This window comes from Macrobrachium rosenbergii, chromosome 22, assembly GCF_040412425.1.
Source record: "Macrobrachium rosenbergii isolate ZJJX-2024 chromosome 22, ASM4041242v1, whole genome shotgun sequence".
NCBI lineage: Eukaryota > Metazoa > Arthropoda > Malacostraca > Decapoda > Palaemonidae > Macrobrachium > Macrobrachium rosenbergii.
Genome location: NC_089762.1, coordinates 1,692,062 through 1,764,150, shown reverse-complemented (window position 1 = coordinate 1,764,150; position 72,089 = coordinate 1,692,062). Strand labels below are relative to the sequence as shown.

The following is a 72,089-nucleotide window of genomic DNA, read 5'->3' as shown; positions in this document are numbered from 1 at the left end:
AATTCTAACACTACTGACCACCTACACCACAATAAACTTTCCAAAGGGATGTTAATGGGAGTCAGCCAGTGTTGCCAACTTAGAGGGAAAAATGCTATGTTTAGAAAATTTCAGGTTGTCACAGTTGGCAACACGAGCCAACTGACATAAGTCAAATAATGGAACACATTTGGCCGGAGCTGTGTGGCAGCTTGGAGCCAAAACCGAACCAGGAAAATAAAACGGTGAGAGTTGTCGAAGAGCACAGAACCTTGGTTCCGAAACACACCTTGCTTCCCTATCACAGGAGACAACCAACTGAAGCAGGGGAGTCCAGAGGGCAGGCTACAGGCAGAATTCAAGGCTCTGACAACTTCTCTCTCACAGGGGAATCGAAAAAGGTCGAAAAATTACATATTTTTAATGTAATTTGTATTTCTCCTAAGATACAAACCTGAGATCTTTACGTATGTGTGAGGCTTGGGGCAAGGCGGATTTTTCGTGTTTCCAGGTGTGGGTTTCATATGCAGTCATAAAGGGATACGTCTTGCCTAAACCTAGCAAGTTTTCCCCCCTCACCCACAACAATGGAGGTTGGTGGTGCAAGATCTTTGTCAGTGCATTTGGTCCCGACTTACTCTACAAGACCAGTGGGAGTTCCTGTCCATGTGTCGCTTCTTGCCCCGTCTTTGGGGGGATGTCGAAGACTTGCTCCCTTCCCCTCTCTTTGTTGCTAAGATGATGAGGAAACCCCCGAACAGTCTTCGTCGTTGTAAGCTGTTCCAGCTGTTAGATCCTTTCGAGTTTCTAACAACTTTGCCTTTTCTTGGAGTGGACACGATTTCATCCCTTCGTGTCTCTTATCTTTGCCAGGAAGTGACTTCCACAGTTGGATATCTTCCTTGAGAACAGTTCCTGGGTGCCTTTTGTCATTGGATTTGCAGCAGAAGTCACGCCTTCTCCTTCGTCATTTGCGTCTCCCGTCAGTACAGCCCTCTCCCAGGTCATCGTCTTCAGCCAGGAAGGATGCACAGCCATGCTTGGCTTAACAAGTCTGTGCAACATGACACATCCGTGTCTTGCTTCGAAGGAATACCACGTTACTCCTCCTTTTGGGAGTGAGTTCTACGTAGCTGCGTGTCGTAGCTGCAAGAGCTACTTCACCCCACCTACACGTTCTCACGTGGGAACAGTGCTAGGGTTTCTTCGTCATTGAATTTGTAGTGGAAGTAGAGTCTTCTTCTTCATCTTCTCTTCGGGGACTGTGCAGACTTCATGTGCCTTCTCCTTCGCTGCAGTTCTTTCGGGAACAGTGCCAGGTTGCCGTGTTCAACATCCGTCAGCGCAACAGACATACACGTATGTGCAATGACACGTCTGTGTCTGTTTGGAAGGATTATACATACGTGCAACGAATCACGTCTGTGTTGGTAACGATGTCGTTGCGGTTTCCAAACACCCATAGAACTACGTTCTCCAAGAAGTGTGACACAGACATACACGTATATGGAATGACACGTCTGTGTCTGCTTGTAAATTATACGTACATGCAACGAATCACATCTGTGTTGGCTTCAAAGGAAATTATACATACGTGCAGTGTGACACATCTGTGTCTGCTTGGGAGTAATATACTTACGTACAACGTGACACGTCTGTGTCTGCTTGAAAAGATTAATACGTACGTGCATCATGGCAAGTCTATGTCTGTATATGTACGTGCAACGTGACACATCTGTGTCTGCTAAATGTACATGCAACGTGACACGTCTGTCTGCTTGGAAGGAATAATACGTATGAACATGACAGTTCTTGTCTGCTTGGAAGGAATAATACGTAAATGCAACTTGACCGATAACAACTCTCCTTGGTTGTTTTCATGGATATCATATTCTTGGTTTGATCTCCCCTGCCTATGGACATAAGCTTGGAGCCTCTCCTACTAAGATGGTCGCTCTCTAAGGAAAGTTGCCTCAGGATGGCGTGTAAGGGAACAGAACACTGACCATGCTCACGTGAAGGTTTGGGAAGAGAACGGGATGGCCTGTGGCCATACCATGAAGCACCAATTCTCGTCTGATCATCGGGCAAAGAGCACTGATAGCACTTCTGTTGACATCTAGAAAGGGGACAACCCATGTTCAAAGGCATCAACAGCATGTCTATTAGCTTGATCATTTGGTAATAGCCAATGAACATTACCATACCATCTACATACGAGCAAATGGGACATTCTACCAACTTTTACGACCTTCATAACGTAAACTGACAGGGTCATACTCATCAGTAGCGGTCAGCCAACATTTTCAATAAACGTCCACATCATCAAATGAATGGCCAAGGCATTCAAACAAATGGATCGTTCTTCCAGATGTTTCCAACATACATTACGACCTTCATCGGTCACCTACATCGATAGTATTCAACATCCATTTTGCTAACGTCTACAACCGAGGGAATGAGTTCATTCTATCAGACTCCTATGGCCATCATTGCATGAACTGACGATCTTTTGATGGGGTGGGTGCACAGGTCTGAAGTATCACATTCAGCACAGCAGTCAACCAAACACATTCCGGGATGATGTACAGTATGTATGACAGACAAGTTCAGTGAGTAGAGTCGGTGTTAGTGACAATCGATCTTGACACCTTGATGTTTCGAAGAATTGTTCGGCCTAGGAAGACATTCAGGTTAGTCCTTCATTCTCGACACACTGAAGCTGTTACTATTCAGCTCTGTCTTTACAGACGACTGTGGGCATATCAGCCATCGTCCATATCACATTGAAAATGTTGTTTCTCGTCTGGTCAGCGAAGTTTGGCAACGACTGGGTCTGGTCAGCAGGGGTGATTTTGGCCCTAATATTTCGATCAGAACCTAACTAATATAAGAATGTATGTTAATTATTATTATTTTTCTCCTGAACCACTTAGGGAGCAAAGAAGGTAGAGCAGAATGAGAGAGAGGAATTAACCTAGGCTATTAGGTAGGCTAATGAAGGAGGAGGAGAAGCAACACTGGAAGACAAAAGGAAAAAACTGAGTACGCTGCTGGTGTGCCCTAATTGTCTACATAAACTATCGGCTGCTAACATCCTCCAATACTTCACAAAAACTTACATCCTCTCATCAAACACTCATACTCTACATATCAGGATAACCATACTTCAGCCTGGGCAGCTAGTCTAACATGGCTGCTAACACAGGCTACGTTGTTATCGGCAAAACCCAAACACTTGGTTTTCACAAACTCCTTCCTGTACAGTCTAATGCTTTCATCTCTGCTTGTTGTAGATGACAGAAAGCAAAAACAGAAAACCATCATGATACCATACAGGAGAAATTAGCCATGAATCATCAAAATATAGTCTATAGTCCATCATAACTGTGTTTAACACGCCGGCATGAAGAAATATAACAGAAGGTAAACATTCCAGCACCATCTGGTGGGAAACAGATGAATACAAAGAGAGTCCTAGCCAGTTAGCCAAGCATATTTTGATTTTTTTAAATGCCAATCACATCAAACAGCACGAAGATAAAGCTAACTTTAACAGTAGGTAAGATTCATTCCAAATGAGACATTTATATGATAAAATAAATATATAAAACTTTATTCTACCATAAAAATGCCATTTTTGTAAAAGTAACTTACCATGTAATTACACAGCTGATTCCAAATTGAAAGGAGGAATAAATGGACATATTCTACTCCAAAACATTAAGTTATGTAATGAATCTGAAATATAAAAAAAAATGCTAGCATTGAATACAATGCTTGTAGTTCCTTATTAGTTAAGAGGGCCTGCAACAGAAAATTGCCTCTGGTCAGTGCTCATCTTAACCTGTAGTGGGCATGGCAGAACAGCCAAGGGTCACCCCTACTTTAGTGAGAACTTTGCGGCGAGGGAAGTTCTCCGATGGCTAGCAAAGCATAACTGGGAGTTTTGAGGTGAAGGAGCTAACCGAAGGTTAGCAACACTTTGAAAGTTCCTGCAAAACTTCAAAAGCGCCCTTGCCCTATGTGCAGTACCACAATAAAAAAACAACCAGATAACACTTTCACCTGCACTGAAAAAAAAAGACCACGACCCATCCACTGAAAGTGGTGGGTGCTCCAGGTACATGTACCCCTGGGTTCTCGCAACACTCGTTACCTTACTGCAAGGTGAAGAGAAAGTAGGAGAAAATCCTCTGCTTCCCTCCACATTGCCAAGCCAGTTACTAATAAACGCAAGGTACTGCAAAATCACAATCTTTTAAAGTAAATTGTATTTTTCCTATCTTTACAAACCTGAGGTCCTTTACATTAGGAATTACTTACAGGGGAGCTAGAAACAGCCATTGAACTTTTGAACAGGGTGGTTAGGCAGTTAACTACTGTCCATTAGGCGGGAGTCCCACCCACCCACCCAGATGTAAACATTCCAATTTGCCTTTTGGCCCAGGTGTCAGATTGAGGGGTGGTATGTGGTGGGCACAAAAATGTAATGTAAAGGACCTCAGGTCTGTATAGTTAGGAAAAATAGTTTATTTTAAAAAATTGTGCTTTGTTCCTACACAATATACAAACCATCGGTCCTTTACATTAGGAAGACTCACTGGTTGGGAGGGAGGAATCTGAGTGAGTCTCATGAACTGACTGGAGTTCGCCACACCTGGGATTCTCTTCCTGGTCAACAGAGTGAGGAAGAGAAACATGCCTCTGACAAATTAATCAGGGCGTGGTAACGCATTATCAATTGTCAGACTTCTGGGCATTTTTGTACGAGGAAGATAAACAGAGCCTCAAACAAACAAGGGCTAGGATGAACCTAAAAGGCCGGAGACAGTAAGGCAAATACAAGCATTGGGTTTGTCTTATTGTCAGGATCTCCTTCCTCCTTTTGTTTAGAGGGAGGAGCGGGTTTGCTTCTATAATTCTGGTGGGAAAAATAAAACGGAGGCTCAAAGTATGGGCTTACCTGCATCGACTGCCCGATGAGAGGGAAGGATAAGAAGGAGAGGTCAGTCACTCTCGCATACATTCTTGCATCCACAATCGAGCATCTTAGGCAAGATGCAACCCTGTCCTGTTAGAGGAGCCGGGTAAGCCACCACAGGTCCCAAGGAAAAAGTGTCCAAGGACTTGTGGGCAATGTCCCGAAGGTAAAACAAGGTGAAAGTGGTCCCTCATGAAACCAATTGGTTATTCTGGAATGCAAGGATTGGATCAATGCCCAACTTCGTGAGCTCTCGGGTGGAAGGTGCTGGTGTTGTTTGCCAGCAGCAGAGTACGCTCTCCTGATCATCTCATGAAGCCAGAAAGAAATCGTGTTCTTGGACACTTCTTTCTTAGACGAGCCAGTGCTAACGAAGAGTCATCGACACTCAGCCCGGAGCTGGCGAGTCCTCTTCAGATAGCACCACAGCACTCTAACGGGACAAAGTAGCATCTCGTTTGGGTCATTATCTACAAAGTCCTCTAGGGAGGGGATCGTAAAGGACTCGAACCTAGTGTCAGGGACCGATGGGTTCCGAGTTTTTGCTACGAAATCCGGGATGAAATTGAGAATAACCGATCTCCATCCCCTCAAGTGTTTAACATTGAAGGAAAGTCCATGCAGTTCTCCTATTCTCTTCGCCAATGCCAGGGCAAGCAGGAAGACGGTCTTGAGGGTCAGATCCCTGTCTGACGACTCTCGTAAAGGCTCGTATGGTGCACGAGTCAGGCTCCTTACAATGAGAGTCACATTCCACTCAGGGAGCCTGAGGTCCCTGGGTGGGCAAGACCTTTCGAAGCTTCTCATCAGCAGCGAAATCTCAAAGGAGGATGGGATGTCTACTCCTTTCAGCCACAAGACTAGACCAAGTGCAGGCCTTTTACAGCTAAAATGGAGAGAAGCTTCTCTCAATGAAGGAAGATGAGGAAGTCTGCGACCTATTGAACAGAAGCTCCGACCAGAGAAAGACCCCGTCTACGACATCAACCACAGAACAGCCCACTTTCCCTGGTATATTGCTGCAGAGGACTGTCTTAGGTATCCAGCCATCTCTGTTGCTGCGAGGCGCAAAAAGCCTCTCACTCACAAGAGATGCTGGATAACTGCCAGGGTGATCAACACTTGGCTGATCACCATGTGGATCAGACAAAACAGAGGAAAGGCATCCTCTGCAGCAGCCCATGGGTCCAGCACGACTGAACAGAAGACCTGAAATTTTCTGTTGTGCTGGGTGATGAACAGATCTATGACTGGACGCTCCCACAGATCGAACAACCTCTCTGTGATGTCCGAGTGAAGGGACCACTCGGTTCCTACCACTTGATTCTGACAGCTGAGCTTGTCAACCACTACATTCCTCTTGCCTGGAATGTATCTGGCTGACAGCTCTACCGAACCGAGTGAGCCACAGCCCACTCATGCACCTGCATTGTCAACTGGTGAAGTGGAAGGGACACGAGACCCCAGTGCTTGTTGACATATGCCACTAATGTGGTGTTGTCACTCATCAAAACCAAGGAGTGTCCCATCCCTCGATCCTGAAACTCTTGGAGGGCCAAGAAGGCCGCCTTGAGTTTCAGGCTGTTGATGTGAAGGCACTTGTCATCTCGGTTCCACACTCCCGAAGTCAGCAACTCCAGGTGTGCGTCCCATCCCTCAGTTGATGTGTCCAAGAAGAGAAGCATGTCCGGAGGGGGAGTATTCAAGAGGTTCCTGTCGTTCAGCCACCAGTCTAGATCCTCTCTCAATTCCCCCGGGAAGGAAAGAGAAAGGATTGAGGGTCTCGAGACTGGGACCAGCACTCCTTCAGTCACCACTGAAGGGAACAAAGATGAAGACGCCCATGAGGGACCAGGTTCTCCAAAGGCGACAGGTGACCGATGACAACATGCCATTGTCGAGCTGGCTGTTCCCGTCAAGACAGGAACAGCTGTGCTGCCTTCCTGAACATGCTGATACGAGAGTCCGAGGGAAAGACTCTTGCTGCTACCGTATCTATCAGCATGCCCAGATACTGCATCCTCTGCTTGGGGGTGAGATCGGACTTCTCAAGATTTACCACAATCCTTAAATTGCGGCAAAACTCGAGGAGTTGATCCCTGTCCTGAAGCAACTGTGAGCAGGAGCTCGCCAGGATAAGCCAATGGTCGAGATACCTAAACAGGCGTATCCCGCACGAATGGGCACAAGCTGACACTAAGGTGGCCTCTTGCATGAACACCTGAGGAGCCATCAAGAGCCCGAAACAGAGTGCCCTGAACTGGAACAGAGTCTCCCCGAAGGTACTAGCGGGAGGACGGATGGATGGGTATTTGAAAATATGCATCCTTCAAGTCCTACACAGAGGCGAAGCACTGAGAGCACCATCCTGAATGACAGGGAGAGAGGCCTATGACCATCTCCAAGCCCCAGAGGCTTTCTCTATGATCAGATAATCCATCCCGCACCCTTGCTCAGCATGGCTTGCACTTCTTGCCTGACATCCACAACCCAGGTCTAGGTAAGAGACAAACTCCGTTGGTGAGGGTGGCCAAGCTGCCATCCCGGGACATTGCCCAATGGCTCAACAGGCAACCCCCCCACCAATGGCAGCAGCTGGAGGGGAAACCTGCCCCTAGCATTTCCCCTTCTTCTTCCCCTTGCCCCTTTTCCAGACTGGAAAGTGGGCTGAAAGGGGCAGAAGAAGGCTGGGTGTTCCGCGCCCTTCGAAGCCAGGGTCTTCTTAGGGGCCAAGGAAACGTTAGCCTGACCCAAAGGTCGGGCTGCAGTGGTGCACGAAGACCCAGAGGTCTTGGCCACTGCCTGATAGACAAGGCGGTCACTGTCTTCGGCCCAAAGCTTGTCCACCGCAGCATCCACCAACTCCCTAGGGAAGAGAGAGGCGGAACTCAGCAACAGTCCATTCCTTAGGGTTGTTGCCGACTTGTGACCAACAGACCTGGCAATCTGAGACAGGACAGAATCCCTTCTCTTCAGCACCAGGTTTGCCCACAGGTTTGCCCACAGGTTTGCCATCTGGTGGGTAAGGTAGGAAATGGCCCAACCTCCAGAATGGCACAGTCTCCCGAAAGTGGAGTCCTCCCCAGGAACGACAGAACCTGAGGAGGCAGCCACCTTGGGTAATGTGAATGACCACAGATCCAGCCAGGAGACTGCCTGGAGGGCTGCCATGCCCCTTCCAAAGTAAGTAATGCAGCGAGAGGCCGGGACCCAAGCAAACCAAGTCTGGGTCAACCTGCTTGGTCGGCAAGGACCCCTCCAAGGGCGTGTAGAAGTGCTTCTGTCAAAGCAGAGGAGGGGGAAGAAGCTTGTCCGAGCAGTTCGAGAGAAGCGAATTCTCCTGCCCAGACACAAGATTATTCACCTGGTTGAGTATCCCCTCGGCAAGCGAGGACCACGGCAGCACCACCGAAACCTTGGGTTCCTTCTTAAGACCCCAAAATGATTTGAGGAGTTTAGGACAATCTACAGAAGAGGGCATGGCTCCTTCCCCAAGATCACTGTGCTGACGAATCAGCGCGATGACTTCTGCAAAGGTCCTCTGTATCTCGGGGGTGTCCGCATCCTGAAGAAGAGGACCCTCGAGTCCTTCCAGGGTGTGATCCTCCCAATCTACTCTCCGTGCTGGAAGGAGAACCTCGGCAGACCCCTTAGATCTTTCCTGCACCACTCGGGCGTACAACCGATTCGATCCGAGGACTGAGCCAGGAACATAAGCCTTCACGGTGGAATTCTGGGGAGAGAGCTCTCCAGAGTTCCTCCTGTCCAACTCACGCTTCCCAGTAAAACTCCAGGAGGTTCAGGGGACAGATGAGGAGGACTGGGCACTCCCACCAGTCCTACCAGCGGAACCAGCAGGAGGGGTGGTCTGCGATGGTGATGGGAACGCGCATCCATGAAAGCGCTTACGCCTCGGCAAAGCACTGTCCCGCGGAAGCTGTAGTGGTTCGTGCAAGCCATGAGCCAGGCTGATTGCGTGAACGCGATCGGGGACTGGCAGGAGTCAAACACATGGCTGGCTGGCAAGAACTTGCAATGTCGAAACCCTGTGAGAAGAAGACTGAACAGGGGACCTCCTCTCTGTCTCTCCAGGTGTTCGGACCCTAGGGACCAAGGCACCAGACTGGAAACCTAGCCGAGCTCCAGTGTAGTGCCAGCAAGAAGAGACGAGACACCTGCATGTCTCGACTCTTTCTCTTGTCCTATGCCTGAACCGGGATGGTGAGAGCTCTCTCCAGCACTGGTTTGGGATACTCAAATCTCCTTGGAGACTTGAGTACTCAGAGTGACCCGACACAGCACCAGCCTTCGAAGTAATCCAGTTCCTGCACCCAAGGGCCAGGAAGAGCCGACGAGATCCCACTGCTTCCCTGTGGAGGGAGGCAGCCCCTTAAAAGTCCCAGGGCAGGACTTCTTGTGGGGGGGGGGAGAAACAGCCTTCTTCTTCTTCAGCTGACGAGCCTTGGAAGATGAATGGGAGGTAGCAGATGACGAAACCTTATGGAACCTCTTCCTTGCCGCCTTCTTCGTAGTCTTCAGGATGGCGGTCAAATCTCCCTTCCAGAGGGAGCAGCAGACATCATAGGAGCAGCCGGGGCAGCCAGGGCAACAGGAGCAAGAGCAGCCCGGGCAGCAGAAACATCAGAGACAGAAGCGATGACAGTAACGGTTGGGACAGCCAGGCCAGGTGGAGCAGCAACAGCAGCCCGGACATCAGAGACCACAGGAGCAGCAGGGGCCGGAACCATCAAATGGGGCATGTTGGAAGTTACCATCATGGATGGTATGGCCTGGGATGGCGGAGCCACAGCAAAACCTGGAGGCGGGGGCACCACATGCTGGGGTGCCGGGACAGCAGTCACTTGCCCTCCGATGTGGGTGGAGACGGTAACCAGCATCTTAGCAAATGCTGTCATGGTCACCGTCGATGTTGTAATGGCAGTGGCAGCGTGGATCACCACTGGGGTGCTTGCCAGGTGAGACAGGAGGCCTTGCAGAGATGGAGAGCCTGAGAGACCAAGGGAGCACCAAGCTGCCTGCAGATCACTTGCCTGCTGACCAAGGAGAGCTTCAACCGCTAAGCTAGATGAAGTAACAGTCGGGTTAGTGGAGGGAGACTCCTCTTGCCCCAAGAGAAAATTTCCCCAAGGGAACGAAGAGAGGCCCCCAAGAGGAGGTTGTCCTGAACATCCGCTCCCCACCCCCGCCGTCGTTCCACGCTCGACGAAGCGAGCGAGGAACATGAAGGAGAGACAGCCAGAAGAGGAAGCTTCCCGGGGAGAGAGAAACTAGGAAGAAGGGTTAGCCACCAAAGGCGCAGTCGGGGGCGTACAGGCAGTCCCCGGTTTTCGTCGGGGTTCCATTGCCGACAGCGTGACGATAACCGAAAATCACAGATCACCGAAAATCAGCGATAACAGCACTGATTCCTGGTCATCGGAGCCAATAATTGGTTATCGGCGGGGTTCCGTTCCCAACAGCGTGACGATAACCGAAAATCTGCGATAATAGCACTGATTCCTGGTTACCAGAGCCAAAACCAGTGATCAGCGCGATAACTGGTTATCAGCGATGATTCCTCAGGTCGAAAATCCGCCGCTAGGCAAGAGCCAAAAACTGGATAAACCAATGGTTATCGAGGACTGCCTGTATAACCTCCCTTGGCAGCCTTCCTCCGAACCATTTCCTCCCATCAAACTTAACCACTGCTCAGCCGACCTGGAACAACACTCTGTAGATTCGAACACACACGCCGCGGTATGAGGAACAGAGGGCGTGTGGCTCAACATCAACATAGGAGCAGAAGCTGATTCCTGGTTGTCTCTAACCCCTTCGCCACTGGCCTGTTGCACTGCCGATATATACCGCATGAGACCCCGGTTATATCAGTGCTCCCATATTCATATTTTTCATATTCTTATGAAAACATTGTGTATATATCAATGAATATTTTTACCGATATACTATATATATATATATATATATATATATATATGGTTATGTGTGTGTGTGTGTGTGTGTATATGTATGATATATATATATATATATATATATATATATATATATATATATATATATATATATATATATATATATATGTATATAATATCGAAAAAGAGAAATATTTAGTGGAAAAGTAATTGCAGAAATAGAAACAGCTTAAAGGGTCTAGTAGTAAAGTAGTAGAAATAAAGTAGCAGAAAAAGTAGTAAAGTATTAGTAAAATAGTACTAAGTAATAGCAGTAATTCTAGTTTTCTTACGGAAACAGTTAGTCTAGGTTCATACGCAGCATATACATCAATGAATGTTTATGGCATTGCAATGCCAACAGGAATAACCGAAAGAAATCTTGCTCGAGACATTACTTTTTGCAAAAGATCCTGGACCCCAACCATGGCATCTCGTGACCAATACATGGGCATTTTATTCACCCCCATTATCATCAGCAAGCTTGAAAACATACATCTCATCACGAGTGACAGCCCTCCACAGAAGTCCATTTACCTTCCACTTTCCTGTTGACCAAATACCCTCTGCCCGAGCATTCTTCCATTCACACAGTCTGTCAATAACATCATCACAAGAAAAGAAACAAATGCATCCCACTGCTCATAGACCCCATTGTCACCTGGAATCAAACCGCCAACCTTCGACAATGGGTTCAATGTCTTCTAAATACATCCTCTAGATTCTCTATCACTAGAATCATCTGACATCTGCAGGTATTCAGCCCCAGAATCTGCATGATACTGAAAAAAAAAAAAAACTGTAAAATAACTGCAATCAAAAGGGAAAAAAGTTTAGCATTCGAATCCAGATGGTTTACTCAGAAGATCGTGAACAATGTTTCAATAACAGCTTGAGGCGCACTGGCATGCTGCACAATACCCTTATAATATCCCATATGAATATGACGTCACGCATCGGACACTCATTGGCTGAATGAATGTGGGTGGAGCTTCTTAAAACCCATCCAAGCTGAAGAAAACAGCTTATTTTTCGAGGAGGGATGAAAAGACGCACGTTTATCGCCGCGTCTTTTATTACTGTATTTAAAAGACGTACATGTGTACGTCCCGGTGGTGAAGGGGTTAAAGAGAGGTTATTCGAGACGAAACGAATAGTGGAAGGATTCTTGGAGAGTCCACCAATCAATCGTAGCAATACGGGTACCCTAAATTATGGTTCAGAGCAGGGCAATGATCTGAGGAGCCTGAAAAGAATTCAGCCCCTCATTGACCATGTCGAACAGAGGAAGAGCGTGGAGGTCCAGGTTGGAACAATCTTGCAGTATGGTGTCTGTTGCCCATGCTAGAAGGTTCCTTAAAGGTGGCAGAGAGACAAGGTTGGCCTGCCCCATAGAAGCACAAAGCCGACAGATCAGGGGATTCAAGGTCCACTCAGGCGTCAGAGTGAGTTTCTGATGGCTCAGCTCACCCGCCAGAAATTCCAGTTGAATTAGAAGAAACTCGATTTATCGTCCGCAGTAAACCTTCTTGTCACTTGGTGGCGAGCGCTCAAGGAAAAAACATAAGGACTGTGGTTTAATCTAAAGGAAAACCACAGTCTAGGAAACTCGCTGATGATTCCTTTTCCTTTTTTGGCAGCTATGTGTTTACTGTATATTGCATTTTGCAAACCCACTGGTCAAATAAGCCTTCTTGCAAGGAATTAAGTTTGTGTTTTCTGACAGAACCTCCCCAAGTGGGAAAGAAGTTGAAACCCTCAAAACAAAATGTTGAGACTACTAACAACCACCACCTGTCACTTAAATGGAAGCCGAAAACCACAGCGCACGCCAAGTTTCACTGTAGGCAGGTGAAGTCGAGGAGGAGACACATGCACAGGCCATAGGAGCACGTGGTAAGTGCGCAATCAGTGGGTGCACAAGCGAAAGGCACACAAGTGATAGGCATACAGGCAAAAGGCACACAAGTGATAGGTATACAAACAATAGGCGCACAGGCATATGAGCACAAACTAAAGGCACTCAGGCGATACGAGTGCAAGTCACAAACAAACAAGCCATAAGCATACCAGCCACATGAACGCAACAAGTCATGGGTGTGTACGCATGAGGCATACAAGCCACAGACACACACGCGATAAGCACCCAAGCCACGGGTGTGCACACAACAGGTACACATGCAAAAGGCATACAAGCCACAGATGCATACATGATAGGCGCATAAGCCATAGGCATAAATGCGATAGGTTCACAAGCGATAAGCATACAAGCCATATGCAAGCAAGCGATAGGCGTACGGATATGAATAAGTGTAAAACATGCATGCACAATAGGTGTACAAGCCACAGGCACACATGCAAAAGGAGTAAAAGTCATAGGAGAGCAAGCGATAGGTATACGGATAAGCGAAAAACACGCATGCACAAGAATGCGGCATTGCAGCCAACTGCACAAATTTGCACTAAACAGAAGCCACTGGTGCGATCCTGAAGGGTTGAGTGATTACCTGTTACAATGGTCTTCTGACCATTGAAAAACAGCTATTGTCTAGTTTAACTACTAAAAGCCGTTACATGTTTGATGAAATTAGTATTCATATTGGCAAGGAAAACACAAACTTAATTCCTTGCAAGAAGGCTTATTTGACCAACGCGTTTGAAAAATGCAATACAAACACATAGCAACCAAAAAGGGAAAAGGAAAACTCAAGTTTAATCAATGAAAGTTCGAGCGGCCAAAATCAGGCAGTTATTCATGACAGACATCTGGACGTGACAGCAGCCGGAAGCAAAGCTTCCCCTGCCTGTTAATAGCTGGCTACCTTGTCAGTGAGTGGAAATGCCCAATCCACCTCACAAGGTAAATCTGTATGTAAAGAACAAAGGTTTGTATTTGTGTACGAAAAGTGATTAATTTCAAGTCAAAAATGCAATCATGGTATAAAGATACCAAAAAGTTCCTACCAAAGATCTTCAAGTTCTGCCTAGACTAGCTAGCAGGTAGTTTACAGTTTCGGTTGCCAGGCCGCGTGACATTTTCTGCCCGCGCTACAATAACTCCGCCAAGGTAAGTAGTTCTGTATTCTATATTTTATAAGTTGCCAATACATGGTATGAAATTGTAACCTACATTTTTGAAAAGAGCTCGTCATCTAATTAGGATTTATAAGGCAAGACAAAATCCACCCTCCCTCCTCTTCACAGCTAATATGGCAAAATTGTAACCAGTCAACAGGCCTACCCCTAGCTTACGTGGTATTTTATATTGGCAACTTATAAAATTTTACCAGTAGTTCCGCAACCCAGCGACCTCACGCTTTCTGGGGGGTCGCCCCCCGGCCAGGTTAGGGCACGCCACCCTATGTTAGGTTAGGTTGGTTACGTCCGGTTAGGTCAGGACCTAACAGGGAAAGTTTGTCTCGTTCGTATTCGTCCGCCAGTTCCCTAGACGGAACCTACACCACAGCCTTGGCCCGCCTAAACTGTAGGCACTCCTAGCTAGCCTATGCTAGCCTACTACGTTTAACCTACAGACTTTAAATAACACGTAGGACGTGCAAGCTGCTTATGATGGTAAAACTGAAAACGACTACGTGGCCTGATTCCCACCAGTCGCTGACCAGATGTGTACTGCCTTTCTTTTCGTTTTTGTTTATGTTTCCGATGTTTATGTGTTTTGTTTACGTTTTTACATTCATCCCCAAGGGGCTGGTACTAAACACGGCACCCGTGCTGCATATAGGATGGTGGTATTTAACAAACCAAATGGGCACGATAATACCCTGGTCGTCATTTCTACCTTTTAATATTGACTTTTGGGTAGTTTGCAGAACGACAGAAACAGGCTCTGACGCCACCTCTGACGTCTAGTGTTAGGGTATTTTGGGGGCGTCCAGGGGGTACGAAGCCGCCCGGGGCAAGTTCGGGGTCGTTTCGGGGCCGCAAGTCATTTAGGCTGGGGCACGTTTCCACGCAAGACGGGCGCCGCGTTTAGTACCAGCCCCTTGGGGATGTCCCTCTAAGATAAAAGGTCAGGTCAGGACACAGTACAGTCTTCTATTAAAGGCCAGTTTTGTTTTCGTCGGGTTTTTTCCCCCCGCCATTGAAAGTTACTCAAACCGATTCGCCATTACCAACAACAACAACTACCAGCCAGGTGCACTTACCAACAAGTCACAGATACGGTGATGGACGGTCAGTGTATTAGGAGACCGCATTAAATGTGAAATAGGATCACGGATTAAGTGGTCGGAGCGTTTTATAGGGGCGTCTTGCTGTGCAGGATACCGTAAATCCCGTGGCTTGGTTCCTTCCGTCACCGCAACGTTTCATCAACATTGACAGTTGCGCGCAAACTGAGCTTCTTCTTCTTCTTTCTTTTCTTTAACGTCAGTTTTCTTTCACTCCTGACATCATTCCAGCCTTATGGAACGCAGTATCATTCATTTGCTCATTTTCTGTCGGGTTCTTATCGCGATTTTCAATTTTCTCTGGTGTTTCTACTAGGTTCGTCCGTTTTAAAATGATTAAATCATTTTCCATGGTATTTTCATCCTCGACGTTCTTCGTGGAATCGGTTAGGAATAAAGATATTCATATTGCAAACAACTCCACTATAACGATACTTTGCTCTGATGGAAGCCACTGAGAATGCATTGAGTCGAATTCGGGAATTTAATTATAGATGTACTCCTCGTTATTAGAATGGTAGAAATCGTGTAATCTTGTCTAATTCGGGAATGTAATTATAGATGTTCTTCTTATGATTAGGCTACAATTGTAGAAATCGTGTAATCTTGCAAGTTCTGTGAGGATACTCACACTTTTCATATCTCTGCTAAGTACTTTTACAGGATATATTTAAAACTATAATTTTTCATACGAAAACCAATGTTAAAAATGGTGATATACACTGCAAAATGGTGAAAAAATTCCATATCAAATTTAGACGAGCTAGCTGATGGCTTGCTCTTGCCGGAAAAAGAAATATGTTGTTTGAATGCCACTCATATTTATACATATTTTCAAAATCTCTTGTAAGTAATTAAAATCCCATATTGCCAAAAACAAACTCTTCTGTTAAGGGTACCAAGATTTCGTAACTTGCGTACTTTGGCTCTCAGCAAGGCCCAAAGAAAAGAGCAGAAACATAACTCTCAATGAACTGAAATCTGCGCAGTCTGTGACTCTGATCAATGTCTTTGGTTAGGCTAATGAGTAGGCAGTGGCAGAATAAGACTGAATATCTCTGAGATAGCACTGGGTATGTTTGCTTTGTCAAGTAGATTCCCAATTATTCTTGAATAACGAAACATCCATTCTACGAAAGAAACAGGAATGTCACGTTTATTAACATGGATTGATAGACATCAGAAGATAAAAGAACACTAAAATATAAGATTGGAGGATGGAACTGGCATCTTCACTCACACTATACGATAGTGCTCTAATGAGGAAAAATGACTTTGATATGCTGACCTAAGTTTTGTGTTGGTTTACTCTTTCCACAATTATGAATCGTGAAATATCTACTCGCTTGTGTCATCCTGTAGTGATCAGACCCCTACATTTTGTAAGTTCACGGAAACCCCGTTTCCAGCAGAAGATGAAAAACCAAGTACATTTTTTTAGAATTTGTGCAGAATTCTACCCTTGGTTCTATTTTGCCCCATGATGAATCTATATTAAGGCTATTTAGCCCATACAACTGATCATCTCAGGTCTTCTCTAAGTTGAAACCTAAGGGCGACCATGTGAATGGAACTAAAATCTTCATTGATGTTGAGGTTCACATCTGTGAGAGAGAGAGAGAGAGAGAGAGAGAGAGAGAGAGAGAGAGAGAGAGAGAGAGAGAGAGAGAGAGAGAGAGAGAGAGAGAGAGAGAGAGAGAGAGAGAGAGAAATCTAAACAAAACTCAACCGATAAAATTAAAACGATAAGAGATTAGGACAAAATGACGAAGTTAACAGTGAAAATCTGATAGGAAATTTAAGGAGAATATAAAATGAGAAACTTGCTATGATATGAAAGAAAAAGTCTGTGCTGATTAACAGACTTAAAATGAACGCGCTAATATTTTGAAGAAGTAACAAAAGCTTAAAGTATATATTAAATTACTACCCAGCACTCAAAACTACTGGGACCAGATTTGAATTATCGCAGCAGATACGTTCGGAAGATAAAGAGGAACAAATAGCTAACATTTTAATGGCATTCGGTTTGTATAAGGAGGATAATGAAAACCTTTAAAAAAAATTATAAAAAAAGAATACGTCACCACAAAGTTAATACACTCAAATCAGCAGGAGCAACGGTACAAACAGAACAAATAGGAGAGCCGTTTCAGAGGAACCTTATTTCATTTACTACTATTACTCTTCTCGGAGCAGGTTCAGTTTAAAGACGATTACAGTTTAAGGAAGACTATTATTATCTTAATAATCTGAAACCATTACAATGTCTTCTTAACGACTGGCGGTAATATTTTGTAACATCAAGACCTGTTCCAGTTCCTCTCCTGGAATATTACAAGGTGTTTTTAATGGAATAGTACTTGGAGTATCAGAACTCAAATCGGGTTGGAAAATTTCCCAAGGTTCCCGTGACGGAGTTCAGCTCTTTTTTTTTTTTTTTTACTCTGGTCTCATTTTAATTTAAACCTCTACGTATTATTTGGACTTGAAAACGGCATTCCCGTGTTTAAGGCTACGTATTATTTGGACTTGAAAACGGCATTCCCGTGTTTAAGGCTAATGTGTCTTTTGGAACGGTTCTGAACTATCGTATTCGCTCCGTTTGCGAATGAGTATTTTTGGAGGTGGCGGACCCCACCGTTATATCTTGCAACTTCGGGGACCACAGTGGGAAAGCAGGGATTTCGGGGTGGGGGAGAACACGAACGAGTGGAGTAGGGCCCAGGCCAGGAGGACCGTAGGCTAATCCCACTGATAGTTCTCATTCAAATTAAGTTTATAGGATGTTCTCAAACTAGCATCGTGCACTCGGGTAGCGACCGGGTACCCTAGGTCAGTTTAGGGTGGGTGAGGTTGGTTAGGTCATTTACGAACAAAAGGAACGACAGAAATGTTCAAAGCACACGTTAAAATATAAGAAAATTGTATTTTCAAGTCCAACATGTGATAATGGTTTTAAGCAAAATTTAACATTTACTTATATATTACACCTTGACCTGGATTTTTTATGCAGTGCTCATAGCCTAAGCCTCCAAGGCCTATGCAACGTATGAAAATCATAGGCTACTATAATCTGTTGCAAATTATTGTTACTGAGGTATTTATTGTGTATTGTTTATGTTTTATCATTCATTCCCGTAGGGGTGGTACTAAACATGGTGCTCATGGGAATGGTTGTGGTATTCAAGTGAAAATTTATGAAATTTACTCTTAGTTTGTTCCTATGGGAGTGCAAACTATCTTGATGGTATTATTTTACTTTAATACCATACTTGGGTGTATCCTTAATATGCTTAATATGAACATTTTACTAAAATCTCTTGCAAATTTACCTTTAACATTCCCGTGGGACTGGTACTAAATACAGAGCTCGTGGGAGTGGTTGTAATATTCAAGTCAGAATTTACCTTAGCTTATTATCAAGTTCAATGATCATTTTTAGCTCATGCTGAAGGAGCCAGTGCAGACCAGTTGGTATATAACTAAGTTTGTTCCTGCAGGGATAAAAACTCAATACCTTTCATATACGGATTTATCCTTCAGCACACTCAAGAACAGCTGTAGACTTGAATAACAAGGATGGTTACCTGGTGGAGAAAGGGTAGGGTGGGGGGGGGGGGGATTACCCACAATCACCGCACATCCATTCATCCTACTGCTGCTTTCCTGCACAGATGTGCCTAATTGCTATCTCCCCGTGTGATGTAGCTTAGATGATTACAACCATTATTTTCCATTGTTCTTTTTTATTTTTTTGCCCTGTGCATTGTAGTATGTTACCTTGGTGACCTTTGGACTAGTTTTTCTCTTATTATGGAGAACGAAGAGGGCCGATGCCATTGTGAGTTCATGGATGGCCATGTGGGTACTTCATGTCTCCCATTTTGGTTGACCCACCTCTCTGTCTGTACAACTTGCAGAGGAAAGGAATGCAGATGTGACCTTCGTGATGAATGCACACCTCAGTCATTGCCGTAGTGGAGGCATTACGGCCATATATGAAAGGCGTAAAGTTTGTGTCTCAGTAGGAACAAACAACAGATTTTAAAGTAATTTGCAGTTTTCTAAGGTATACAAACTAAAGCCTTTCATATAGGTTCTGCTTATCTCTGAGGTTTCCCTCCACAAGCAGACTTGAGTGCAGGGCCCTATTGCTGTGGCAGCCCTATGTCAGAATGTTAGCAGGTTACAGGAATCACCACTCCCCTGCTCTCTTTCAAGAATGGGGATGTGACTTGTCCTGGTGGATTCAACTTGCCAGGAGTGAGTCGTGTACATTAAAGGTGATGGTTTTAGGAACAGATAATAAATTTGTATTTTTTTAGAGATTACAGACCAGAGCCTAACTAGACCACTTAGTCCCTAATGCCAAAGGAAAAAGTGCTTGATGATGGTAAGTTGAGTGGGTATTTCTCCCACTCATCTCCCTACCACTTTGTTACCAAGCTTTGATAACTGATTCCAACTTCCACTGAAACAGAAGGTTATTCCAATGTGAAAGGCTCTGATTTGTATACCTCAGAAAAATACAAATTACTTGAAAAATTTATTTTATCCAGCATATGTAAATGGTGGCTAACCTCTCATTCATAATGTATGAGAAATAATTAGAAACTACATTGGTTGAAAAAGAAACAACAAATTTTTGAAAATTCTAATAAGGAATTGCTTACAAAGCAAATAGAGAAGTGCAAACAAAAATGTATGCTTAATCATAATGCTCTCAGCACATGACTTAGCCAAAAATTTTGTATGCAGTTACTGTATTTATATTATAAATCTCTTAAAAATATCAGTTACCATATTTCAGTACATTGATGTAGAAGTAGGATAGCACAAAAAGTAATAGCGTAATTAAATCATTTCTCTTTAGTCACTAATTTTATTACTGAATTGTCACTCCTATTTTTAGAGATGTGGAGGATAATGTTTCTAGATTTTAATTCTTGATTACAGTTTAATTAAGGTAGTCATATTTTCACTTTACAAGGTGATCCTGATTCTTTCACTCCAGCTGGTTGACTTTAACAATTAGCATTGCTCATTGAGAATAAAAGCTGTACAGTGCTGTAATACATGTAGTGAGGGAGAAATTTATCCTCCCAGGTTTCTCATTCTCTTGCTTTAGTCAGGGTAACAGTAACAATTCTGTAATGTTCTTTGAATTTGCCCAGAAGATCAGTGAAAGAAAGACAGTTGTATTTGTGAAGCTTTTTGTATAATTTTTAATTTCCTTTGCTGGTTTTTCAGGGAAGATGAAAGCATGGACAGCAGATGGCTGTTCATTGGTGGAGCTGTTCTTGCAGCTACTTTTGCCTTCATATACCTAGGTGCTGTTCCAAAAGATATTGGTAAGTGGCTCTTAACTTCAGATTTTGCCATGGATAGTTTTTGGATTTAAAGCTGAAATGTATTTAAAACACAAATGTAAAATAAAAATGTGTTCAGTGGATTTAGTGCTTACAGAGAAATGACAAATTTAAATTAATTTGTATTTTTCATAGCTAACAAAATAGTTTTGAATTCAAGGAATGACCTTTTGTTCTGCCATACAGTTTTTTCTCATATAATCGCTCTTTCTCTGCACTAAATCTGTCATTTACTCATCCCATCTCATGGAATTTTATCCCCTCTTGTAACCCTCTTTAATCGTACCCCTAAAAAGAGAATAGCACTCCCTTTAGGTTCTGTGGCCTATTACATGGATGTTAAGTACTGCTACTCATTTATTCCTTTTACTACTCATTTGTTCTTTCCACCTCTCTTTTAACCCTTCTCTTCTTATCATCACTTCATCAACTTTCTATTCCGTCTGCTCTGTACTGACACTTAGTTAACAAAGTATTTTCATCACCAATGTCTCCTCCCTAAGTTTAATATAAATAATCTTTGGAAATCATGTACAGTATTTCCAGTAATTAACTCTTTTTCAAGCACAATTAATAAGATTTTCCACCCCCATTTGCCCCTTGAACTCCATATTGGCTAGCAGTGCCTACTCTTTCTTTGTGGCCTTCCTTTGCTCTTAAATCACCTTGCACAACCTCCCTTTTGTACTCACCAAGCCCAACCAGCCAAATAATCAGATTTGCATTTTTTCCATTCTTTTTCCAGCCACGCTCAACGTAACCCTTACAATCCTCCACCAACATATTTACTCTTGTGTCCTATCCTCAAACTTTTCCTGACATTAAAAGTGTTACCCTTTACCCAGTTCTGTACCTTCCGACTGCATATTTAAAGATGTAATCAATTTTGTGTTATGGAGGTTTTTGTTAGAGAGTTATGATCTAAGTAAAATGAAGTGGTTATGAAGTTGGGGTTACTTAGTGCAGTACTGTATTATATGTCCTAGGTGATAATAACAAGAAATAAATTTGAAGAAGTAAAGATGGTATGTATCCTTCTTTTTTAAGTTTCATTGTCTGTGAAGAAGTGGTTCCTTAGAACTTTTCCATATTCCACAAGGCCCTACAGTTGTAAGCTGTTTTAATATTATAAGAACAATCACAAAAAGAACAGCGCGTGCTGTATAACGACATGAAAGCATGGGGAGCATTAGGGACACATTGCTACAACTGGTTCCAGACCTGAAATTACTACAAGATACGTAGCAATTAGAAGTCAGCAGTATAGTGGCACAGTGTCAAGTGACTTAAAAACTTGCATCAGTATTTTTATAGAAATACAGTTAGTGTCAATTGTAACCATATGTTTCATATTGCATATGTATTATATTTTATTGTATTCTGCTAGTGCATACACTCATTCATTGATCCTCTGGTACACTGTTCTGTTGTTATTCAAGACTAGTTGATCTACTGGCTCTGACCAAAGAAGGTCTTGTGTAAAAAAATTATAGTATTTTTATCTGTGGAGCATGTCCATTTTGGAATTTATATTCTGGCCTGTTTTTGTTTTTAAGAGATTTATTTTTGGGTAAACTGTACAATAGAGTTAACTGATCTTTTGTAACTTTGTTGTTGAAGATGTAGTGCAGTGTTTTGATTTTTAGTCTGAGAATTCTTTTTTTTTTTTTTTTTGAAAAATAAATGTATTTGGCTATCAAAGTCACTGTAAAATTTTTATTGTATTTGATTGGTTTTTTACCATTTTAAAACAGTTCAATTAATAAAAAAAAAATTGCATCAGTATTATGTTAATTGAGTTTGTTAACATGTTAAGATTGACAGCACACTACATATTTCCAGGCAATGCATCCTCCAAGCACCTTATCATAGGTGTTATATCTGCTCGCGATCACTTTTTGCAGCGTGATGCCATACGACGGACATGGGGCTCTCAAATTTCAAAATTGCCAAACTCGGAATTACTCTTCATGGTTGGAGATGATGATTGTCCATACCATCCCGATGATCGTATCTCTCCATACGATTGTGATGAATGGAAGGTTTTATCCAAAGGTAAGACTGAAATCATTCTTTTATGTCTGTAAGTAATTCTGACTAAAGTGGTAATGGGAAGAGCTCTGTACAATATCAGTGCAAAACCATTGCATCCCAGAACCACATGTACACCTCTGGCTAAGGAAAATAACCAAGCTTTGGATACGCCTATTCCATCTAGGTAAATACGACATTTAAGCTAAATTGACAGGAAACTAACCAGTGGTTGTTAATCTCCAAAAACATCAGTGCTGTATAAGAAAATCACTTACAGCACATGGCAAACAAATGGACATCATTAAATAGGATTTATTCATTCTAAAGTCACTGGACTTTATAACAGTCACAGTCAGATCTGTAATACAGCAAAATAACGAGAAAGTTTTACTTATTGCTAATTAATCAAAATTACTGTAGACAAAGCATTTTGAAACTTTGTTCAGGAAGAGATGTTGTTCACTTTACAGTTTGAAGGTTTTCATTATTAACATTAATTGTGTTAGTGAAAATGATAAATGTAAAGTAACTTTGTATATGTAGTTTAAGTAATTTTAGCAAAAAATCATAATTAATGAATGTTATGGTTCATCAACTCCCCTAGGGGATACTGCCATCAGTGCACCTCACATGGTGCACTGTAGGCATTACTTGAAGTTCTTTGCAGCGACCCTCAGTCCCAGCTGCAATCCTTTTTATACCTTTTACTATACCTTCGTTCGTATTCTCATAGGTCCTAACTTGGCCTTTGGCCCAAATTTTATATTCCAATTCCACAGTTCATCACCTGAATTCCTTAATGAAAATGATGAACACACCGAAGTTTCCATTACATCTAAATGTGGTTGTGGTCAGAGATTAAATAGGCAAAACATGTTAGATCACTTGACCAGACAAGTGTCAAACACATCAGCTGGAAGCTATCTGATTGCTATTGGAAAGTTCAACAGCTAGTAGGAGAGTTATAATAGAGTTGCACTGAGCCAAAATTTCAAAAACTGAACTCGTCAAAGTCTGACTGTTAATAGAAAAGTTGTTTATAATTGGCTGAAAAACCATAAAGAAGGGGAGGGATTGGGAAATCAGCCAAGATTTGACTGGGTCTGTGGCACAATAGAGGAGGAAAATGAAGAAATAATTGCCTTTTTTCATCAGCAGACAATTAGATTGGCAGTAGTAAAACAGGAAGTCAACAATATCAGTCCATACTATGAGATGTTGATTGCTAGATGTTGATCTGGGATGTAGAATTTGCAAGTAAGCCTTTCTTACACTTCCTCTGTTGTTGTAATATTGTTGTTCATACATTTTGCATGTATCTCTTGTCTGCTGTTTTTGTAATAAACATAAACATATCTAGTTTAAGCTTTGGGACATTGAGTCGCTAACCTTCCAGTTTTCAATCTCAAACCAGTCATTTTAGATGTATGGTATAATATGACAGGAGCAGTTTTCTTCAGGATATTTCAGTATGCTGTTATTGGACTTTCCTTTTCAAAACTAAGATACTTTTGGAATCACATGTGCTGCTTTTATTATTACGTGGGTGATGAACAAAATAATTTCATGATTAAATATGAAAATTTTTGCTTATTTTTTTATATACACCCATTAATTTACAGTTCCTTATCCTGTCAGTTCAGCATTCCTTAAACACTCCAAAATGAAGAACAGCAACACTTCCACCTGGCCAGATATACATCTGGAATACTTGGCCCCCCTTGGTGTTGTTAAGTCGGCCCCCCTTGGTGTTGTTAAGTCATATCCCCTGTTGTTTGGACTCACTACAAGAAATGAAGGGTTGGAAGGCGGGTACATCCTATAAATTGATGCATTTGTATTGATGGAATTAATTTGATTTCACAATCCCACCTATTGTCAGGATTAGCTATATAGGTAGGTGGGATCCTTGTGGTACTGAAATTAGACTGTGCCAGGGTGCTGAGATGTGTGACCATCTGATTGTGACTTAACAAGAAATCAAAGCCCTTCAGACTAACAAAATGTCGTGAAATGGACCAGAACCTTGTCAGTAAGGTCATAGGGTATACTTTTCAAGGCTGGTCAAATCAAATTAAATCATACCTACCCAATCAACAAGGCATAAGAACTACTACCATAGAGTGCTACACTCAGGGAGAAATGAAATATGGCCCTTGAGGCTGAGGAAGAGTCTAATGGGCTCTCCCTCCTTCAGATAATGGTAAACCTTGACCTGCAAGGAGTACATATTGATTTGTAGGTTTTAAATTTCTCAGATAAAATGAATAAATATTGAAGTAAAATTAACATCTGGGGTATTGGATACAGTCTTGACCCTCAAGCCTTATCTGCAATGCTCTGAACTTGATACTGTAGTCTCAGGCAGATATAGATAATGTTCTTCAGTACCTCAGATTTAAGGTGCATCAGATGACAAAAAAATTGCAAGCCCTTATTAAAAAAGAAAGGATATATTCTCAAAGCTCTGAATGAGCATAATGTAAGGTCATCATTATTCCTTGGATCAGCTGGCATGGAGGGAATTAGAAAAAGTGGTGCATTTGAACTTGGGAAGAATTGCCCATGTCTTTTGACAAAGCCTGGGAAACATGACATCAGGTTTTAGTGTGGAATACCTGGTTGGAATGAGCTTGGAGCACTTTTACATGTCTTACAGAGGTTAGAGAGGAAAAAGGGAAGTCTTAGGGTCAGATGGACTTTCCCTAAGGAGAGGCATACTGTGAGAGAGCCTGTTGAGGTCTGTGCCCTAGTGTACTGACCTCTTTGAAGGCATTAGGTCTTACTTTTCCGAGTTGATAAGAAAACCCAGTTACTGGCACCGATTGAAAAGGCTCTGGGGGCGATTGCAAAGCTTGTAAATTTGAACCACCATTACCAACAAGTTGTTTAGGCATCTCAGCAGTCTGATACTTCTCCTTTATGCTCAAGCAACAAGTGGGATGAGTACTGAGTTGAACACTAGTTGGGCTGTTGCTGCCCTGAGAGAAAGGTCCCTGAACTTATAAACTTTGCTTTGCCAGGCAAATTGGAGGAATAACCTGGAAGACCAATGGATGAAAATGTAAAAATACATGTCTGTCAGGTCCACTGAATCAGTACTGAAGACAATGAAGGTCATGCGTTCAGGACCAGCAGACAGTAACTATCCATCAAGTTATCACTAATTATGGGCAAGTCACAAGAGTTGGTGGTGAGACATGTCACCAGTTACTGGTTAGACGTGAGTGTGGCTTGCCATGCCTTGCACACTCTCTCTGGAAAGTTGTCTTGAAGCTTATGTAAGTTAGCTCTGCTCCATTGGTTATGTAGAGTAATTAAATGGTAATTTTTTAACTTCCCAATCTCCAGTGATTCAGAGGCACTGATACCGAAAGGGAAGACCCTTATCAGGGTTGATATTGAGAGGGTCTTAGTGGGCTTAGATGCTGATTACTCATCTTCATCGAACACATTAGGAAAACGCCACTGAATTGTGATTAATCCATGCAAATGGTACTTGTAAGCTCAAATGTATGCATCTTGCCACTGCATGCACTCCACAAGTGGTCCTTTTCACTATATCAGTGCACCTATGTTGCTGCAACATTAAATACATCCAAATATGTCGGTATCAGATGATAAAAATATCAAGGTGGTTTTGTTATATGATTGTTACCAAAGCCAATGCAGCACAAACAAGTTAATAATCAGAGCTTAATGAATATGCTATGCTTCCTTAAACAAAACCACAAATAAAGATAATAAAAGAGATTTGAAAACAAAAAATGTGGTCAACTCACAAAAATAATTTGTCCTCACTGAAAACTTACTAATCCAGTTTTTATACCACTGGAGTACACTAAAAGAAAACAACTATCAAAAGGTGTAAATCACATTTCATGTTTGCACTGAATAGCCACAAAAGAAGTAGAGAAGTTTAATTGCACATTGCAGAACTCTGACATTTAACAGGAACTCTAATGAAGCTTAGTAAAACTAAATTCTATGCCCATCACCAAAAGGGATATAGGGTAAGGGTAACAATAATGACTCAAAATTCACAAAAAAAGTCAAGAAAATATACTGTATATTATATAGCTGATAGGAAAGTGAAGTGCTGTTCAAAGGAAAATATGTATTTATCATAGCCAGGAACTACAGCAATTAGGTGTTCGTAGCACTCTAGCCAATGAAGAAAAACCACTCATTAAAGATTGTTTAAGAATTTATGGAAATTGTGCACAAACCATCACCAAAGCATAAATTTGAAAGGCTAATTGGAAAATATGGATAAACATTGATTAATCATGTACTGAATTCAGGGAGCAAAAAATTCAAAGGTGTATATTTGTTTGCCAGGCAGAAGGAATTACTTAAGTACCACCAGGGATTGCTGAGTGCCTTTGAATGCATACCAGACAAGATGCAGGTAGTCTTCCTTTTTTGGGGAGTGTCTGATGACTGCTGAACACACAGGATAGGCAATTGTCGATTACGGGGTTTGTTAAAACAAATTCCAAGGTTCATCACTTTTTATTGATTATGTAAACCCCTTTCTCCCTCAGATTTTGAAAACTCTGGCTTGAAAAGGTTTTTTAACAGTGATTTACATGAGAGAAGAACTCTAGTTGAGTGTTACGTTGGCATTGGTTTCAAGATTTTTCATCCTGTCCTTCTCATGAGTGTCAGTGTATCAAAGGAATTTTTATTAAGAGTCGGAAATTGTACTCTCGTGCTTGTGGATGCTGAAGAAGTACTAGAAGAAGTAAAAGTGGATCCGAAGTCTTGCAGTGACAAATCTGAAAAAAGTGCTTTCTGTGACATAAAGCTCGCTAACCCACTATTTCTGCCAAGACAGTTCGAGGGAGAATTGAGAGTTCTCAGTGATGGGATTGGTGAATCAGACTTGTGTGGCCAAAATTTCTTCTCTTTCCAGCTGAAAGAGAATTGGGTAAGTTTTTTATTTAGTATAGTATGGGTCAATACTATAGCCTGTACCCAACAAGTCTTAAGTCTTTATTATCATACCTTGGCAACATGCCAGTAACAGTTTATCCAGTATCTTAAGAGTATGTTGCCCTGGCATAGTAATGAAACTGTCAAACTCATTGGCTGTGGCTATATTGTGAATGAGTGTCTGCTAGACCAGCACCATAAACACACTGTAAAGGTTACACTGTATAGTGCTGTATATTTGTTATGTCTGAGAATGTTGTAGCATTTTTGATGTCTTGTATAGAAAAGCAAACCCTATTATGTGCTTAATCAGGTAGGCAGAGTAACAGCCCTACAGAATTGGTTCCTGTAAACATCACTGTAGTGATGAAAGGTACCCGGTTAAGGGAGTTATTCCCTTCCTTACAGTAAATAACCTATTCTGGTATGTTCTGGAAGAACCTTGTCAAAGGCCACCTGAGTTGTCATTCATTTTGTCATATGCAGTAAAATATAAAGGCCTTTAAAATAAATTCTATGTCTCTATGTTGAAACATTGACTGCATAATGATCTTCATTATCATCATCTTAAACATTTCATATCAGCTTTCCCCCCTTTAGGGGGACAAGTGTAAAATGAGTTGTCTCCACACTGCTCTCTTTTGTGGTTTTCTTATCATCTGTTAAGTCTCCTTATCACATAACTAAAGCAGAGTGTTTCAAGTGTGATCAACAGATCATTTTCACCTTTCAGGGAAGGATGTACTTGTATCAGTTACAAGCATATGACTCCTGTGAGCAGGATGAGAATATGTAAAAACCAGAGGAGTCAGTAAAGAAATCAGTTAAGAAATTTAAGACAGTGGAGGATTGTGTAAATAAATGAGCAAAGAGGGTAGAGAACGCAAGCAAGCAGAGAGGAAAATAGATCTGGGAGAAAATTATAAAGCTAGTTGCTTTAGGGATGATGGTTATACTCTACATCATACAGTTGTGAAGCTTCAGAAGAGTGTATTGGTGCAAATAGCACGCACTACACTGAGCAGTCCCAAAGAATAAAGGAAAAAGTTGAAGAACAGAGAAGGTTGATGATGGAGAACAGGCATTGCAGTAGCAATGGAGAGGGCCATCGTTGAGATAAGAGGAAATTGCTGCACTGAAATTCCAGGTGAAATAATTGTTCAAAAAAAGGAGAAAGGCATTTAAAGGGTGTAATGGAGAACAGGAGGAAAGTTCTGAACAAATTTTTGGGTCTCCAAGAATGTGACAATGATCCTCATAGCCCCATGATGGTCGCAAAGAAAATGGTTCCCAGACCTAATGTTTCTAGTGATAGTTTGGTCTTGATTCTTATCTTTAAAACCAGAACTACTCAACCACATGTTTGGTAAGGTATCACCATAACCCTCTCGTGCTTCAGTTAACCACCTGTAGACTCTCCACTGTCTCATATGAGCTGCAAGTGTTTTGAGCTTGTATCAGAAATCTCTACTCTATTGCATTCCACAAGAGAGTCAACTAATAACTGGAATTAGTGTTGGTTTAGAGGGATTTCCTGTTCTTATAACTCTAGACAATGTAATTAAATTTTCTGGTTCCTTTTATATATCCAGAAACTATTGCTGCTGTTCAAGGTTACAGGTGAATCGTATTCTCTGTGCTTTGCCACAGTAACACTGATGTCTTTGATGATAAGGGCCTTCAAGAAGTCCTCAGGTTGTTTGAAATAGAATACCCTGATCCGCAAAAGAAAATGGGAGGGGATTTACACGTGGTACTAAGATTCTTAATGGAACCACCTTTTGAACTTACAGAAGAAGCCTCGCTAAAAGCCTCGCTAAAGGATTTAACTTTAGAATCTTTTTCTCAGTAGTGCTTGCCAGCAAAAGAAAGCTGGTATGCTGCAAGCTTTTTTTTGCTAGAGTTGGCTTTTTGAATGGTGATGCGATGCTTTCCTTTTGCTGCAATTCATGAAAAAAATTATGTGAAACCAAATTCCTCTTTTAGTCTGTCACTGACTTTGTAATGGGAATGAAGGAAAGACCCTCTGAAATCCAATTAGAGCTCTCAAAGGTTATAAATGCAGAGATCAGTCTATATGGAGAAATGTGCATAATTTATGTTGCAGTGGTAAGAATCAAAAGTACTGTATATGAATGAGTAACAATCCCATGTCCTTTTATAATTATTCTTGAGTTTGCCAAGCTTGTAGTGATTCAGATGAGCCCTTTCTTGCTGTTCTCAAAGTATAGGTGCATGAAGTATGAGTTGTAGCTGGCTTATGATTTTACGGAAAATTTGTTGTTCAAGGACATTATTAATGTCGCACAATGGAGATCAAATTTCTGTAACTAAAATCAGTTATAAAAAGTGTCAAACATTCCATTTTTAGGTTACTGCTAGGACTCTTTTAGGTTGAACTGCAAGGAGGAGATCCTTTTCTCATTTTTTCTGTTTTTTAAAGTCTTGGTACTTTACAAAATTATGAGAAGTAGGAAGGTGCACATGTTGTGTATAGCAGTATACCTTCTGTTAAGTAGGTGTGTTTAGTTTAATCTGTTATGTCCCAACATTACACAGCGTGATCTTTGGCAGAGATTACCATCCTTGGTTTACATAAGAGCAAGTCCCTTTATAATGGTACCTCCTAACATATCACTAACTGTCAAAATTGCAACCATTACAGGAGACAGAAGTTACTTATTCAAGGAAAAAAAAGGTACAGTAGGTATGCAAGTTAGTAAGGAAGACAAAGTAATAGTGAATACAAGTAGGACTGCATGTAGAGTAAAAGAAAATCGAGAATGATATTATGCACGTTTGATATTATGCCATTTTGAACAGTATAAAGCCAAACAAGCATAAAATATGGCCTTTAAAAGTTACAGACTGCAATATTATTAGTAGATATGGCCTGAGGAGGACAGGTCCTTTTACTGCTCTGGATCCCTTCTGGCGGTACTTCATGTACCTTTTGCTATGGATCCCTTCTGGCGGAAGTACATGGAGGAAGATAGGTCCTTTACTGCTCTGGATCCCTTCTGGCCCACGTACATGGAGGAAGATAGGTCCTTTTACTGCTCTGGATCCCTTCTGGCGGTACTTCCTGTACATGGAGGAAGATAGGTCCTTTTACTGCTCTGGATCCCTTCTGGCGGTACTTCCTGTACATGGAGGAAGATAGGTCCTTTTACTGCTCTGGATCCCTTCTGGCAGTACCTAATGTACACTGAGGAGGACAGGTCCTTTTACTGCTCTGGATCCCTTCTGGCAGTACTTAATGTACATAGAGAAGGACAGGTCTTTTTAGTTCTCTGGATCCCTTCTGGGAGGTCACAATGTATTCTGAGATGGATAGGTCCTTTTACTTCTGGCAATACTTTACATACACTGAGGAGGGGACAGGTCCTTTTACTTCTCTGGATCCCTACTTAGCAGTTGTTAATGTTCACTGAGAAGGATAGGTCCTTTTACTTCTCTGGATCCCTTCTGGCAGTACATAATGTACACTGAGGGCAGGTCCTTATACTGCTCTGGATCCCTTCTAGCAGTACTTAATACACATGTGAATACTCTTTCAGGATTAAGATAAAGAACAATTCATGTGTATTAGAATGCTAATAGTTTTCTTTACTTTTTTTTTTTTTTACAAAAACCACTGAGGTTGAGACCAGCCCTTACATACATTACACTTGTGCTCACGTGTACATATTTGGCCTTGGCAAGCACTAAACCGGTGAGTGTTTCTCACCAATATATCTATGTTGAGACACTATTCTAAATACTGTATTAAAATTATTAGCACATATATGAGTGTAACCTGTGAAATGCAAAAAGTTAATTATCAAAACAAGAATTATGCTCATTCTAATAAAAAAACCAGTAAGAATGGTAATACTTGAGCATTGTTATCAAAATGTACAGAAAAATAACAATAATAATTGATTAATAACTGAGATGCTGTGCATCCCATTGAACACACTAATAGACAGTGAAAGTAACCATCAACAAACCAACAACAAATTGACACTTACTTATGGAACCTAGAATCAAGTGTACAAAATCTAAACTTCATACTGTACTGTACTTCTTAAAAAAGGGCAGAAGCTATAAATGTAAGAAATGAATTGTAATTCCCCCAAAAAATGTTGAGAGAAAACTGCATTAAGCAAAACAGAGTGGCTGTTCAAAGGAGACTGGCAAAAAATCACTTACATACAGCACTTCTGGATGGCAAAGGTAAAACACTAATGATAAAAAAGTTTTAGATTTTGATAAATTATGCACAAACCATCACAAAAATCATGAATAAGGAAAGCCAGTTAGAAATTATGGATGAAAATAATTATAAAGGAAATAAGCGTAGAAATTAAAAATTCTAAGAGTAAAAAAGGGATTTTGACAAAGGAAAAATCTATTTCTGGGCTCGACCTGTGTCACCCAGTGAAATAGTCCATTAGCACTGATTTCTAGGTATAAGTATTGCTAAGTATACCAGAGAAAAAGGTAACCATAATGCCAGGGTTACGACCCCTGGATCGAACGCCGTTAGATGGTGTCGGTATACACAAGGGGTGAGTGGTTGCCACTACCACAGGTCTCCGTCCTTATAGACTTCTCCAATCTCAAAACCCCGAAAAGTGAGGGGCCGTTCTAAACCTCATCCTCCGCACCCAGCCAACCACCACCCCGGCCGCCATCTTAAAACAAAGGTGTTTAATTATAAGGAAATGCACATAGGAACTGAAAATTCTATTAGCAAAAAACAAAGATGTTTATGACAAAACAGATGCACAGTAAATTATTTTACTGCACCAGAGTCACTGAGAGTCCTGGATGGATGCTTGTCCAGGTAGTGTTCATATTAAAATATGCTCGCAGTAGCATGGGTCTTGAAATGGGGAAACAAATCCACAGTTACATATGGGTACATATATTTAAAAATAAATCTCTACAGAGAGCTTCCGGGATTCCTGAAAGCTCTCTGTAGAGATTTATTTTTATAACATATGTACCCGTGCATAACTCTGGTGTGCTCTTATCTTTGAGCACTAATGCAGCAGTTAGGCTCTTGTAAATTAATGGTTTTGTGATAGTACAAATAACAGTACACAATAAATAGAAAGAGCACTATAACTGAAAACAGAGAAGATAAACATTTATGTAAAGACTTAATAGAAAACATTCAACATTTATAAATAAGTTCCATTCTGAGAAGGATAAATGAAATTCATAGGTTTCTTTCCTCTTATGATGAATAAATAATTAAGAAGTGTTCTGTAAACAATTATAAACACTATTATTATATCAGTTATATTCTGATGAATCTAAACCTCTCTGTTTCCACGAATGTGATTTATACAATGGCTGCTGTTTCAGGTTTGTGATTGGGTGGATACATCTGTAATTCATTTCAAGTATCTAAGGTCTGTAAGGGATTCTTTGGTTACGTGGAGTGGAAAATCATGCCCTCTTCTCTCAGCTGTGTATTCCATTGTTGGTAAGTTAATGCTGTACTTCAGGAAATATAATTCCAATATTTCATAAGCAATTAGAATAAACAAGATATTACAATTTATGTCTTGTACAGTAGCAGCTCATTTTTCATGAGGTATACAGTCAGACTTATGATAAGTAATTTGAACGTTGCATGAATTCAGTGAATTATTTTTCATAAGAAATAATGGTATTAGCTGCATTTCATGACCTGATAAGTTCTCCCAAACAGCAGTTATTTGCGTCTAATACCATGCAGAAACATTGCCATATTTAAGCACTTTTGCATAGTCATAGTAATACAGATAATTAAAAGATTAAGTAAAACATAACTCTATTCCAACAAAAACTCATTTCCTTATGGTAGCTTATCCTGTGTGTTAATACAACCTCCAGACACTCCACAGAAGAAGAGTAAATATTTTTGTGATTATATAGTCAACTGAATTTAATTAAGTTACATTCCGTTAACCTTTCATAAAGGCAATTTTTGTATATGTCATAATTTCTGGAGGAACAAACGCTAACATTCAAAGTGATGTAATCCACTGATCCCATGACTGTATAGCAACATATCTTTCTGTAAAATTGTCAGTTAATTACTTGAGATGTTGTCTATTTTTTATGTTGCAGATAGAGATGTACTGAAGAAACATGTTGAAAGTAAACTTAAGCGAAGCTTGGAGTGGAAGGAACACTTGGATTTTGTGCTGAAGAAAATTGCCATCGAACAAGTTGTACATAGAGACCTACTTGTTTTACCTCACCAAGATATATATTCCACATTACCACAGAAGGTTATGTTGGTTTTAAGGAGGTTAGTAAACAAAATTAGTGTGTTATGACACAAATGTAAACTTTTATGTACATAAATGGAGAAACCTGTTGTTTTACCATGAGTTTCACATACCCTGTGTGGACTCTTGAAGGTTCCCAGAAGTAAAAGATTCTCCCTGTTTAGTTTTTAGTTTCTAATTCATATTAAACATTGCATGGAACACATTGTACATTTTTAAATGAATGAAAGGCTTCTCAGCTTATTGATGATTTCTTGAGATTTTGTGGTTTTTCTCTATGTATTTTTTTCTCCAATTTAATTTATTTTTTCTTTCATTATTTTTACTTTTGTTAAGATTTGTTTGCAAGTCTGTTTTCATTAGTAAAGTTTTGCTACCTTTAGTTCTTATCACTGTGAAATTTATTTACATTTGGTTCTGTTAGTGAACTGATGTGTGATTTTCTTCCTCATTTTATTGCAGTTTTAGGTGTGTTAATAAGTTTGTCATATATTGATTTATGATTTTTTCTTATTTTCTTGCCAGTGTGAAATATTTTTAACACATGTAAATCAATGTTAAGGTTTTAATACTTGCTTGAAAGCCTAGTCAGTTTTAGTGTGTTGTGGTATGACTTTCTCATCTTTTCCATAAAGCAGAGGAAAGAAAATAACATTTTTAGTGTTACATTCTTAAGTTGTAACTATGGACTTGTGGTAAAGTAATAGTTGTTACACCTTGTTTAGTTCCAAGGGGATAGAAATTGCCAGTGGTACCCATCACTAAAATTTCAGTATGGCAGAAACATGGATGACTTAAGCCAGGGGAGATGGAATTACAACTCAAAGTTTACATTCCTCTCTGTGACACTATTACATCACACTGTGTGCTCAGTCTTCTTTTTACAGGGATCTTAAAAGAAAGTCTTGTAATGTAAAAGGATTTGTTAACACTGATCAACATTAGCAGTGTGCAGAGTAGACAATAGATGGTAGGAATACTTTTATATATAATGGCAAACTTACTGCCCACAGGCCACAACATTCCTGTGTGCAGTCCTCAGTCATATTTTACCTTAAATTAAATTTTATTTTGTAAAGAAAACGTTAAAATTCAGTCTTAAGTTGGCATTATAAGCTTTTATTGTATGCCAGTACTTAAATACTGTACATATGTATATGAAGAGAAGAGAAAAAACATGGCTATTTAAACTATGATCAAAATCTCATGAACCTGTGGTCTTTTATCATTTCTAGAGACTTTGATCTCCATAATGTTTTCATCCTAGCAGTGTGTTGGAGATAACATTTACTGGCTGAGAAATAAAAATGAGAGGAGTTATGTTTGCAGCAGAGTTTGTTTGTTACTTTATACGTGTTTCATAATAACTTTGAGCTGTAAAAGCTACAGTATTGCCAAGAAATGTTCACAGTAGTGCTTGCTTGTGTAACAGAAAAGAATAAAAGTATTAATAAAATCATGTTATTAGTTTTTTGCATTTTTTCTCAAAGCACATTAGTTTTTAGAAAATTAATACATAATTTTAGTAATTGTACAGCTGCAGTTTGGTATGATACTTTATGAATACAGATACAGGCAGTCCTCGGTTATCGGCGGGGTTTCCGTTCTGGGGGGGTGATGATAACCTAAAATCGCCACTAACTGAAAATCGGCCCTTTTTTGGCGATTTTCGTGGCTTATCGGTGCTGAAAAGCGCTGATTTTCGGTTATCGACGCCTCTGTTAGGTATGTATCGGCGCCAATAATTGGGTATTGGCGCCGATAAGCGGAAATTGGCGATTTTCGGCGCTGAAAATTGCCGATTTTCGTCGCTAGACAAGCCCCGTAAAACCGGATCACCATTAACCGAACCCGCCGTTAACCAGGGACTGCCTGTATTACTAAAAATATCACACAGCCTGAAGATACTTGGAAACATTATAGTGCAGCTGGTTGCCCATGCCTGATTTGGACTGTACAAGAGAAGGGGGCCTTTGGACAGACATGTTGAAGTGGTGAGAGTTGAAGGCATACTCAGGTTCTGTAGTTGTGACAGTCTACACTGAATGATTATTTCATCTGTATTTCTGGAAAAGAGGAGTCATCTCTCCACAATTCTGGTGATATTGCTTGATCATTAGGTTGATAGTATTTAGGTAGTACAGTAATACTCACAGGATAGTATTACTAAGGTAAAGCCTTTGGTTGTAACAGTTGTGTTCACGTATTACAGAGGTCATCAAACGTGTATACATTAGCATTGAGTAACCCCCCACACCACTGTGATAAGCAAGCTGATTGGTTAGTAAGGACAAAAAAGTGTCATTTTGATCAAAGAATGTAGAGGGGCTGGAGAGCAGTGAGAAATCATTCTAGCATCAGCATAAGAAAGGGAGATAAATCAACTGGAAACATAATTTGCCTTGATAGGAGTATGAAAAGATAGACCTACTAACCTTCTATTCTTTTGTAGCATTTTATCCTTGGAAAAGTGATCTGACCGAAACATTAAAGAAAAAAAGAGATTAAATGGGCTAGTGAAAATAGCCAATGAATCAGAAAGAAAACTGATTCCCAAAGGTGCTGGAAATCACTGGATCTGGCCAATGCTATGGGATAGTAGAATCCCATGAAACAGGCAACCTGCCATTCCTCCTCGTTTATCAGATTAACACATCTGCCTGTACAACAGCCAGAGCACTAAAATATAGGTCCCCTAAATTCCTGGTGTTACTCCCCAAAATCTTTGACTGAATTCATCAACCTATTTCTAAGAATAACACTTCTAAATTAACACCACATCTGTGTATGCTGAATGTTTGTTTTCAAATTTCATTTTGACCAAAACTATCAACGTGATTTACAAATTGATCTGCAGATCCGATGCTAAACCCTTGCCTTTTCTTGATGATGCACTACAAATTCTTTCTAGCTGCTCGTTTAGGTGAACGTTACTGACTGCCATGTGGTGTACGTGTAGTCACAAGTTCTTGCTTCGTTGCATTGATCAACATATAAACTGAAGTGGTCAAGGAGTAACTATTATTCAGACATATCAAATCCATTCCATATGCCAGATACACATATAAATTCCTTTTAAACATCAAGAATCGGGAGGAACGACAGGTTTTTGTGTCTAAACTCCAACAAAATTGGCCCTTAGTTTTACCATTGAGTCACACAGACAAAGGGGTTCACTTTTCGTGATGCTATGGTAAAGGATGATGATGCTAGCACCATACTTCTCCTTATGGCAAGCACACAAATGTGGAGAAAATGTCTGAATATCAACGGTGAATACAGTGAAGCCTATATATGTTTAGTCATGTCTACTTATGTCAGCTGAGCCCTCACTAAAGTGACTATCTTACTACTTTGTAATTGTGGTGCATTTTGTTGGTAAATTATTATCATGTCTAATTTTGTATATCTTTTGTTTTAGGTTAACACAAGACTTTGATTTCAAGTTCATGATGAAGGTTGATGATGACACATTTGTTAACATTTCAAGCCTGAAGATACTGCTGGATACTGAAGCTGACAGTCGCCCTAAAATATGGTCACGTTTTCATCACCACAGATCAGTTCCCCTGTATGGGAAGTGGGCAGATATAAAGTATTCATCTTTAACCTATCCAAGTTTTCCTTCAGGTGCAGGTTACCTCATGACAGGTAAGTGCAGATCTATGGTTTAAGAAGCCTCTTTGATTACCATTCTTCTGTGATGTAGTCTTTTGAATTATTTTGCCAAATCCATAAAAATAAGAATTTGGAGTGTCATCCCACCATTGGTTTGAGCTACTTTGTCATTAAAACTAAATGATTTACCCAAAACTAAGGGAATATAGAATTCAACTGAATTTTTTTATCTCCTACTTGCCAGTAAGGTGGAGTAATAGCCAGGTGCTTCCCTATCCTATGAATTGAAAATTTACATGCAAATCATTCACAGAACCAAGTTTAACCATTAGATTCTATAGAATCCATAATCCAAGATTTTTAGTAAATTTTGACTGGTAAGAGAGAGTAAACATTTAATAAAGTTTTTTAGGGTGTGTGGAGTCTGTTTTGAGCAGGTACTTTGCTGAGGAGTTTTGAGCTTAGCCTGGGGTTAGGTTGTGCTAGAAAAGAGGCTGAGATTGACATGGTTGCCCAAATTTAACTGTCACTGTAAGTCCCAGGGGGAAGCAGAATGACAAATCACACACAACCTGTAGCATATGTTTATGCCCAAAACTAACAAGTGCCTGGGAATGGGACTATACCTTGGAGCTGTTCCTGGCACTTAGGGTTTTATCCAAGAAATTTACTTTCACTAATAATGATGATTTTAGTATCAAACTATAGCTTTGTGTACTGAAATGGCAGTTTGATCAACTTAAACAGTTAGTAACTATGAATGCTCAGATAGAAGTGAGTCCAGTGTCAGGTGCCAAAAGTGGCTGTTACATTTGAGTAAAAGTGCTCTCTCTCTCATTCACAGAAAAGCTTGTTTTTTTAATAACCCAAGGGGTGAGAGAGAGAGAGAGAGAGAGAGAGAGAGAGAGAGAGAGAGAGAGAGAGAGAGAGAGAGAGAGAGAGAGAGAGAGCAAGCAAATTCCCAGTAAGTGCATACTTTATGCAATATGATGCATACAAGTACAATTACATGTGCACACATATAGACTGAAAAAATGTAAATGTAGCACTACAGAATTCAGTACTACACTGTATTGCATTAAGTAAATGTCAATAAAAATACTGTATCAGAGGGAGAGAGAGGGAGAGAGAGATAAATGGGGGAAGCACAATAAATGTGGGGTGTTTAGTAATGTGTACATACAGACTTGCAAACATTTAGACTAAAATATTAACCATATACAACACAGAATCATATCTTGAAGACAGCAGAATATAAACAACACTGCCATGATATAGGGAATGTCAATCAAATTACCAGATTTATCATAACTTTTGGGCAGTTTTACCTCGAATACAATGACATGTAGCATAGTGGGACCCCAATAAGGTTGTGGTTACTAGGGACATTTTAGTCTTAAGTTAGAATTACTGAATTCTGTTGGTATGTAATGTAATCATGGGATGGGAAGATGGTAGGCTGAGACAGTTGCACTTCTCTTATGGTAAATGCAGACCAGTTGTTACCCAGCATCCTTATATGATTGGTCCAGAGGCACTCATTAAAGTTATCACTTTTTAGTTATGTAAAACAAATACTGTACAGTATGTGTTTTTTAGTGGACAGAAATACCTAACAATGCAAACCAGCATATTTCATATCCCTTATTCAAACTTTTGTTTCATTACATGAAAATGATGATTATGCAGACTGAGAATACCTCACTCCGTATTATTAAGTATTGTCTACTTTCTCAGGTAATGTTAAGAGACCAAGTTTTAAAAATTTTTGAATGGTTTATAGAATTAAAATACTTGCTTTCTTTCATTTACAAAACATTACAAAAGTAGTAAAGCACATATTTCAAAATACATTAATGTCCCCATGTATTTCAGGATCTTTAGCACAAGTTTTAGCCCAGGCTGGACCATACATGACTTCATATGCTGGCGAAGATGTCAGCATGGGAATCTGGATATCGTCAACCGTAAATAATGCCACTTTAATTGATGTGCCATGCTGGCTTCCACGTTCAGAATGTCAAGAAACAGTGCTGGTTTCCCAGTTGTCACCGATTGATATGCTGGAAATGTGGAAAGAAAATGAGTATTATTTAGAATCTTTGTAAAATGTCCAAGTAAGTGGATACTGTGCTAAATTTTTGGTGGTTTCTTATTCATCAGCCTCATTAAACTAGAAAACAAGGGCTGTGTTTAAGGGAGTGTTAAGGATATTCTATGTAAGCATGACCTACCAAAATAACCTTTCACCAGGATGAAAATTTAAGTAATAAGAATACTACAAAGTTTATCAGAGAAATGACTTTACTAATTTAGTAGTGAAGACCAAATTACAAAGTCAGGGTTTATAAATTCATAGGACTAATGCAGAGAATTTTCTCATATAAACAGGAATCAGATCATATGTAGTAATTTACAATTATGTAAACATGATGTTTTGATAAAATTTTGGATATGGATCTATTTTCCCAGACTGGAATTGTGCTCTTGTGAGTATTTGTCAGTTACAGTAAACACAACTGTTAGTGTTGTCCTTCAGTCTCTACATTCATGGACTGGGACATATGGGGCTATGCATCAAATAGCCATGGGTTAATCAAGTGTGACAGCTTTGGAGACAAGTTAAAATCTTATCAGTGAGGCACATATTTTTTCTGTATGCTTTATATTTTGATATTGATGCTTAATGATATTCAGTACCATCACATTTAGGTTAGCTAAACTGTTTGATATTTTCCGAGTAAAACAGGCAGTTGTATAGACAGAAAACTTTAATAGAACTCTTAATAAATGCTTACAAAACAAGGAGTTTGTCTAGTATGCTATACAAAAATAACAAAAAGTATTTTTTTTTAATTCTTGATAAAAATTAATGTTTTAACCCAGTGGAAATCTAATTCCTGGTATATATAAAAATCTAAAATTAATGCACTTTGTGCAGGGCTGGAACATAATTTTTCCATTTACGAGGATGGAGCTTTGGAAGTGTTTCAGTTTTGGTGCTCAGTAAAAATTAATGTTTTAAGCCAATGGAAATCTAATTCCTGGTACAGGTTGACCATCACTAATCCGGCAATCAGTAATCTGGCACAAATTTCGGCTAGAGTAATTTCCAATGTTTCCGCACTAAATTTTCAAATTTCCCGGGTCGCTGCACTAACTCGCTCGCCGGCCGCTTCTATTTGGTGGCGCAGTGTGCTGCATCAACAAACTGGTAGCCTAGCCTACATTATACTGAACTCTATTCAAATATTAACAGTATTATACAAACATCAACGTAACGAATGTGCATCTTTTTCATGGATCTTTTAAAAAGTTATGCTTTACTACATTGTTTCCAATTGCGTATATTCTCATATTGCTTTTGTATTATAAATTGCGATCAATGTTTTGTTTTCGGAATCGATATCCCGGTGTTTATTTCACTGCATATAACTAAGTTCAAAGCGCTTTTCTTGCTTCTAGTTAGCGTAAATGAATATGGATACTTTATTTATTTGGGACACGGATATTTTTCGTTATACGAAGTGTTTTTAAGTTGAAATATAACTTAAATACGTTTCGTTGTGAAATTAATTTAGCTATTTTTTCGTTAATATATGACGTTCGCGGGAATCGCGGCTGGCCGTTTTGGGGGCATGTATGTTTTGTGTAAAAAAAATCAAGATTCCGTTTGCTATTTTCTCTTGATTTCATCATAATACTAGCTTTACGTATTTATCTTTTATCGGCGTGAAAACAGTAGTAATTTGTATTCTTTCATGCCCAGTAGTTTTGATTAAAATACATTCTCTCGAGTTTTATTTACGGTCAAGTTTCATCCATGTTGCCGATGCACGATAATTTATGGTCATTAGCAGCTTGAACATTATTTTCTCAGCTTCAGCTACAACTTACAGCTTTAAGTTACTGTAGCAGTATATTTCCCTGCCGATCTTTTCTCCAAAGCGAATAAGGGTATAGTGTAAAAAATATATCAGTCCTATTGTACAGTACTTAACGTCAATTGTAACATAACTACGGTAATTGTGTATTACCGTACGATGGTTGAAATACAAGCAAAACAGTTGTTTTCCCATACGATTATTAGCAAAACAAGTTTCCCGTTTGGTTGTTTATGGCTGTACGCATTTATGCAAGAGTATAACGTTACTAACAATACTTTTATCATTCTCTTTTACTTTTTTAACTAGCAGATGGAATAAAAAGATGGAGGAAAAGAAGTTTTTCTATTGTAAGTTGGTCTCTCTCGCCACCTGAATGTAGCTGCTGCCTGCGCCTACGCAAATTCTAAAAATATTTCCTAAATATTTTCATACCGGTATTAATTGCTAACCCCATCGTAATCGTAAACTCGAAATATCGTAAGTCGAATTATCGTAACTCGAGCACTACCTGTATTTCATAATTGTCTTTTCTTTATTATCCAACTTGTACTGGTTTATGGGATATTTTAATTCTAAGATGAGGTGCTTAGCTACTGGGTTTCATGTATTCTAGCCTAATAAATGGCTAATCCAGCACCCTCCAGGTCCCAATGATGCTGGATTAAGGATGGTCAACTTGTATATATGAAAATCTAAAATTAATGCACTTTGTGCATGGCTAGAACATAATTTTTCCATTTATGAGGATGGAGCTTTGGAACTGTTTCAGTGCTGGTGCTCAGTCTTCAGAATCGTCGAAGTTATTCACGGTCCAGTTCCAGAGCAGAAAATAACATGAACTACTGCAGTAAGGCTCCATGCAACATTTAAAGTGTTCCACATTTTATCCTTCATTCATTTCCTTTTTTGAAAAATAACTATTCTAGCACTTGCTTATTAGAATTTCCCATCTTCTAATGTTATTGACTTTCTGCGTAGCCATACATGTTCTCACTTGATTTCGATAAACAGTGTCACTGATCTCCTTCCCAAGCTTCCTACCCGTATTATTCTGAAGGACTTTCCAGTAAAATTTCTCATCTCCATTTATTCAAGAAGATTAATTTCAAGCTGTCATCACACTGCCAGTAAGGGTAATTTCCTTTCTAGCTTCAGCACACATCAAGTTCCCAGAATCTTAATCTTGTACACTTATCCGTCACTTTCAATTTCTCTGCAAAATTTGGTGTGTGTGTGTGTTTGCATCAGGCAGCAGCCTCCAAAGTCTCTCCTCCACAGGCACCCTGCAACATGGCAGCTGTTGGATGTCTCCATGAGGTATGTAATTGGCTAGTATGTGGGTCTCACTTTTATGTTGGGCTGATGTCCATGGTACCTTTTAGAATACGTCCTTGGTCTCTATTTACCATCACTCATGCCAGTTGTCACATGTTTGACCTTAAGAATCAAATGCCATGAAACATATTCATTCTTTCATATCTCTTTTTATGTTAATTATATTTAAAAGGAATTGATGCTGCTAACTATCCAAAAACAAATAGTTCAATGAAAATAAAACCTGCTGCCATTTTAACAAATTTTCTTTATCTCGGTTCAGCTGACATTGGCTAAAATGTTGGTTAGCCCTTAATTGATGTCACCTGAGAAGGTGAACAGCTCTTTGCTAGTCTTAAATGTCAAATCCCCTTGTGTTCAGTTGTGTATAATTTGTTGTGAAGTGTATTTGTATAAGGTCTTTGTCAAAAGTTCTCCAATTTTTGAACCTGGAAAATTTGATAATAAAAGTTTGGAAATCAAGTTGCAAAGTAACAGAGTTAAACAGTCCTGACTAACTAATTAGCTTACTACTAAAGAAAGACATCCAAAATTCCTGGACTTAAAATTTGTATGGGCAATAAGTCTCAAGGTTGTGTAGGTAGTCACCGAGTCTGCCAAGTTAGCTGTTAATATTCCTGTGTTACAAGAGACGTTCCCCCAAGTTGTTCAAAGGATGAAGGAAGCAATGGGTTGGTGAAGTCCCTTATGAGTAGGAACAGGCTTAGAGTTTATGGGACTTCTGATTCAGGTGTTAGTTGAGTGGGAGCGGATACTGTATCACAATTTCTGGTGCGTTGCTGAAAATCAGTTCTCCACCAGCACAAGAAATGCAGTACTTTGGCTACTGTGAGGAAGAATCAGTTTTGGGGCTTTTAAAATTTGTGTGGAAATGCATGCTCAAGAAGTTGACGTGTTTATTGAGAGATCTTCCATAATTGCCAGGTATAGGAGAAAAGTTTATTCCAATTTTGTGTGAAAGATAGGATTGGTTGATATACAGACACCTGTTCATAGAGACAGCTTTTGAAGTTTCCCCATTTTATTTGGGTAAGTTGAACTGTCCATCACAACATGGGTTAGACGACTGCCTCATGCAACACTGAAGTGTTCCTCAATGTCTCCGAGTTAATCTTTTGTTTTTACTTCCAGAGATGACCTTTTCCTGCATGATTCCTCTCCACAACTAATAGTTGATCAACTTGGTTCCTGCATGGCCCAGTCAATAGTTGCTCCAGTAACAGTTTGGTTTTGTTGTTTGTGCAGCACCCCAGGTGTTGTCATGCTCTATAGGTTGTCCATCATCATTGAAAAGTAAAAAATTGCTCAGCTAAGTGTCCATAACTTTAATGTTTTGCTTGTAAATTAATTGTTGTAAATGTACTTCGGAAGCACATTAAGAAATTCTTGGATAGCCAAGACTCTTCTTACAGTTTCCAGGTAGCCACTGAAGTTCCAGAATTGTGCCAACTTTTTTTTCTGTAGCAGAAAGTATTTTTTAAAAATTAAATTTGAAATTAGGAAAAAAGTGGGAAAGTCATTGAAACACTACTCCTGTTGAACCTTCATTTTTGTTCCAGCTAACAAAGTGTTGCCAAGGGTGTCATTCCCAAAGCTTTCAATGCCTCACAAGATCATTTTGTATACATTAGGTCTTTGCCAGGCTAAGTAGCTGAGCTTACATACCTGAAATGGGTCAGTTTACGCATGCACTTGGAGTAATGTACTACTAAAGTGCGAGTATGCATCCAGCATGCTAAGGAATCTTCAGTTAATAAATTGATGTGGTATACAGTAACTGCATTGAAGTGGTAAATTCAAGGTAGTTAATGGTAAAAAGTGGAGAGTATACATTGTTCCCTTTTACTTGTACACCAAGAAAATTTTTTAAAGAAGTTTCATCACCATTACAGGTATTTTACGAGTATGCTATTATTGCACAATACATTAGGACAATTCAGCCTTTGGGCAAAACAGCCTCCACTAAATGTTATGAACCTACTATTGGGATTCTCTGGCATTTTTGTAAGCAGGACATGGAAAATTAAATCTAGATTTCGTTTTCTTTTGTAATCTATTTATTAACTGATACTACACTGTAATATAATCACATATATCACAATATCATATAAATTGCATACAAAGCCAATATGCATAACAAAAATATACTGTAATTGAACTTTATCTCTGGAAACTATAACTAATAGTTGATCGACCTGATTTCTTTTTCCATGCTCTAAAAATCGAGCATGAAGGTAAATGATACTGTTTTAAAGTACAAGGTGAAATAGTTGCCTTTGGAGAACTCTTACATGCTAATTAATACCGGCAATAAATCTTAAAAGTATGGAACCCTGAACTGTAATGAACCAAATGTCATAGCTACTGCAGTATGATATAAATAGACTAAACAATAAATACAATTACAACATACAGCTACTGCTATAGCGAACATGCAATACAATTATATCTATGATGAATGTGAGATCTAATACTTGAAATAAACTAGTGAAATGTTCAAGTCCTTATCCTAAGTACAGAAATTCCCTGTATATAATACTTTAGAGGTTGAACTTCAGTTTGAGCTGTGCCAAAGTCCATTCTGTCACATTCAATTCTGCTAGGTCCTGTGGCCTTTCAGAAAGGGCCAACTGTAGTTTCTCCAGCAACCGTCCCCATGCCCAGCGCTCCTCTCCACACACAAGTGTCACACTCAGTGCAAACCTGTAAAGTGAATGTGCAAACCAATTTATTTCAAAATATTACTGTATTAGAAATAATACTGATGCATGGTTATCTTTTACAATGCCATTTACTAAAATTGGTGAAAATGTGCTACTTGGCACAACTACTCCAAATAAAATTAATACAGTACTAGCCAAAAAAAAAATCATGGGATATTAAAAAATACTGTTTCATTTTTTAAAACTGAAATCTACTCTTCATGCAAACCCATTAGTATACATGGATCTAATCTTGCCATAAGCAGCTGCTGGACACAAAGGTAAAAAGTAAAAAAAACCACCCAACCAGGTACCCCTCCAGGAAGCACGTATGGTGGCTGCAGTGGTAGTTATATTATTCCCTGTGTTTTCATACTCGCACAAGTGCAGCGTCAGGATGTGGGGACTTTCAAGCAGACTGACACATTTGTATCATAAAAATAGTTTTTCCTATGGAAATACAAACTGATGCATTTTATACTAAGCATTCCTCAGTGTGACCTGGCAATGGCCACTGAAACATGGTAACAAAGTGGTTAATTGGAGGTAGGTGGCAGTGGTCCCCACTCACCTACCTATGGCTAGTATTTTTTTCTTCGACCATGTTCAATGACAGACGTGTGCTGCTCTCTACTCTCTGGTTGTTTGAAACTGTTTTTTCATCTGGTATTTGTTGCCATGTTCTCATAACGGATGGTAAAATGAAAACTGAACAGCAGAAATGTGGACCTCATTGGGTAAATGGCTGCTTTAAGTCCTATGTATGGCTCGATCCCCAACAGTTTTGTTCATTCTACAAGGATAGGTTCTGCAGCCCTGATTCTCCTTTTGAAAAGTGTGCCAGCTGGTCAATTCTTCAGTGAAAGAAGTTTGCCAAGAAAAATAGACCTAGGTTAATGAGCATTCGCCACTGTTTTTGGGGGTTATGTTCCACCAAATCATTTTGGTTCCTTCCTCCCAGACTGCCTTAATTCACTCCCTGCCACTTCTGCTCATTCTTCTCTGCCTCGGTCTGTGAGGGGTACATGCATGAAGGTAAGCAACCAATTGCTTCATTTCCTCTGGTTCATTCCAAGGGGGTATGTGCTTGAGGGAAGGCAACCAGCACATGCTCTCTAAAAGTGGTGACCTAAGTGCACATGTTAATATCTCTTCAGATAAGACAGACCACAGTACATGCACACAATTTGTCGCTGCCTAGCCCTGCTTCATCAGCTGCTCCAGGGATGTCAACTTCTTTGGATCCAGTACCTGCTCTAGTAGTGAAAGGCAAGATTCAGAAGAAGTAAAGTGAAAAAACACAAAAACATATCTTCTGCCTCCTCCTCCTCGTCTTCTGCTCCTTATTCCTCCCATAGGAAGAAGAGGTTAAGGAAATCCTCTCGCATGACATCTTGTCAGACTCTGGGAGAGTGCCTTCCTTCTCCAAAGGTCAGTGTGTTAGCTTACCTGCAAGCGGGAAGTCTGCCATATGCGGGGTTGACACCAGAGTTCCCCACGTCTCTTTCTCTTGTGCATCAGTAATGGTGGCATCACCTTCTCATTCAACTCTTACCAGATCTCCGGACTGAATGTGTGCAAGCTGGGGGTTCATCCTTGACAGGTCACCCCACTGTACAATACTAGCAATGACGGACATGACTCATGGGTACAGTCCAGTGAAGAAACTCGAAAGCATATCTTCTTCCCCCCTCCTCATCTTCTGGTCCTTCCTCCTATGGGAAGAGCTCACTCAAGTTCTCTCATAAAGTCCCACTGGACACAAAGTAAGTGCTGTCACTGCCTGACGGTCAGTGGCAGACCGTCAATGTTTGCTTAGCTACAAGTGGGACATCTTTCATAGGCAGGGTTCACATAAGGGATCTTATGCATATTCAGAACCTCATAACCCCCTATTCCTTCCCAGACTTTAGGACTGGCCTCGACTATTTCTCTCATGTGTCAGCAGAGGTATGTGGAATAGAGTCGGTGCTATCCTCTCATTTAGCTTATGCATGATCTCTGGATTGTGCGTATGCACGCAGGGGCTTCATCCATAGCAGGTCCCCATTGGATGATACCAAGGAGATCACAATGATCTGTATGTAACGATTGTGCAGACCCTTGGGCAATATCTGGTTTGTCTAGAAGACATGATGTACACTATAGTGCACAAGACCACTCACCTGTTGCCTATACTAGTTCAACTCCAGACAATCGTAAGGAGTCACACGGGAGGGATGATTTCGTTCTGGAACATGCTCTTTCCATTCAGAATTAATCCAATGCTTATGCTTCAGTGATTAGGTCCATTGTGGCCAATGATTACGTTCACAATGTTGTGAGCATTCACCAAGGCAATCTAGTGCCACCCTCTCTTTCAGGAGTGGATCCACCAGGCCAAGTTGGAACTGCACTTTCACGAGATTAATCACATTCATGGGCTTTATGATTTGGGGAAGGCAACATTGCTGAACCCAATCTCATCAACAGAACACTCTTAGGTGCACTCCAGAGATCTGACCGTCATTCAAACTGCTGTGGTCTTGGCATGAATATGGTGTTCAGGACTAGGTGGGCAGTCTGATCTTCAGGTCAGAAGGTTAACTTTGTTCAGCAGACTGAATTATTAGGTTGACTCATCAGTTTGCAGACTCACAAGTGATCTACCTAGAGAGATTCCACCAAAAAAGTACTTCTTTCTCAACTGCAGAATTGGTCACCATGGCCTCCTTCCAGGCAGCATCCTGGCTTGACCTTTGGTTGAATAGCCTTCTCAGTCATAAATATTTTATCTGAAAATGGGAAGGCAAAATTCTGGAGGTTGTTGGTGTTTGAAGGAATGGCTCTGACTTTAATCTGGTATCAGCATGCTAATTTTTTGGGCAAATGTTTTCCCGAGAAGACTGAAAGACTGTCTGCACTCTTTTCTCAACAGGTTCTGACTGAGAATAGTCCCTCCTTGTAAAATAGATTGGTTCTGGGTTCTTCTTTGCACTTTCTTAAGGGTAAGAAGGCAACAGTGGAGAAAAGGCTTCTGATATTTGGAATACCTAATCCTGTCCTCTTCAAGGTTTACAGGGCTTTGAAGGGAGCTGAGCCAAGCTCTATGTGTCTTATGTTGGGAGGGATCATCCCCCTCTAAAACCAAGGCAAGGAAGTCGGGTTTCTTCTTTCTCAAGGATGGGACAAGGGCCTTTCTAGCCCTTTTGACCAACCTCTCTCTCAGCTCCAGCTAGAAGGGAAGGCAAAGGGAGGCAGGGATAGGGATGCTGAAGTAGGTTGTCCTTGTCCCCATCCTCCATAAGTATTTTCATATACCCATCCACTAGTCATCGAGGAATTACCTTATGCAAAGAGACTACTTACCAGATCAAAGCCCAGTGCTTCAGGCTTGTAGAAGTCCCCTAAGGTGTTCATGTATGCGTTCACCTTGATGTCAGCTTAGACCTAGTTGCAAAGGGTCTTTTGCACTATCTTGTGTCCTCAGAGTAGAACAGGTGCTCCACAGCTGAGATTGCCTCCTTGCATTTTGTTGCAACCTGGGGACTGTGATAAACTGTAAAAAATCAGATCTCACAACCAAAGAGTAGGCAAAGTACATGGCAACAGCAAGTCTTCTCATTCACTTTTCATCTCTGGAGCTCATACCCCACAGGCACCTCCACCAATGCTAGCTTCATTGGTAACTGAGAAGCTTTGGTCAGCCTCAAGCGACCCTCCCTCTCCACCTTCCGAGATAATGTTGTTCTCACACATCAAAAAGGAGTGGAGCGCACACCTGGTTAGGTCTCTCCATCTGAGGTGTGTGAAAGCCATGTAAGCATTCTGAGCCAGGACACTGTGGTGATGACTTGAGTGACAACATGATTATAGTGGCATAATATGTTACCAAGAGGGGGGAAGAGTTTTCCTACACCTGTCATTTGGCAAAGCAAATGGAAAAGTGAACGGTTTGCCTTGCTTTTGTTTTCTCTTGTGAATACAATAGAATTTACACTGAAAAAGATTTTTTCCTGCTATTTTAGTTGCCTATTTTTTCCCAAGTTTTTCTGCCTTACTGTAGCTTTAAATTTTGATAACGTAACATGCTTACATCCATTCTGAAATTAGGGGATTACATGACCAGGGGTCTTATGTGACATTCAAATATAATAACCTAACATCATAAAATGGGCAAAACAATATGTAAAACAGTGATCTGTCTTTTGTACAAACAACCTACAACTTTTTAAACATTCTCTAAATACAAAACCATTATTTTACAGAAATTTGTTACTAGGCACTAACATATACCTTTTAGCTAAAGTAAGAGCCTGCAACATGTTGACAACCATCACAACGTCATTGACAGTTGGTGTAAAAGCTAGGAGTGTAGTGATAGCATCGCCTAAAAGGCTGCCAGCAACCAGTCCTGCTGCAAGCTTTTCTGTAGCCTGTACTGGCAAATTACGAAGGAGTTCAAGTCTCTCAGCAAGGTCTAAACGTTCCCAGAGTTGAACTAACCCCTCTGTAGTGTTTGGGGGGTTGTTCACATCCTGTAAAGAGAAGAAATATTTGTTTTATTATTTTCCTGAGTATCATTATTATACTACTCTTTTTCCTCTAATGCATTGTTAATAATTTCATCACTTGCACAATATGATAAAACGTAAGAAATTTTTATATAAAAGAAAAATGAGACTGAATCGAAATGAAAGTGAAAAATTTGATTGATATGATAGAATTACCGAATTCTGAAATACACAAAAAGGTGGTCATGTTCTTACATCCTGGAAGCTGACCCAAGTAATACATTCAACAGGACTAAAAAATCATATTTATCAGAGCACAGTACAATCTTTGCAGAACCCCCATCACGAACAGTAGATGAGAAAACAGGGGTTATACTGTATGCAGAATAACATTTCAGGAAGTCATTTGACGATGAAGATACCAACAATCACTGGTGCTCCAACATTAAGTGTGAGTGGCAAGCGACTGACGTTACGGTATCCTAGAGATTTTGTTTTAATACTGGGAAGTGAGGAAATAAATTATATTTTCTAAAATTATATACTTTTAATACTAATATTGCAAAAAAAAAAATTGGGGAATGGTTATCAAAGCCAATTGGCAAGCATATCCCTGAAGAGTGGCAATGCAGAAAAGTCCATGAGGCTTTAAATTCTTAAAACATTCTCATCTCATAACACTGAACACCATTCACCACAGTTGATCCCTGTCTATTTTTTCCCTATCTTTATCTTCACAACACTAATAATAGCCTAATCTACAAAAACAACAACAACAACTTCCTCTCTTGTTGTCCTACATTTTGCATGTATAAGAATAGCTTGGCCTTTGCTTGCACAATGTCTCACGGGGTTGTCTTTGGCATCCATACTCCATGATAACAACAGAAGTGAGACCAGCCCCTATCATGTTTGTCCAGAATCTGCAGCTTGACTTTCAGGGACAAGGGTGCCACTTAGAAGGTGGCAGTGCCATCAGTATGCTGGCAAAAGCAAACACCACAAACATGAGCCCTCCCAAAGCATAGGAGCATCAACAAAAGAAGACAAGCTGCGGGACTGAGGGCGACTCTGTAAGTTACTCCACTCACACTAGTCATGTGACTAAAACCCCTTTCCTCTCCCACCCCCATCCATGTCAATATTATTAGAGAATGACTACAATAAAAACAGGTGTACACATTACCTTACAAGGCAGTAATAATAATATACAAACTCAAGAGTGGGCAGTGGTAACCACGTCATCAGTCACAGTAAGGACAGGGTAGGTCATACCTCATTCACTTCTTATCACCAAGTCAATCAGAAGTCTCAGATAGGTTGAGGGACTGGGAGATTGCACATCACCATTACAGGTATCAGACTAGTGTGAATGGGGGTAGCCCTCTAAGTGCCCACTGGAAACAGCAGAGACATAGTTAGGCATGACAAAAGCCATCTTGAACATACGGCTTCAAGCTCTGCTGCTTCCACAGAAAGCAATAGAGACGCTGCCAGTCATCACAGGAGTTGTGTTGATCACACAAAATGAAGCTATGTCTGACATTCCAGCAGTGTCACACAAGCAAGTCAAGCCATGTGGAGCATGTGAATTTAAGTTGTGTTGTACATGTAACTTAAAACTGTGAAGCACAAGTACTTGAAGCCATGTTACTCACATGGACAGACACCACAAAAAAAGTCCTCATCCAACCTCAATGATAGTCATGTCACTCACACAGCTCAAAGAAGTCATTTACCAAGCTCTAGGAAGGACGCCCATCAGTCATTACACATAAGAAACATGAGCATCTGGCAACTTGGGAGGGAGGGTTGGCACCCAATAATCTATGCTTTCCTGTTCTTAAGCTAAGTTTGTGACAAAGCCAGAGTTTCAGCTAATCAGTGCAAATGTCAACAATAAGAGAGGACTAACTGTGGCCAAGTAAGAAGTGATGGGACTTCCGGAGACATAGGAACCAGCAAGTATGTCAGCACTCAGAGCCACAAGCACAAACAGATACACATCACATGACAATTGGGGCAAATGAAGAAATGTCCACTAGCCCATCTGGAAAGGTCTTAAACTGTGTATCCTCCAAGAACTTGAACAAGCTCCCTTCCATCAGCTTACAAAAAGTACGGAAAGTAAACTTTTACAGCTCACCTTAGTTGTTTACAGGTAACCTCAAGAACAGAAGTATCTGCAAGAACTGACAGTGAAGCTGACAGATAAAAAATATTAGAGCAACATAGAACCTATTACAATATATAGACATTGGGCTTAAAAAAAACATGCTGCTATAAAAGATATGCTAGGCTTTAAGTACCAATTCTTACAAACCAAGCAGTCAAGTTTGCCTGGCTAAACATGAGCTACAGAAAGGATAACGGAAATTAGATTTTTTTTTTTTTACAAAGATAACAGAAATTTTTAAACAAAAATCCCATCTTAATACAACCCCATCTGTGCAGTCAGCACTCCAAGAGACTAACTGTATGATAAAGAAGAGGAAGAAAAACACACCCTGTTTGACTAAACGTCTGATAACCTCAGCTCCATCAATTACCAGCACTCATTCCTGTGTTATCTGGACCTGGACTTGTCACAAGATTGTATGAGCCTGAAGGACACCCCCCTGTATAAACTGACTAATTGGTATTAAAATATGCATTTTGTTATTTGACAAAAATTCTACTTGTTTTGGCATACATCCCATTTCTATATATACGCTTGAGGACTTGTGGATAGTGAATTTAATTGTAGTTGGGGAACTGGAAAGGCAAAATACTAAATGCATGTGATCCAGAAACAGAGATTCCTGTGGTTGAACTGGTTTCTGGTTAGTAAGATATTCATAAAGTGGAGCTGTAGTATCTACTACACTCATAAAAAGTAATAGTCAAGAAGAAGAGGAAGACGACTTAGAGAGGATTGCGCTTCTTATAGGAGAGCAGAATTACTTGTCCTACACAGACCACAAAGCAATGTGAGGGAGATCAGACAATTTCCTTTTCCTTCTTTTTCTGATGATAGACACTTCGCCCAATGATTCATAGTGTTTTATCCACTGCCACGTCTCTGTAGCCATTCTGCAATCACATATGAATATTTGTGACAGTTTCTTATTCAGCCAAAAGGAATTCTATAATTGCTCTTTATTTGGAACATACCTCAGTCACATACCACCTTTTGATAGCTGATTATTATGCACCCATCTTTAAGAAATTAATGAAAATATAGGACGACGCAGGAATGGTTAAGGATGTCACCCAAAATTTCAAATTTTTTAATGAAAATTGACAGATAAAAAAATTATGTTGCGTTACTTATTGAACACCCCTTGTAGATACCACCACTATGCTATGGGATCAATTTCTACTTTAAAAATTTTGGATGATATTTGCATGCAAATATAAGGTTTTGGGTCCCTTACGGCCTCAAATTGTTACCTATGCTGTTCTGGAGGAGTCGAAGGGTGCTTGGAGGATTTTCTCCTACCCAAAGAGTCTTTGGGGGATAGTATACAAACCTCCTCCTGGGTTTGGGGATGAGTGGAAGTCAAGAAGAACACATCTGGCATAATTTCGTTCTCTGGCAAACAGCTTTCCAAGAGTCACTGAACTAACACAGTGCAGTCCCTTGGTTGGCAATGCAAAACAACTGGTCACAAGCCTAGCTTTTTCTATCTTCTATATTTTGAAATTTAATTTAATTCTGTTGTAGAGGACATAAGGAACTGAATATCCTGCATCTCAGCTTGAATCATAAGAGAGAAAGAAGAAAGAGCTCAGAGAAAAGGACCAAGGGATGTAGATACCAGGATAGGAGGATCAGGAATAGACGTAAATGTGCAGGACTGTTCAGGAGTCCCCTAAGGAAACACTTCCTTACTGTCTATGCTTTCCTGTTCCGTATCAGGACAAAAATCTTAACACAAAATGTTTCCTGCCCTTATCTGCTCCTCTCCTATTACTGTGTTTAATGTATACTTTCACAACATTAACAGGCCAATTACTACACTCAGAATAGTGATCTTCCAAGCTACAATGCTTCAGATATACTTTGGACAGTGTGTGTGCCCATCACGCTTTAGCCAAAGACAAATGGCTCCCACAGTGATCATTTCTGAAAAATCTAGCTTTACGAACTGTCTTACTGTACAATAAAGACAGCCTACACAAAACAAAGATAGAATACACCAATTCCCCAGTGCAACACAAGAAAAACAACCAAAATGTTTCCCAACAGCTAGAGTGCACTGCCAGTGAACACAACAGTCACAGAAAACTTACTATAGCACACAAAACACAGTCACTCTAGATTTATTTACCAGAGGGAAGGTAAACCAAGTACAATATAGCCCTTCTATTTTCATCTTCCTTTTTCTCAAATGCCAAGCAAGCCTCCTACTCAAAACTTATAGCTATATGAATGTTCCTTACGATTCCTATAAATAATCCAGATTTATGAGCCAGGTCTCTTGGGGAAAACTTTACAAAAGTCATAGAAGACCTCCATGGTGCTTAATTTAGAATGGCTTCTACTTCCCTGGAATATACATTAGACTCAAAGTTGTTCCTCTCCTCTGCCCACTGTAGGATCTGTCACCAAGCAACACATTCAAAAGGGAGACGCAACTTTTCTTTTGTAAAATACCTAATGTTGTTTTTCATTTTAAGTATAGTACAGAACACACAGCTCTGCACTTTATAGTAGAGACCGCCACTAACATACCTGTACAGGCCGCCACTAACATACCTGTACAGGCATATGTTGACCACTAACAATACATACAGGTTTTTACTCAGTTCTCTGTAGCAGCCTTGGCGGTAACAGACGATGATCTGGCAATATCGCCCAGTGAAGGAGTGGCTGTTATTCATTTTTAACATATGATGTTAACAATGAATAAACATAGTCTACTACTACAGGTATTTATTTGCTCCATAAGTATACTGAATATTATTTTGTTCTCATTTTAAAACTGAATTTCATACATGATGCATTATCATGAACAGACACAAATAGGCCTATTCTTGTTTACATGACTTTGCTATATCAATCTCCTTTAGTTTTTTGTTTAATTTGAAATAATGCATCTTTTTCAAACCCTTATGATAGTCTATGGATTTCACTTACCAAAGACAAGGCTCATTCTTGCAGATTTCAGTGAAATCTTCAAGACAGTCAGGAATGATGCTGCCACTTTGAGCCTTCATTATACTATTATTTTTGCCGTGGAAAATTTGCAAAAATGACAAATATACATTATTCTGACGACCTCATCAATTATTAACAATAACTCTGATACATAATTGATTTAGGTATAAAATCTTTTAGGTTCAATCAAATTCAGCACTTTCTGTTTCTGACTGGAACGTACTCTTCATCCGACAACGGGAAGAGAACTGAGCAAAAAAGGTGGCCTACCCACACAAACGTTCAGGCACACCTGCGCAGGAAGGAAAAACTGTGCAGGTTCTTCACATTAACATTCAGGTGTGCCTGCGCAGGTCGAATGTGCAAGCAGACCTGCGTATGTGTACCTGAACGTTAGTGGCGGTCATATTTCTGATGCATTTGGGCAGCAATTTTCAAAAACAAAACCTAATGGTACTTCAAGCACAGTACAGGCAGTCCCCAGTTTACGACAGGTCTGGCTTACGACGTTCCGAGGTTACGACGCTTTTCAAATATATTCATCAGAAAATTATCTCCCGCTTTACGACGCATGTTCTGGGGTTACGACGGAAGAGATATGGCCCCAAAACAGCAGAATAATCAAAATTTGGAGGTTTTTTTTATGAAAAAACTCAATAAAAATGCAGTTTACATCATTTTCAATACACCCAAAGCATTAAAAGTAATGTTTTCTTAGGATTTTTGACGATTTTCAACGATTTTTCAGTTTACGACGATTTTCAGTTTACGACGTGGCGGAAAAACGGAATCCCCGTCGTAAACCGGGGACTGCCTGTATTTCAGAACAAACTAAGAAAACTAATACAGATCCATTCTTTTGAAAACATGCTCTTCTCAGTAAAATCTTCTGAACACTTTCATTAAATTGTGAACGGTTTCCAAAAAACTTCTGAAACTCACATATTGTACATCCGTTGGGTACACAGAATTCTCAGTATCCTGAGGGGACGATTTGCTACTTTTCTTCGTTGCTGTCGATGCTAATGAATTCCAGATTGAAGGCCTTACTTTACTTTTATCATTTCGATCAACTGGTTTTAAGTGGGAACCTGAAATATAAATAAAATTCAATGCAAACTCATTAAGTTCTATGAATGATACTTGATTACATTTTAGTCATAAAACCCCTGTCTACAAAAAGAAAAAAGACTGAAATAAAAAGATTCATAATGATTCACACATAAAATGTTACATAACCTTTGACTGTGCTATTTGAGAATACTGGATCATGTCTCAGAGCAATAAAGTGATACTGTGAGGACATTTGTTGACGATAACTAACCAACAACAGCTAAAATCCATGTGTAATATTTTCCATCTGAAAAGCTATTAATTCAAAAATGCCTCACACAGCACAGCACAGTAATAAGGAGTCTACCATAAGCAATGTCCACTATTATTATTTTAATTTTCTTTATAAAACAGTTTAACTAGACTGCCAAGTCAAATTTCTACTCTCACTGGGATCAACCTATAGCAATTATTATACAGGGACCAAACCTCAGAGAGGAGAAATATTCCACAGCCAATTGAGCGGAGAAGAATGTGAATGTATAATAAGTAAAGCACAAGAGAGCAAAGCAGTGGGGGCTGAGGAGAGGCAGCGATATAAAATAATTGATTAGACAACCTAAAGGGCAGGTACAGCGAGCACAGTTGCGTAAGCTTGAAATATATATTAATTTTACTAAATTCACTGCTGCACAGTACATATTCCACAAATTTCTGAACACTTTATAGTGATATTAACTGGTAAAAAAGATGAGGGGGAAGAGCATCGCAACAAAACTGCTAACTGGAAATTCTTGAACAGTTGTGAAATCCAGACTCTGACATATAGCTATTGAGATTAAGCACACAAAACAATCTACACATTTTTATCTGTATAAATAAAACAAAAGTCATGACATCTCAATGAGAAAATATAGTTTTCTTGTACTGCCTTCATTCTAATAAGAGTCAATGGAGTATATGTGCAAATGACAGAAATTAACATCAGGCAAGAATCCTTAAACGCAGTACAATTCTATAATGTGAAAGTTAGTTTTTCAAGCTAAAGGTCAACTAGGCCTGATCAACATGAATGTTTCCTCGTTTGGGATGACAAACATAATAATTAGATGTCAAATGTAAATAACCGCAGCATCTCAAAGCATAATTTATGATACTACGTATTATGCTTCCTTCTGTAAAGTTCCTTTAGCACCACTTTTAATTTTCTCCTACAGTATACTGTATTCCAAAACTACTGTCATATTATATGTTAATTTCTTGCAATCGTTTGAAGAAATGTTTGTGGTTCAGATGTCAGTAAAATTTTGTTAATTTTTTAATCTATGTTCAAAAGAATGGTGACAACCATTTTCTTTGAGGTTTTACATAAACTGTCCAAGTTGACCAGGATATGTAACATCTACCTGTGGTGATGCAAACTTATACCAGAAATGTCTGGAGCTGAAAGCAATTATATATTACAGTAAACCCACCCCCATAGTCGCGGACTCATGCGTTCGTGGGTTTCTCTGTGGAACGTATCTAGCCATTATTCGCGGAAAATTCGCCCATTCGCGGTATTTTTCACTGAGAAATATTCCCTAATTACTGTATTTTCATGAATAAATGCACTTTTTGTGATAAAGCTATTAAAATACTCAGGTATATGCATTTTTACAGGGTTTTTCTGTGTTTAAACTATCAAAATGGGCAGTTCTAAGTGTTTTTAGAGGGGTTTTAAGTATTCGGGGAGTGCATGATCCCCACGAATGTGGGGGGTTCACTGTATGGCCAAAGAGGAAGAGAGAGAGAGAGAGAGAGAAGCAGACAGACAGAAGGAAGGAGACCAGACATCCCCAGTTGTCTCAAGCACAAAGGAAAAGTCTGTTTCAGTCCACAGGAATATATTTTAGCAACAGCTTTTAAGAAAAAGCCCCCTCGGTCAACAAGTGTCAAGCCACATCTCCGAGTTGAAATCGACTAGAGTGAAAATCACTACGTGTGGGTGGTGAATATAATGTTACATTTTATTTTACTAAGTACAGCCTCTGTGACATAACATTGGTGCAAGTGACCAGGTTAGAAATGATGGCAGTGATTTTGTTAATATTTTTTTGGTGCTGGCCTAAGTTAGGTAGCCTACATTTCAGCATGTCAACAGAGTTAGCAAAACTCGAATAGCCCAGGGAGATGGGTTTGCAAGGCCAAGAATTAAGCGATTTTGTGCAAGAACAACAAAATCTAACCCGGGCAGAGCAACAGAGTGAAAGAGAAGAAGCGAGACAAGACACTGAGAGGCAGAAAGCTTACGAAGAAAAAGTAAAGAGGTGAGACAATGGGAACATGAACTTAAAATATGACTCAAGGCTGAGTCTGAAGGGCAGGTGAGCAGCTACAGCACCCCTATAACCACTATGCATCAAAATGACCAAGATCTGATGAAAAGCAAGATGACATGAACACTTTCGTCACAGGATTTGAAAGGTTTGCTAAAAGCCAAGGCTGGTATAGGGATGAGTGAGCTATTTGTCCTGGTCCATTACTAACGGGAACGGGTCTGCAAGTTTTCCCTAGTACACCTTCTAAGGAGGCCTTGAATGATGTTAGCTTAAAGATAGCATTGTTAGAGACAGGAGATGACTGAGGAGGGATTTAGGAAGAAATTCCCTAAGCCTTAGCCAGGTCAAGGTGAGACTGCTTATCAGTTTGTAGCTAGGCCACAGAGATTTTTCAACAGATGGACTGAAATGGCTGAAAGCAGAAAAGTCAGATTTGTTCACCAGCAAGTCAGCATGTGTTTGACCAAGATGATACTTTTCCTCAGGGGAATTGTATCAACAGACACTGGCTTGCGGAGTGGTATTTGGAAGCACATGGGATAAGCTTAGTGGAATGCCAGAAGCCAGTGAAGAAGCCTAGTGGAGGTATCCAGACCCAAGGACTACAAGACAACCAAATAGAAGCAGACTGACAAGATTAAAGGAACAGCATGTACTTTGTGTACAAAGCCAGGACACTTTGCCAAAGACTACACAACTACCAATCTGGAATAAGGCTAAGTAGAAGCATACTGACATAAGTAAAGGTAGGTGCTTTATGCCTCACAAACCATGATAGCAAAAAACTGTGTGGTTTTAAGCGTTCAGATTGACAAAAGTTCAAACAAAAGGCATCTGGTGGTACAGTAGTGAAAAAAATGAATGAGGTGACTGCTACCATGATTTGTAAGGACATCAACATAGCCCAGTTAGAAGACTACATCAAAGGTGGTAGGCTGAAGATGGCAAATGGAACTGAACTACTAATTGTTTTAGGAGCACACAGATCCAAGGAGCACAGGAAGAGAGACACTGTAATCTACCACTTAGGTAAGCGTTATATAGTCAAAGAGAAGGTAACTAGGTTATGAGATAGTTGTGAAAGCTCACTTGTACATGGAAATTTGGTAACTGAAGACCAAGCAACCAGTAAAGAAATGGGTTTGTGCACTCAGTGATACCAGTATCCATAGATATTCCGTCGCAAAGATTTATGTAAAAACACCGTACTGAGAGAGAGCTGCAAGCTATATGCCTAGATAACCCTATTTATGACCTTATTCTCTGAAAGATTCCACGCATAAAGGACTATGAGGAAATGATTAAAGCTGAGGCTGTGATGGTTGAGAAAGTTGTCAGGATAATAGTCAAAGGGGTGAGCCAAAGGAAAGTGATGCAGGGATGGATTTGGAAACAGCTAATGCCCATTTCCAGCGAGAGAGAGGTACGTCATCAAACCAACGGCAGTAGCTTCTATCATTCCACCTGTAGGAGCGAACTGACTAAAAGAAGCCCAGCAGAAGGATCCCAGCGTAGCCAAGCAGTGGGTAAGAGCCAAAACTGATGCAGAATCCAGGACCAAGGGAGAAGTGTGGCAAATCCTGGTGCCGAAGGTATACTGGCCCCAAGTGATGATGCTGACCCATGAATCAATTGTTGGTGGTCTTGGGGATAAGAAGACTGTTGGCTGCACTGTAAGCTAGCAGTTTTCATTGGCCAGGAGTTGTGGATATCACCAGAATCTACAGGTCCTGCAAAATTTGCCAGAGGACAACTGTGGGGCCATGCCAGCAAAATACCACTAGGGAAGTTGAAGCTGGTGGAAGAACAATTAAGAGGGTGGCAGGCTTTGCTACAAGGTACTCAGAGGCAGTAGCACTCCCTAAGTTCCCTGTTACACTTTTGAGAAACAGAAAAGATAAATTCTTTAAGGTCTCTCATGTCGCAGAACCATTGTCATAGCATACATCAAGTTCATACGTAAATTTAATTTCAAGAAACATTTGTGGATTAAGAGGTTGGTGAAATTTTGCTAATTTTTATCTGTTTAAAAGCATGCTTATGATGAGCTTAGAGGTTTAGTAATTTGTTTATTGAAAATACTTTCAGACTACCTGAGTTGACCTTAATTGTGTAATGTCTACATGTGGTAATGAAAGCATAAACTGGAATCACCAAGAAGAAAGGAAATCCTGACATCCTTTCACCATTTCCATCTGAAGCAGAAAGGAGAATACAGTTAAAAGGAATAAAAGGAATTTATTTTAGTGGGGGTGGGGGGGGGGGCTTTGAAGCAAGAAACCCTCACCAGAACTGTTATGAGTTACCACACAGCAAAGATGTATCCTGTGCCAATTGCAACTAGGGAACTGATCCAAGGAGAAATTGAAGAGATGCTCGAGATAAGAATCACTGATAAGTCAATGTCTGCATACTGTTTACCAGTAGCAATGATGAGGAAGAAACATGGACCAAACAGGTTATGCATATATTACTGTCAACTTAATGCCATAACCAAGTTTGAAAATAAATCCCAGGCTATGACGCTAAAACTCTGCAATGACTGATTTTTCACCAAGGTGGACTTAAGCAAGGGATGTTGCTAGATCGCGATGGAAGAAGTGTCAATGGGGAAGACTCTTCACAGTTTCAAGTAGATGTTGCCTGTTTAAGAGAATGCCATTTGGATTAATGAACTTGGCAGCAGCTTTCAACAATGACCATTTTGTGGATGTGTTAACTCACACAGCATCATGAGAAGAACACACTGAGGGACTAAATAACCTATTCCTGAAAGTGAGGGAAGCATGACTGACTGACTACCCATCCTTCCAAGTATTACACTTGACATAGCAAAGTGGAATTCCTCGCATATAAGATCAGCTGTAACAGGATTGCTAGAGATGAAGCTGGTGAAGATCCATGAGGCAGCACTACCAAGGGCCATGATGCAAGTGAGACCATTCCTAAGTTTGACCAGCTACTACAGGAAGTTTGTGAACTACTACGCAATTCTTGCAGCACCCTTAACTATCCTAGTGAAGGGACAACTGAACATGGAGAACATACTCAACAGTGAGAAGGGGGAGATGGCCAGAGATCTCATCTCGGCCTGAGCTTGCCATCTTTACGATAAAAGTCTGCTTTTTATATGCTGCTAAAATTTAGACAGTCTTCATGCCCTGATGTTGGAGAGACTCCTATGGTTGTATCTGCTGCATCATGTACTGGATGTCAACCTACTTCTCCCTACCCACTGAAAGAGCTGCTGACACTGAAGTCCTTAGGGTGAACAGCCAAGTAGTCACAGGCTGTCATCTTTCATTTGTATATCATGTCCAGTAATCTTACTTAGTCACTGTCAGTTCTGTAACTGTGGTCCTGGCACTGCGATTGCTACTGTCCACTTAATGGTTGCAAGGTTTACCATCTTTTGATGCCTTCTTAGCACAAGCAGTACTACTGCTGACCTTTATCGAGTAGAGTAGTCACCACCATGGTCATGGTCCTGGTTTTGGTCTTAATTGATTTCCTGATGGCAAGCACCATTATGGTCCCAGGTGGAAAGAAAAGAAGTTTTTGGTTGGTCTCGGTGGTCACTACAAGGATGGTTACAGTCTAATCAGCTACCCAGGTCATGCCTGGCACTTTTCTTACTGAGGGAGTCAAAATCAAAAGACAGTCAGTGGAGAAGCAAATGTTTCTTGAGCTTCTGCAAAGCACAAGGCATAATGCTCCACAATATCCTTCTATACTTGCATTGTGACCACAGTCAGCTTATCTGAATAAGGAGAACACCACTGACTGGGTCCCATGAATGGGATATTCTTACACCTGAGCTGCAGCAGAGTGATGACAGTTACATTAGCTAACTGTCTTGACTGCTTCTTTATTATCCTGAAGTACAAGGAATACCTACCCCTTCTGGTGCGATAAAAAGTTGTCTGCAGCAAAACAGTCTGCGTGTCAAGCAGTGGGTAAAGTATCAGCATAGCTGGCCTGTGCTAAGCTAGGTGCACCTAAACGGACAGCTGCATAGCTGTCAAAATACAATAGTTCCTTTACAGGGACAATTGTTCCCTTACAGCAACCAAGAAGGAGGAAGATGCCCCTGCTGAGCTGGATACTAGAGGAATCTGAAGCAGAAAAAGAGGACAAATCACTGCAGCACTCCTGACCCCCTCATCTTGTATGTCCCCTCCTGAAGTAGTTTAACCAGCTATACACACATAAAGTTAGCTAACACAAGCCAACTGACTGGTTCCTCAATACAAGTGACCCAAAAGACAGAGGCTGCTAAGAAGTGACAGGGAATGAAAAGGTTATAGAAGAAGGGGGATGGAGAATAATGGCCACTTAGCTAGGTATAACAATGAATACTGGCAATTCTGCAGTGAAGTACACAGTTGGGGGAATTCTGCATAACTGATAACAGCACTGAACACACAAAAAAAGACGTAGGTGACCGATGGGTACCAGAGGTTTCCAATGGCACATGCTACCCCTGATCTCCTGCCTGTTAGACATAAGAGTGCAGTATCTGGGGGCACTTAATGATTACATATGTGGGCACATCTGACTGAAGGAGTTGTGATGAAACAAATGATTTATTGTGGAATCACATCATGCATCCATTTATTATGTATTTGCATAGTAAATACATATAATGTGTCTTATCACAACTGCATCACTCAAATATGGCCAGAGATGGTGAAAATAATGTAACTGACAGCTGCAGAGCAGTAATACAAATGCACAACACAATCACAACATTCAGTTTTTCACCCGCAAGCATTCAATTACAGCACAATAAACCCCCCGTATTCGCGGTCTCGTGATTCGTGGACTCATGCATTCACGGGTTTCTCTGTGGAACATATCTAGCCATTATTCGCGGAAAATTCGCCCATTCGCAGTATTTTTCACGGAGAAATGTTCACTGATTACTGTATTTTCATATAATTTTCGTGAATAAATGCACTTTTTGTGATAAAACTATTAAAGTACTCAGGTATAAGCATTTTTACAGGGTTTTTCTTGTGTTTAAACTATCAAAATGGGCAGTTCTAAGTGTTTTTAGAGGGGTTTTAAGTATTCGTGGATTTCAGCTATTCGCGAGGGGGGGTACACATCCCCCTTGAATACGGGGGGTTCACTGTATACCCAAATACTGACAGCATGGATAAAATTAAATGAAATACCTTTTAAAAGGCTAGGATATGCTGTCGACAGAGAAGATTACACTTCAAACGAAAAGCTAATATAGCTACAGCTCAAAAGTAACCCACATAGTACAATGCTACTGCACCATACAAATCTCAATAACACGACAGAAGAAACAACCAACTTTACACAACTTCGATCAAATTTGGAATTAACTCTCATTCTAAGCCTTAGATCATAGAGAAACGGCATCAGTACAGTAATAAGTTGACCATTTTTCCAAACACAAAAAAAGAAAGCCCTCTACTTATGACTGTCATTTTTATCTAATAATTATTAGGTTCATACCTAACACCAACTGTCTAAACTCATCATACGAAGGCGTCGACTGAATGGCCCGTAGCTTCGCTGAGTTTTCAGTTGCATAACGCCTATCAGCTTCTATTCCTGCTCTCAGCCTTGCTTCTAGCTGACTAGAATCGATGCCACCTTCCCATCCGCCACATGCCATCGTCCTGCAAGATTTTCCACAGTTTAGAGTTCGATAAAGTGATGTACAGTGAATAGGCATTAGTCTAACAAGAGGAGCCATTTAGAATTGTGCTACCTGGGAATATCATATACCATGAATTGAATTATGCTACCTGGGAATAACTTATACCATGAATAGAATTATATTACCTGGGCACAACATAATGTTTCATGAACTACAAGTATAATTTTCTTTAAACAAAATAATTTTGTAGATACAAACCATGGCCTTGCTAAAGCCAGTTACTTTGGTGCTCAAAGGGATGTATCACAACCCTTGCCAATTTTTAAGTAAAATTGTTAGTGAATGAAATCTCAAGGCAGGTAACTAGCATCTGATTAACAGCTGGTAACGAGGCAGTACCACCTATGTTTCTTATTTTTCTCTTTCACTAGTCATGGGAAACAGTACTGAGTCCCCTGCCCTCTTCTGTAGCGGAAGGCGGCTGTCTACGGGTGGAAACAGGAGGTTATGGAAGTTAGAAAGCCATTCCTGTTCCAGCTCAAGAAAGACTCACTAGACTGGAATCACTGCAAAGGGTCAGACCCTCTGAAGTTATTTTGGTCTTGCCCTGCCATTATGTTTCAACCTCCTTGGTAATGTTCCTTTAACTACAACATACTATGATGAAGGGAGATATTCAACTCTTCTCAGCAGGGTTTTACTCAATGTCGCTTTGTCCTTCTAGATTTTGATGGCTTCACTATTAGTTGGAAGACTACAGTTCTATGCTGGCAATAAGGAAACTTGACTTCTACTTTGATTATAGGACTACATTATAGTTTGCTGATGGTAAGGAGTTAATGGATACTGTTTGTTTGGCAGAGAGAGATGACTGCTTCATCATTCTATGAGTAATTTGGCATACCCAATGATATATTTTGGCTGGAACTCGTGTAACATAAAAGTGCAGTACCGCACTGTAATCCAATGTTATGTAATCTTATCAATTTGGATATTTTGGATTTTAAATTATGGAATCTGTTTATTCAAATGTTGTCTCATACTATCAAGTATGTGAAGTCTGTTTTTGTGCAAATGGTGTTGTTTTTGTGCAAATGTTTGTTTTTCTAGCTCAGAATTTTGTAGGGTAATTGAGTTTCTGTTTCCTTAACATTAGTATGTATTTTGAGCCAAGTAGTAGGCTAAGTCAGCAACTAGGCTATTTGTATTTGGAATTAGCTTGCAAGACTATGTTAACATAGGGGCTTCATTTTTTGGGGTGTATTCTATATTCCAGGATTTGCCACGGTCCGGCAGTGGCCTGGCCCCAAAGGTTCCCTGATTTAAGAGGTTGGACTGTATAAGAAATAAAATCTCTTCAGGCAAATATTTCCTATAAAGCTTTAAGCTGTAAAGCCTAGGGTCTGTGACAGGTGACTAGGAACTTACCTAGATGAGAACACAGCTCTACCAAGAATGTGAGAGATGCCCATCACTCTGTCACCTGAGATTCTTCATTTTGCAGCCTCACTCCTAAATTCATTCATATACAAGCATTAAGTGGAAAGGGAGGTCAAAGATGTACGATATAAGTACAAAATTGTTAGAAAATCATGTATTCATACAAACTATTATTTACTAGGCATGAAGATCTACTTGGGTGGAGGGTGGTTCAATGAGAGAAGGGCTCTCTCCTAGGAAGATTCTTTATCTAAGAACAGTTAGCATTATACCTAAGTTCGTCACGGTACTGACCTGCCCAAAAATAAATTATCATTCAGGAGTTTGGGTTGGCAGTCACTATTAGTTTTGATACAGCATGTACCACAAGGCAGCAGGCTGGTAACATTAGAACTACAGTAAACCACCCATATTCGCGTTCTCATGGTTCACGGACTCATGCATTCGCGGGTTTCTCTGTGGAACATATCTAGCCATTTTTTGCGGAAAATTCGCCCATTCGCGGTATTTTTCACTGAGAAATATTCACTAATTACTGTATTTTCATATAATTTTCATGAATAAATGCACTTTTTGTGATAAAACTATTAAAATACTCAGGTATAAGCATTTTTACAGGGTTTTTCTTGGTTTAAGCTATCAAAATGGGCAGTTCTAAGTGTTTTTAGAGGGGTTTTAAGTGCTGGCAGATTTTAGCTATTCACGGGGGGGTGTGGTACACATCCCCCGTGAATACGGGGGGTTCACTGTACTGCCCATTTTTTAGTAATGCATGTAGTATAAGAGACAAGATCCAGTTGCATACCTACAAGGCCCAAGAGTGTGGCAAGTGACATTTTGTAATGGATACAACAATGAGAAAAGTTCAATGAAATGAGATGAACAGCAGAGCCTATGGTAAGTTGATTTACTGGTGATGACAAACAATGGGATGAGTAAAAAATGTACTAAGGCATAGGCTAAGTGAGAGACATCTCTAAACAAGACAATGAAGTTGGACTGGTACCTCTAACACATTACATACTAACTTGATTCATTGGTAAATGATGCCTGAACAGAGAAGAATACTGAAAACCAAACTTTGTGCATTCTTGATGAGATTAAAGACTCCTCTCATGCAAAGGTAAAACATTTTGATTACTAAGAAGCTGAGTATGTTTACTAATGTGCTAGGTGTTTATCCTCTGAACAGCTCCTTCAATCATGTGGGACTTACCATGTACAGTAACAGCACTTTGGGGTCTGACTTTCTGATAAGTAACAAAGACCCTATATTATAACCGGCACTTAAATATTTTCTAGATATCTTGAAGACAACAGCAATCCACATGGTTCCAAACCTAAACTAACTGGTATTCTATGCTTAAAATTCTATTTAAGAGGTTTATTTAAAAATAAATGACATCTAACATGTATTACTGATACATGGTGTAAAAATATATCTCAGTTTATTTAAAAATAAATGACATCTAACATGTACTCGTATTACTGATACATGGTGTAAAAATATATCCCAATTTTCTGAAAACTGATATGCGGCAGCACATTAGACTAAAGACCACCTGGACATATTCATTAATACATATGGCAACACAACAGGCAAAGGTTACTATAACCATGTGCAATCAGTACTTTACAACTAGCCTATTCATTTTCAAAAGGAGTGGTACAAAAGCTGTTCAAATTGATGAGATACTTAATAACAGTTATATAAAAACCACCCTATAATGTCATTCACCACCATATTTTAAGTCAACGTTCTTCTCTGTCACAAGGCGGAGTTGTCAGAGGAATTTTGTGCACGCATATGGTGTCATCATTTGCGAAATGACCAATTTTCAAGAGTTACTCCATTTCTTCAACCACTGTCATGATTTAACCAGCCAGGATGATTTACAAAAAAATGTTGCAACACTATCAGGAACATGTACTGTAAATTGCCATGGCTGTCTAAAGTACAGTGTACAATATTCAGAAAAACATCACATCTGGATATCTGCAGACACTGAAAAACTTTGCCTAATCCTCTTTATAAGAAATTTTAAATGAACAATAGGATATTATTTTTCCCCTAGTTTGGATGTGATTGTTACGAATTTTACATGCAAAGAACATCATATTTACATAGCCTATATATATATAGCCTAATGTTCCAAAAACCACAATTCTTTACAAAATTATTTTAAATATGAAATAGGGTTTTCTTGATAGTATTTGATAAGCTTTTGACAAATTTGATAATCAACTCCATCAGGAAGGTCGGTTAACACATTACACACATCCCTGAGCCTAAGCTAATAAGAAATGAGGTTCACTGTGGGAACCACTGTTTTTGGGTCAGGATAAGTTTGAGGGGGAAGCACAAAGAGGGGAAAAAAGGCCGGCAATGCAAATATTGGGTAAAACTACAGACTACTACAGCACTCCTCTAGTTTGGTATCTACCAGTTTACGCCCAAAATGGACTCGGCATTTAGTACCAGCTCCTTGGGGATGAGCATAAAAACAAAAAAAAAAACATGGTAAATATACTACACATAAACAAAAGACATAAAACAAACAAAAGGTGGTAAATATTCTGGTTGGTGACTGGCGGAATCAGGCCGAGGTGGTGGGCCTAGCCTAGTCTGCAGTTTTACCAAATAATGTTCCCTTATTAGGTAGAACTACGTAGTAGCTCCGCAGCGTTGAGTAGATTTGAGGGGCAAATAATAGATGGCCAACAAGAAACAAGCTCGGCGCCAGTATCAGAAGCCCTAAAAGTGTAGAAAAAAACCAAGTTTCGAGGTAAAAACAGGCACGGAGCTAATACTCAGAACTACCCATCATAATTCAAATGACACTGTTCACGCTGTGGGGGGGGAGCGCATAACGATGCGAACAGGTTCAGCAGACGAAAAGAAACCTAACCTTTCCCAGAGTGCAGTGTTCTCACCTAACCTGACCTAACCTTCCAAACCTCACTTGGGGCGCCTTGCCCTGATCTGGCCTGGAGGGCTTTGTCCCCTGGACCCCAAAATAGCACTCAACACTGGAGAGAATGGACTATGCTTCTGTTCGAAGGTTGCGTTAAGAGTCTGATCTCGCCATTCTGGAAACTACTGTTGCAGTTGCATTGGGCTCTGATCTGGGCCAAAAATTAGGTTAGATAAGGATTCATCACTCCACATTTCACGGCCCCCCTAAACAGTTAAAGGAAAAGACAAAAAAAGAGCCTAACAGCCTTGGTTACGTTAGATCATGATGCACCCCTGTACTCCGTTGGTTTCCGTATTTGGCCCTGCCCTAAAAATCCTGGTTGCCCCTGTGGTCCTTCCTTCTTATATTTGAGGCCTTCGTATTCAATTACAGGTTTAATAGCAACACTCAGCGTGCACTCAACTCATCACGAGTAATAATTACAAAGAATATTCACAGCTGCGCCTTCGTCAGGAGGGTCCCGATTCCATCGGGGCGACGTGAATTTCCTGAGGGGAAGAAAAAGACTCCTTTCTTTCTCTCTCACCAGTTCTCTAGAAGACCCAAATAACGCGTGAACAGCTCCAGTTTCCACAGTTCCTTTGTAGGCTATGGCTAGCCTACGTTAGCGCCGTTGTGAAATCAAGTGTGGTTCTCTTTTTGTGGGGGGGAATCCGAGGGACGAGAGGCGGCGACTGCGACGACAACAACAACAACGTCAACACCAAAACACAAACAAGAACCAGCGCGAAGAAGAACGGCGTCCGACGCCCGGCGCTTCAGAGCTAAACAAGGGCGTTTTTCAGTCCTTTGGGTGTGGAAGTAATGCTTCCTTTAATCTTTTATATTTAATTCTTGCTTATGAGCTCAAACTGCAGAGGTTTTTTTTACTCTCCAGTTATATAGTTCTTGATCACTCCTTATAGGAATCGGTCTCTAGAAACTATAGTTCTTCATCGTTGGTTCTCAGTGTCGTAAAAGATTGCTTTCTCTGTAATTATCGAAACTAGAAACTTGTATGCATTTAACTTGCGTCCTGACTTCTTAAACCTTTCTCCCTCATGCCATATGCTACTTTATCCTTGCATCTGTACTTTGGCTATCCTCTTCTCCTCCGGGGAAGATTGAGAATCTGATAGGAAACAGCGACCCCATATATAAATGGCCAAAGCTGAAGACAAAGAAGAAGAAGAAGATTTCTCTTCACAACTTAATTTTAGGCTAACGAACATTTGTGCTGCGCAATACTGTATAAATATTGTGGATGAAACTAAACAAATCTAGTTAAATGGCAGTCGGGATAAAATCTTTGGTATGTAACGATTTTTTACTAAACAGGTAACAAAGACTGGTAGATGAGGAAAAACACATCAACCTGCTCCGAGGAATTTCCGTTAAAACTCCCCTTCACTTAATATTTCAGCTTGTTCACAAAATATACAAATAACACAATTAAGAAAATTTGACATATGAAAAAATTAAAATAAAAATAATGCATAAAACCAATTAGATTAAAAACAGATAAATACACGAATTTAAGAAACTGGATAGACAAAAAAAGTAAATGAACTAAAAAATAAATAATAAACAAAGTATATGCATGAAAAAATAAAGAACTGAATAAATGAAAAATATAACAAATAAAATAAAAGTGAATTACTAAGTAAATTAATAAACAAATTACAAAGTAAGTATGCAAATTAACTAATGAATAAATAAGCAGGATAATTAAATGGATTAAACGAAAAAATAAAACCTGACACAATTATTAAGTTCAAAATAGGCACACTTACATATAAATATATAGAAAAAAGACAAATTAGTAAAATAAAATAGATTAAAGAATATCAGTGATTTAAAGAATAGAGTTAAATAAAATTCACTATAAAAAATATGAATAAATAAAGAATTATCAGTGAAGAAATAAACTGATGTAAAATAAAACATTCCAGATTAGTAGCCTAAATAAATTTGCAGAGAAATAAATGACCTGTTTAGTGAAATAAGTGAAAATTAAATAAATAAATAAACAGATACATATTTCAATTGAATAAATCGCATGTTAATGAAATAATTAAATGAATGAATGAAGCAATAAAACTGAGAAGCATTAAAAGGAAATCATAAAAATATTAAATAAAAAATAAAAATAAGACAAAATAAAAAACAAAAATAAACAAAATTATGTAAATAAAATATATAAAAGATATAAATATATTAATATGTAAATAATAAATTTAATCAATGAAAAAATAAGTAAATAGTATAATATAATTAATCATATAAACTTTAATTAATCAAATGAAAAATGAATTCTTAAAAAATGTATAAATAACAGAAATTAAATTCAAGAAAGAATATATGAATGATAAAAAATTGAAACAAAACAAAATAAATAAGTAAAATAAAATATAAACAAAATGATAGAATGATAAATAAAGATAATAAAACGGTATACATTATAAAAGATAAATAACACTGACAAGATAAATAAATGAATAGGTCAAAAATAAAAATATACATAAATGAACAAGAATATATTTGAATAAATAAAAAATATCGAAATTTATATATAAAAAGAATTAAAAGTCAAATAGATAATTAAATAAAAAATAGAAAGATCGACATATATATAGTATATATATGTATATATATATATATGTATATATATTATATATTGAGTAAATAATAGTAATGAATATAAGAAAACAAATGGATGATAAAAGTGAATAAACAAAAAATAAGTAAACAAATTGAACAAGGACAGAAGTAAATTAATGTATGACTAAATTTATGAAACAAATAAAAAATATATGAATAGACAAATGTGAAAATAAATAAAAAATAAGTAAAAAAAATACTTAAGACATAAAATATATAGATGAATAAACACAACAAATAAATTTACATAGAAATGAAGAACTAAATAAATAAATAATAACATTAAATATATATATATATATATATATATATATATATATATATATATATAATATATAATATTAAAAAATAAAAATACTTTCACAAATAAATAATAAGTGAAACAAAAGATAAAACTGATAAGTAAAGAGATAATAAAATTATATAAAGTTACATAAATAAATCAATCAATTCATTAATCAAAAATAAATTAAGGTATATATATATATATATATATATATATATATATATATATATATATATATATATATATATATATATATATATATATATATATATAAGCCTTCTCGTTCCCAGCAAGAATTCCCTGAGTCCTGATGAAGTGGCAGGACACCATGACAGGATCAGTCGTCTTCTCTCAGGCACAGAGGAAATCTTCCTCCCCCAAGAAACCTCCCAAAAGTTCGTCAGGACATAGCCTCACCTTTCCTGGCACCGACTGGCTGATAGGCCTAAGGGGAAGTGCCAGAGCCAATCATCCAGGAGAGAAGAAATCTGGGGCTGTGGGGTACTACATGGCTGGAGGAAGATGCCCAAAGGCGTGCCCTAGAGTGGGCACAGAGTTTTCGTTCAAGTTAGGGGAGAGATGCACATCCCCTCGCTGCCTCCGTCAGTTTCGCCCTCAGCCTCTAAGTCGCGTTTGCTGTGGATTTTAGTTTGCTTAGATACTTGGGGCCTTGTGAAAGTTTCAGAGAATACTGATCATTGTTAAATTTAACCCCCGTGCCTTATTTAAGCATGACCTCAGTACCGCAGCCGACCAGAGTAAGTAGACCCCGTGAGAGGTCGGGGTCATACTGTGTATATATATATATATATATATA

General features: G+C 39.6%; 3 protein-coding genes across 9 annotated transcripts in view; 1 reads left to right on the top strand and 2 right to left on the bottom strand.

Annotated features, from left to right (window-relative positions):
* LOC136850527 (RNA helicase aquarius) overlaps positions 1 to 15,319 on the bottom strand; it is a 25,430-nt gene extending 10,111 nt beyond the window's left edge. The window contains exon 1 of the mRNA XM_067124114.1: positions 15,099 to 15,319. The gene's annotated coding sequence lies outside the window, so the exon portion shown is untranslated. The remainder of the gene's footprint in view (positions 1 to 15,098) is intronic.
* A 1,928-nt stretch (positions 15,320 to 17,247) lies between these two features.
* Positions 17,248 to 44,085, top strand: LOC136850523 (UDP-GalNAc:beta-1,3-N-acetylgalactosaminyltransferase 2-like). 6 transcript variants are annotated; one of them, XM_067124104.1, is made up of 10 exons: positions 17,248 to 17,464; positions 20,376 to 20,476; positions 22,337 to 22,549; positions 27,076 to 27,461; positions 32,825 to 32,945; positions 33,575 to 33,758; positions 37,160 to 37,389; positions 39,232 to 39,473; positions 42,522 to 42,560; positions 43,710 to 44,085. In XM_067124104.1, exons 2-8 carry the CDS (start codon positions 20,389 to 20,391, stop codon positions 39,462 to 39,464), a joined length of 1,455 nt encoding a protein of 484 aa, XP_066980205.1. In that variant the 5' UTR covers positions 17,248 to 17,464; positions 20,376 to 20,388; the 3' UTR covers positions 39,465 to 39,473; positions 42,522 to 42,560; positions 43,710 to 44,085. The 6 variants fall into 6 exon arrangements, with proteins under 6 accessions (XP_066980205.1, XP_066980208.1, XP_066980206.1 ...); XM_067124106.1 differs by having other exon boundaries at positions 17,297 to 17,409; XM_067124107.1 differs by lacking the exons at positions 42,522 to 42,560; positions 43,710 to 44,085 and adding an exon at positions 39,046 to 39,093 and having other exon boundaries at positions 17,292 to 17,464; positions 39,232 to 39,320.
* A 527-nt stretch (positions 44,086 to 44,612) lies between these two features.
* LOC136850525 (coiled-coil domain-containing protein 103) lies at positions 44,613 to 69,098 on the bottom strand. Of its 2 annotated transcripts, none has more exons than XM_067124110.1 (5): positions 68,873 to 69,098; positions 63,781 to 63,947; positions 55,859 to 56,007; positions 49,556 to 49,797; positions 44,613 to 45,281 (listed from the first exon to the last, which is right to left on the bottom strand). In XM_067124110.1, the coding sequence occupies exons 2-5, from the start codon at positions 63,941 to 63,943 to the stop codon at positions 45,119 to 45,121; spliced, it is 717 nt and encodes a 238-aa protein (XP_066980211.1). In that variant the 5' UTR covers positions 63,944 to 63,947; positions 68,873 to 69,098; the 3' UTR covers positions 44,613 to 45,118. The 2 variants fall into 2 exon arrangements, with proteins under 2 accessions (XP_066980211.1, XP_066980212.1); XM_067124111.1 differs by lacking the exon at positions 68,873 to 69,098 and adding an exon at positions 68,770 to 68,792.
* Between the last annotated feature and the right edge of the window lie 2,991 nt (positions 69,099 to 72,089).

Excerpts from the sequence above, each read along its gene's own strand:
- LOC136850523 (XM_067124104.1), top strand. The coding sequence starts at position 20,389 with ATGGACAGCAGATGGCTGTTCATTGGTGGAGCTGTTCTTGCAGCTACT. Across the intron at positions 22,550-27,075 it reads ATGGAAGGTTTTATCCAAAG|ATTTTGAAAACTCTGGCTTG; the intron begins GTAAGACTGAAA and ends TTTCTCCCTCAG. Across the intron at positions 37,390-39,231 it reads TGCAGGTTACCTCATGACAG|GATCTTTAGCACAAGTTTTA; the intron begins GTAAGTGCAGAT and ends CATGTATTTCAG.
- LOC136850525 (XM_067124110.1), bottom strand. The coding sequence starts at position 63,943 with ATGGCATGTGGCGGATGGGAAGGTGGCATCGATTCTAGTCAGCTAGAA. Across the intron at positions 49,798-55,858 it reads ACCCAACGGATGTACAATAT|GATGTGAACAACCCCCCAAA; the intron begins GTGAGTTTCAGA and ends TTCTCTTTACAG. Across the intron at positions 45,282-49,555 it reads GCTCTTACTTTAGCTAAAAG|GTTTGCACTGAGTGTGACAC; the intron begins GTATATGTTAGT and ends TTCACTTTACAG.